The following is a 72089-nucleotide window of genomic DNA, read 5'->3' as shown; positions in this document are numbered from 1 at the left end:
ACTTCTGTTCATGTTGATGCTGATCCTTCTCAAACCACTGAAGATGTCTCTTCATTACCAATAATGAAGATTCAAGAAACAAACTATTACTTGGAGGGTGATGTTTCTCAATACCCGGAAGAATTGAAGATGCTAATCGTTGCCTTGAAGAACTCTGTTTTGTCTAAGGCGATGTTCAGTTCATTCTCTGTTCCACTGTCATGGCTTTCTCAAGCAGGATCAACGGCTACTTACAACAAAGCTTCTGATACAATTACTTTCCATCTGGTGAATGACAAAAAGGTCAGGCTATCCAAGAAACTCTTTTGCCAAATTCTTGAAATTCCGAATTCACCTCCATATGTTGCTTTTACATTCCCTCAAATCGTTAATATATTTAATGAGATGGGATATCAGCCTCCACTATCAAAGATCAGTGATTTTAAGAAATCTGGTCTTCCACAACTATGGAATTTCTTATTTGGTATTTTTCTAAGATGTTTAACTAGGAGAACAGTTGGTCTTGATAAAGGAAGAATGGAGGTTTATGCAATGGTTGCTGGTATATATTATGATCTTCAAGTGGACTATTCTACACAATTGTGGGAGGAATTCCAAAAGAGTGTAGAACACACGAATGCTATTCATGGTATTTCGTGTGCAAGATACTGGAGCTTGATTTTGCAATACTTTTACAACAAGGAAGCGATTTTGGTACCCAATGATGAGGAAAAAGTTGTTTTTCAATCGTATCACTATTCGAAGGAAGTCACAGATAGTGTTGAGGATTTTCCATTTGTTGCTCGTATTCCTGATGCTATGCTCAAAAGAGTTGATCCTTCGAATTCAGTCTTAGTGGCATATTTGCAAACTGTTGATTCTACTGTTCAAACTGGGAAATTGTTGCCAAGGGAAGAAAAGAAATCTAAACGATCGAAGAAGCTTGAACCGGATTCTTCTGAAAAGCACACCAAGGATTCGCAAATTTTGAAATCTGCAAAGAAGAAGCCAGTTACAGTTGAAGAGTCTGTGGTTCAAGAAGTGTCAATTGCAGAGACTCAAATAATTAAACCTATTGTTCCTGAGTCTCAAGAGAAAGTGGTTATTCCTTCGAAGACTGGTATGTTTCGAAGAATCAAAAAGATGTCTTCGCATCTACGTAAATCTCCAACATCTCATGTAGTACGAAAGCCTCAGGTTACTCATCAGGGTGTTTTGATTCGTGAAATGTCAGCGCCTGTTTCTCCATCATCAAAGAAGCGAAGGGCTACAGATATGGATAAACACATATCTAAGAAGAAGAAGAAGAAGAAGAAGACACGAAAGCTTATGCTTTCTACTAAGTCTACAGAAGATGATGATGAAAGAATTCCTGAAACACCAGACGTTACTCTTCATGTACAAAGTTCAACTCCTGAGCAGACAATCGTCATACCACCCGAAGATTCGGTTGCCAAATCAGTTTCTGAGGAGGTACGAACTTCAGGCATCCCTGCAAACGTATCTGATACGGATGCAAATGTCAATATGGGTGAAGGAGATTCGAAGAATCACGATACAGGTCATCTAACTTCTATAGCCTTTGAACATGTTGTTTCTTTACCTCCACCAGTTATACCTATTACTTCAACCACTGATTCTCCTACATTCGAACATATTATCAATCAACCCTTTACTTCGATTTTTTCTTCTCAATCCACTGATACACCCACACCTAATTCAACCGCTCAAGAAACTGTTTTTATGGAGACAGAAATTGATAATGAGGGTTTTGGAGGCATGTTTGAAGAATTAGAGTTTCATGACGAAGAAGAGGATTTTCCAGATCATATACTGATGACAATGAAGCAATTTAAATTTTTGAATCAGAAGTTGAATTCTATAATTCAATCTCAAGCTGATCTGGGGGGTGGTTCGTCTGTTTCCAGTTTAGAGGTTGATTCATTGTTGAAACTGTTCGAAGCCAGAGTTGTAAGTAAAGTATCTGGAATGATTACAGACTCTTCGAATTTTGGAGAAAGTTGATCATAGTCATCAAAACAATGAACTACGAATTAATTCTCAAAATTCGAAGTTTGCCGGAGATTTGAAAGAATTAAAGAATGTAACAAAGGAAAGGCATGTTCTCTTTATTCAAGATGTAAAGAAAGTCAGGGAGGATGTAAATTTGCAAATTCGTGAACTCCGCGAAGATATGCAAAAAGAGATTGCAAGTGTTCAACAAGATTATGCATCTCTGCATCAGAAGGTTGATATCATTTGTGACGCAGTCACTAGATTTGTCAAATTATATGAAAACTTGAGTCCTCAACTTACTCAACTTTCATCATCTGAAAGTGCCAACTTTTTGGAAGTGATTGCTTTGCTTAAGGAATTAAAGGAACTCTCTGTCCAGCCAGTTTCTTCTTCCCTGATTACTCCTGAATTTTTATCTCAAAAGTTCATACAATTCGAAGCCATTCTTAACAAGCAAATTGCTCATCTCTCTCGCATCTCAAGCCTTCTTCCAACAACAAATGCCCCACCTGTTTTCACACGGGTGCAAGGGGAGAAAGAAAAACTGGTGAGTCGAAGGTGAGTGATGAAGATGCGAAAGTCGTAGGAAAGGTATTTTCTTCAAAAATCCCAACAACAAAGCCAGTTATAGTTTCTGCTGGGCTGGTTACTTTAACAGTCGTTACAATGATACCTATTACAAGACCTATTTCAAAAGGAATTGTGATTGGTAAAACTACAGAGACTGGTGAGAGTGGTTCAAAATCAAAAGAGTTAATTGATAATTCAGCCTTGAAAGATAAAGGGAAATCGATTGTTGGGGAAAAGTCGAAAGAAGAAAAGAAGGCTGAAGCAGAAGCTGAAATCGAAAAGCTAATATTGATTCAAAGCATAATGACTCAACGTGTAAGTGATCCGAAGGGAATGGACAAGGGTGATCCGGCCAAACATTACGATTATGAAACAATTGAGGCCAAGGTGGCTTTTAATCATATGTATTCGTTTGAGAAGAAACCAAAACAAAGCTATATGGTTACGAATACATATTCAAGTCAGCTGGATTTTCCTATAAATGAAATGATGTTCATCATGCCTCAATTTAAAGCAGAAGGTAATTTCAAAGATAAGGATGATGAAACACACATGAAAATTCGATTTCATGCTGTTCTTGCAAAAGCCCCTGGGGAAGTGTGGTCACTGATAAAGATCAAGAAAGTGATCAGTATGAAAAAGGATGTGATATTCGAAAACACAGTCCAGAACATCAAGTATGTGGTTGCCAGGGCAAATGGAAATATTTGCGAATTAACAATTGCAGATTTTCCATTAATGAACTTGTATGATCTTATACAAGTTGCATTGATTTTGAAAGATAAATCATTTTCGTATCTTCAAAACACGGAACCGGATGAATTCAAGCTTGAGGTTGCTCACATCAAGATTTTTTATTGAAAGTTATTATGAGTGCTTGGCACTAACAGATGTGGAGTTAGCTACAGCTAAAGGAATGGAAATAAAAGCACCAATGGCTCCTACGAAGACTCGGGCAGAATTGAAGAAGTATGATGATGGTGAAATCTGCTTGAAGCCTTTTGGATTGGTCTTCGCAGGAAAAGACAAAGATGGAAAAGCTAAACGTTTCTTATTCCAAGCATGTGAAGTGGAGAGATATTCAACGTCTCAATATATGAACTTAATTGTTCGTATGAATCATTATAGGAAGAATAATGAAGGAGATAAGAAAGAGCTGAAGAAGATAATCTCCTGGTACACGGAGATTCGAAGAGTGATGCTGTATTCCATCCAGCTTCTTACAAATTAAGTAGTTCGACTATGATTACAAAGGGGGAGATTGTAAGGGTCGAATTGATGTAATTAGTCAAAATGTATTTTGAACTCTTCGAATGTTTTGTAATCTATTTTACTGAGGCGCGTTTATTCGAAGCGTAAGTGTCTATGCCTTAGTATATTTTTTGTACGCTTTCAGTTCCCTATAAATAGGGATATTTACTAGAGTTAGATGAGAGTTTTTGGCAGACCTGTCTTTGTACTCTGTAAACATTCGAAAGCATAATAGAGCTGAAAACAAGATCATATTTACATCTGGTGTTCAATCTCGCATTCTTAATTGATTTCATACTCTGATTCGTTTAATACTTGATTCCATAATTCATCAGAGGTTTATCTGGGGATTGACCGCGCCGATCCAAGGGAATGTAATTACGGCAAACCCTGAGACGTATGATAGTTCAAAGAGGCTGGCCAAGAAATTGTACGATCATGGCAACAAAAAGGGTGCCAAAACAGGAGAAGCGGAAGTTAAGAAATAATGTGAGAACAAGAAGGGGAAAAACAACAAGCAGAAGGGAAAACAAAATTCTGAATCATCAAAGAAACAACAAACTGTGACTGCCCATGCTGCAACTCAAGCTACCACCACACCACATGCTCCAGCCTCATCCACACCAAATAATCCCAAGAAATACTCAGGGACCCTACCTAAGTGCAGCAAATGCAATTTTCACCATCAGGGAGAATGTAGAGAGATGCAATGCACAAGCTGCAACCGAAAGGGTCACACTGCAGGGTACTGCAGAACATATCCGCAACAAAACCAATAGTCAAACAACAACAACAACAACCGTAACAACAACAACAGCAATGTTGGGGCCAGTTACACCTGCTATGGGTGTGGAGAAACCGGCCATTTCCGACGCAACTTCCCCAAAGAAAACAATCAGGGGGCGGGAACAGCAGGAAGAGTGTTGAGAATGGGTCAAGACGAAGCAGTGCAGGACCCAACAGTTGTTACTGGTACGTTCCTACTTAACAACTCGTACGCATGCATCTTATTTGATAGTGGGGCGGAGCGAAATTTCGTTAGTAATAAATTCAAACACTTACTAAATCAACAACCCCAGAAGCTCAACGAAGCCTTCACGGTGGAAATGGCTAATGGGAAAACTGAAACAACCAAAGATATCTATGTAGGGTGCACATTAACACTAAATAATCACTCCTTTCAATTAGACTTGATGCCAGTAAATATTAGGAGTTTTGATGTGATAATCGGCATGGATTGGTTAAGCCCCCACCATGCTGATATTATGTGTTGCGAGAAGGCCGTTCACCTTCATCTCCCCAATCACGAAACTATAATAATCTATGGCGATAAACATGGCGCCAACTTTCGTCTTATCTCGTGCATCAAGGCACAAAAGTGTCTACACAAGAAGAACTACACATTCCTCGCTCATGTGGTGGATAAGACCAAAGAAGAAGTAAACATCCAAGACATTCCAGTGGCATGTGACTTCTCGGATTTATTTCCAGAAAATCTTCCAGGAATACCCCCAGAAAAACAGGTCGAATTCTAAATCGACCTAATACCAGGAGCTACACCAATTGCCAAGTCGCCCTACAGGTTAGCTCCCGCCGAAATGCAGGAGTTATCCAGTCAACTAAGCGAGCTGCTGAGCAAAGGGTTCATCCGACCAAGCTTCTCACCCTGGGAAGCTCCGGTCTTGTTTGTCAAGAAAAAGGACGGATCCATTAGAATGTGCATCGATTATAGGGAACTAATCGGTACCCACTCCCATGAATCGACGATCTATTTGACCAGCTTCAAGGAGCTAGTTATTTCTCAAAAATAGATCTGAGATCCGGTTATCATCAACTTCGAGTTCGGGAAGAGGATATTCCCAAAACTTCCTTTCGAACACGATACGGTCATTACGAATTTGTCGTGATGCCCTTCGGTCTGACAAATGCCCCCGCTGTATTTATGGACCTCATGATATGAGTCTGCCGTCCATTCCTGGATAAATTCGTGATTGTCTTCATCGACGATATTCTTATCTACTCTCGAAGCAAAGAAGAACATGGTCTACATCTCCGTCAAATCTTAGAAACCCTAAGAGCTGAGAAACTTTATGCGAAGCTTTCCAAATGCGAATTCTGGATCCGCAGTGTAAACTTTTTGGGTCATGTAGTCAGCAAGGAAGGGATTCACATAGATCCTTCCAAAATAAAGGCCATTGAAGGCTGGGCTATCTCGAGAACCCCAACAGAAATCTGTCAGTTCTTGGGTCTCGCAGGCCATTACCGGAGGTTTATCCAGAATTTTTCTAAGATCGTCAAACCCCTTACCGCGTTGACATAAAAGGGGGAGTCTTTCAACTGGACAAAAAACAAGAAGCCGCCTTCCAAACCCTAAAGCGAGCCCTTTGTAGTGAACCAGTGTTATCCTTACCAGAGGGAACCGAAGATTTCGTGGTCTACTGCGATGCTTCGAATCAAGGGTTAGGTTGTGTCCTCATGCAGCGTGGGAAGGGGATAGCCTACACATCCAGGCAGCTAAAGACATACGAAGTAAATTACACCACTCATGATCTCGAGCTGGGAGCGGTGGTCTTCTCCCTAAAGATTTAGAGGCACTACCTCTACGGTACAAAGTGCACCATTTTCACCGACCACAAAAGCCTCCAGCACATTCTGAATCAGAAGGAATTAAACATGAGGAAGCGAAGATGGGTTGAGCTGATAAATGATTACGAGTGCGAGATCAAGTACCACCCGGGTAAGGCTAACATGGTAGTCGATGCCTTGAGCAGAAAAGAATACTCAGGTCGCCGGGTGAAGACCTTAACAATAACAATCCAATCCCACCTAACGTCACAAATCAAGGAAGCCCAAACATATGCATTGAAGCAGGAGAACGTCGCAAATGAAGTGTTGCGTGGGATGGACAAGAACTTGGAAGTCAAGGAGAAGGGAGCTTACTATTTCATGAACAGAATCTGGGTCCCTAAACTTAGGGGATTCAGAGGAATGATCATGAATGAATCCCACAAGACGCGATATTCCATCCATCCGGGTTCAGATAAGATGTACTTGGACATAAAGCAGCATTATTGGTGGCCAAATATGAAGGCAGAGATCGCCACTTACGTGGGAAAGTGTCTCACTTGCGCCAAGGTGAAAGTGGAATACCAAAAGCCCTCAGGACTATTGCAACAGCCAGCGATACCCGAGTGGAAATGGGAAAGGATTACTATGAACTTCGTGATCAAATTACCAAAGGCATCAGACAGATTGGATGCTATCTGGGTAATCGTCGATAGGTTAACAAAATCTGCTCATTTCCTGCCAATAAAAGAATCTTACAAGATGGAAAAGCTGACGCGAATCTACATCAAGGAGATCGTAAGACTTCATGGAGTACCGGTGTCTATTATCTCGGATCGAGATAGTAGGTTTACCTCATGGTTTTGGCAGTCACTTCAGAAGGCAATGGGAACGCAATTGGACATGCTACGATCCTATGTGATTGACTTCGGCAAGTTATGGGATACCCACTTTCCCTTGGTAGAATTCTCATACAACAACAGTTATCACACGAGCATCAAGGTTGCTCCTTTTGAGGCTCTTTATGTTCGTAAATGCAGATCGCCTCTATGTTGGGCTGAGGTGGGTGACACTCAACTAGCAAAAGTACAATCACCAGACAGCACTCTCACAGGGCCAGAAATCATTCAGGAAACGACCGAAAAGATAATCCAAATCAAAGCCCAACTCCAAGCGTCATGAGATCGACAGAAGAGTTATGCTGACAAACGACGGAAGCCTCTGGAATTCCAAGTCGGAGATCGGGTACTATTGAAAGTCTCTCCCTGGAAAGGAATGATCCACTTTGGGATACGGGGAAGACTGAACCCGCGATACATCGGACCGTTTGAGATTTTGCCCGAATTGGTCCGGTAGCCTATAAGCTACAGCTACCTTCGGAGCTCAGCAATGCACACCCCGTGTTCCACATCTCGAACTTGAAAAAGTGCTTGTCAGATGAAACTCTTGTCATTCCTTTGGAAGAGATCGAGATAAATGAGAATCTCCTGTTCGTCGAAGAACCAGTCGAGATATTGGATAGGGAAATAAAGCGTACGAAGCAGAGCCGCATTCCGATTGTGAAGGTTCGATGGAACTCTAAGAGTGGACCAGAATTCACATGGGAACACGAAGACCAGATGAAGCAGAAGTATCCTCACCTATTCTCTCATTCATGAACCTATTTTTCGAAATAATTTCGGGACGAAATTCCCTCTAACGGGGGGATGATGTCACAACTAGCATTTTAGCTAGGAAATTCTATTCTCATGTAAACATTCATCCAGTGTAAGAACTTGTACTCTAAATGAATATCATACTCTATGCTCATTCAAATACATCTCATATGTTCAATTAAGGGTTGGAAACCCTAAAATCCCGTTTCAAGTTTAATATGAACTAGGATTCCCTTCTTGGGCCTAATGGACTAATAAACCTTCAACTTTACTATCTTGGGCCTAGGAACCCTAATTGGGCTCTAATTGGACCCACATTCATAAAATTTTAACATTTTGGGCCATGTGAGCCTAGAATGAACCTTCTTATTTCTAATGGGTCGTACCCTTTTTAATTGGGCTTCATTGGGCCGTGAACCCTCATAAGGGCCCAATGGGCCGAAAAATAATTTTTGGGCTTCATAAATTCGAACAAGACTAATAATAGGCCAAATCAATTCATCCTCATCTCTCTTAAGCCCAAATTCTTGGCCCATTAACCATTTTCCATTATGCTTATAAGAAAAAAAAGGGAAAAGTGAGGAAATTTGTGCATTAGACACCTCATGTTTGCATGGTGGTCTTCCATGCAAACATCACCACACCATCTCTCTCTCTCTCTCTCTCTCTCTCTCTCTCTCTCTCTCTCTTCTCTTATTAACCTCGTCCGAAACCCCCACCATACCACCTCCATTTTTCATTCAAACACTTCCAATACACTCTCAAGAAACTTCTCCTTCTTCCTCTAAATTTTCGAGGTTTGTGGGTGTTCTCAAGATATTTTTGCATCAAGATCACCATTCTTGGTAAGTTCTTACTTGAATCTATGGTTTAACTTCTAAGATTTCATCAAAATCTCTTCTTAATTCATATCATTACATAATCTAACTTCCTAGGACCATCTAAGTTCGAAAATCATTCTCAAAAAGCTTCCTAGGGTTGAGATCTTCTCACATCTTCATCAAAAACCGAATCCAAACCCCCAAAGTGAGTTCATACCCCCGTGATTTCAGTTTTACTTTGTTTTTGGGGGAGAATACAAGTTGCTATGTGTTAGATCTATGTATTTGTGCATGTTTATGTGTATTTTCTAAGTGTATGTTGTGATTGTGTAAAGAACTTCATAGATCTAGACAATATTTGGGAACTACAACACTTTATACAACTTACTATAAGGATAAAGGTGTTAAACATGTGAAGATTTATAAGAAACTAAACAAAATCTTGAAAAAGGGCCATTTTTGACAAATAACCAAAAAGATGAGACTTTCTTAGCATTTACGGTTTTACAAGGACTAAAAGAGTCACTTTTATACAAAAATGAGTTTTTATGATATTCTTGGGATTAAAAGGGCCAAAAATGTAAATTATTGTATATTGGGCCATAAAAATGGGCTTTTCGGTTTTATTGGGCCTAAATTGTAAAAACCTCGATTTTTATGGAGTAAATTGTCATTTAACTCAAGTTTGAGTCAAAAATGTAAACCTACGGTTTCATGGGTTAAAAATGAAATTTTTCCAAAACTTGGGCCAAAAACGTAATTTCTATGAAAAGTGAGATAAAAATGTAAATTTTTATAATCATGGGCCGAAAACGTCAATTTTATAAAACTTGAGTCGAAAAGTGTCATTTTATTTAAAAATGGGCTGAAAATGTAAATCTTGACAATAATGAGCCAAAAATAGCATTTATATATATTTTGGGCCAAAAATGTCAATTTCCATAAAAATGGGCCAAAAATATTCTCTTATATATATTTGGACCATAAACGTTAATTTCTTGATGTTGGGCCTAATATATTCATTACATGTCTATTTGGGCCTTTGTGCCCCATTTACATGTTTGTTGGGCCTAATATGTTTATTACATGTAAATTTAAGCCTTTGTGACCCATTAACATGCTTATTGGGCCCAATCTATACATCACATGCTTAGTGGGCCATAGATGCTCCACTACATGTCTGTTGGGCCTTATACATTCATATACCTATTTTTCTGGGCTTTTCAAATCTTAACTATATATACGAAAACATTATACATAGCATAATTCAATACTCGTGGAAAACAATAAATGATCTAGTCAGACTTGTCGGTTGACACCTCTAGAGTGTATGATCGTAGCCTGTAGTTATAACCAGAGTCTCCTGGAGGGAGAGCGAGAGTTTGTGTATAGATCTATACGGGGTGACTCCCCACACCTGAGCTGTTCGCTACAGCTAGACTAGGCCAGTCTAGGGTGACAAACCTTACCGTCAATCAAACCGGCGCCTAAGAACGCCACGACAGGCGAACTCGTCAAAAATCAAGTATGGTTAAAACGGCTCACTTAGAAATCTTCTCCAACATAATTTTATAGAATACCTATAAAATCTTGTGGATACAAAAACGTACATATATTGTCATTCGGTCTTGGGGTTGAGACCACAACACTTTTATAAACATAAAATATCGGATTTTCTGGGATATTAACTGTTAAACAATATCTGTTACATACTACGGAAAATTACACGGTTTTATCTGGATTACATATTTTTTTTACAATCCAAATATAGAAAACACACATGCATTAATATTTGATTTTGATACATCACGTTCAAACCATTTTCAGAAAATATCGGATTTTCTAGTGTTTACAAACTATTCAAAACTTTTCATTCAAATATGCTTATGAACTCACCAACATTATATATGTTGACATTTTTCAAAATAACTTGTATTCTCAGGGAATCGTTAAGAAGAAAGGTCAGCAGGAAATGGTGGAATTTGTTATATTTTGTTATCAACATACATTAAATGTTTTGAACATGTAATTTATGATATTGTACTTGATGTAAACAATGTTGGTTGTATTTCATATGCATGATGATGATGTTGTCTTGTTTCAATTATATACAATTGTGATGATATTACAAGATGAAGTCACGCGCAAGCCCCCGGACGTTTCCGCCGTCTGGTTCGGGGGTGTGACATTATTTGGAATAAAGTAAGATTGGTGGCTAAAGGATTCACACGGATCGAAGGACTTGACTACGATGAGACCTTTGCTCATGTTACCCGTCTTGAAGCCATCAAAATTTTTCTTGCTTATGTTGCTCACAAAGGCTTTAAGGTTTACCAGATGGACGTCACAAGTGCTTTTCTAAATGGTGAACTTGATACTGAAGTGTATCTCCAACAGCCTCCTGGTTTTGTCAATCTCTTATGTCCCAACTACTGCTACAACCTCCGAAAAGTTGTTTATGGCCTCAAGCAAGCTCCCCGCGCCAGGTACGAGACCCTCACTGACTTTCTCAAGCGTTCAGGCTTTCAAAGAGGTATTCTCGATCCTACTCTATTCCGAAGGTCAAATGGAAAACATCTCATGCTTGTCCAATTTTACGTTGACGACATCATTTTTGGATCCACCGATTCATCAATGGTTGCTGACTTTGCTAAGTTAATGGTTAGTCGATTCCAAATGAGCATGAATCGTGAACTAAGCTTCTTCCTAGGTCTCCAAGTTAAACAGACCAACAGAAGAATCTTTATTCACCAAAAAAAGTACATCTTGGAACTTCTCAAGAAATATTCAATGGACACCTGTGCCTCGGCTAAGGTACCTATGGGTTTCGGACACAAGATCTTTTCGGACCCTTCAGGTGTTGCTGTTGATGAAAAGAAGTACAGAGGAATGATTGAATCACTACTCTACCTTAAACAAACTCGTACGGACATCATGTTTTCAACATGTTTGTGTGCCAGATTTCAAGTCAATCCAAAGATGTCTCATATGTTGGCCATTAAGCAAATATTCTGATACCTCAAAGGTACAAAGAATCTCGGAATCTGGTACCCAGCAAATGAGAGTTTCCTCCTTCAAGCATATTCTGATTCAAACTATGGCGGTCTTCAATTGGACAGAAAAAGCACATCTGGTGGCTGTCAATTTTTAGGTGGTAGATTGGTCAGCTAGTCATCTAAGAAACAGAACTGCATTGCACTTTCAACAGCCGAAACAGAATACATTGATGCTGCTAGTTGCACATCTCTTGGATTATGGTTACCGATTTCAACAAATCCCAATCTACTGTGATTCTCAAAGTTCCATTGCAATTTCGCGCAATCCAATTCATCACTCTATGACGAAACATATCGACATACGGTACCATTTCATTAAATATCATGTTTTAAATGGTAACATCGAACTTATTTTTGTTCCATCTTTCGATGAAATTGTTGATGTCTTTACCTAGGCATTAGATGAAACCAAATTTAATGTTTTCTGAACAAAATGGGTATGATGATGCCTTATCCTCAGTTCTTTCAAGAGGTTTGTACTCTCTGATGGCAACATCAGAAAGAAAAGTAGTTCTGGAGTCAAATTATTTTTCATCTCGGAACTATTGCCTCTCAAAATAAATAGGATCATTTTACGTGTCTTTTTTATCTAACCACCTCTTTTATTTTTAAGTTGTACAGCTCATCTCATCATATGAAGTCCATGACCAATATAGTCACATTGGTACAAATCTCACCTCGGAACTTACTTCATAAGATCATCCGGAATTCAAGTCCGGAACGGTATTGAACGGAATTCAAGTCCGGAATCGTATTCCTTGCTCCGGAATCTCTTCAAAAATTTGCTCCATAATCTTTTCAAAACTCACTCTGAAATTTCATAAAAATGTCGCTCCGGACTCTTGGCTCCGGAATTTTCAAAAATTCACTCCGGATCTTTTTGACTCAAATGCTTCATTCCGGAATCTATATCGGACCTTTCACATGTTCCGAAATCACTCAAATGTTTTCTCCGGACTCTTCATGATCAGAAACTGTTTTCAAATCATTCCGGAACCCTATGGTTCCGAAATCAAACCATATGATGAAGTCCAAAAGGTTTTGAGGTGAAACGTTTTTTTAACGGATACTTTTTAATTATGATTATCTTTTCACCCTCGAAACTTGCTCCACGTTGCACACGTCTCTGTAAATTGAACATCACATCATCCAAGTGACGGTTTCTATTTTTCACTTCGATCCAATGGGATCTTTAGTCATTGCAGGTCAACTCACCTGAAAACGGCAACATAATAATGTGATCCGTTTCCATTTTCGGATTTCATCATTACCTTTCCGACCCGACCCGTTTTCCTAACCTATATAAACCCTCCTCATATCCCCTTTTACCCTTTACGCGCACAAAAAGCTACAATTCTTCTTCTTCTTTCTCTGCAACTGTGTTCTTCAAGCATTCAAACTTCTGTAACAATGGCGTCCTTATCTCCTTCCAAGATTTCCCAAACCGCTCCTGAAATCTCCCAAACCAGTCCTGAAGTCACTCAAACCACTCCCAAAATCCCCAAAACTGATGCGAAAAAGAAATCTTCCAAAGGGTTATCGTCTTCACAATCAAATGAACCCTTTCTCAGAGACACAACGCAACTGTTCTCTCTTGACCCCATGGATTTCGACGAGCCCATTAGAGTTATGATTGAGTTAATTGCTCCTCGTCCAATCGCAATTCCACTCACCAAGATTCCAGACCCACCAATCCCACTTCGTCTTCTTCACACGACGTTTTAGCGTATCAAGATCGAAAACGATGTTCTTGAGACCAAGATCACTGGTGATCGCATCGTTCCTGTCCACAAGTCTACTTTTCTCAAGGAGATTGGAGTAAAAGAAAACCCTTCAAACTTCAAGGTACAAGAACCCACTGCAGAAGAGTTTCAACAGTTTCTCGCTCACATTGGCTATGGTCAAGAATACAAAGCCAAGAAGTTCAAGAAATCAGTCGTCGCAAGCCTTTGGACCATCCTGATGCACTTCATTGTTAGGGGTTTATTCGGCAAACACGGAGGTACAGATACTCTTAGCAAAGACTGGTTGTACGTGGTGTACAGTATCTTCTCCGACAAGAACAGCGTCATTGATCTTCCTGAAGTCTTATGGCAAGATTTTCGGAAGTTCACTATCAAAAGGAAGCCAAGCGAGATTTCAAGCCCTAGATTTTGGGCCCTGACGATCCAACAACTCTACCACGAAAGGTCTGAACCAATTCCGGTGGATACGATTCCGAGAGAGGTATTTATTTCTTTCAAAACTATTAGACATTATCGTATTCCGGACCAAACCTCATTCGGACCAATTAGACACTTACCGGAACATATGTTGGTCGTCCTACCTTCCGGATCCATTCACTTGAAACATCATATGGAGACCTCGATTGTGTATAGCCCTACACAATCTGCCCCGGTCCCCGTTGAGCCCACTCCAGAAGTGGCCAAGATTGTTCCCTCATGTGGCAAAAGGAAGAAATCTGCCAAAAGGAAATCCTCTCCCTCCAAGCCCAAAGCCAAAAAGAGAACCAAATTCGGTTCCTCCTCTCAACAGATAGGAACCAAGGACATTCCGGCTGACTCTGGCCATCCTTCTACCACACCTACCCACTCTTCCAAAGTACCCTTCAGAGTTTCAAAATCACACGCACACACACACACGGGGAGTCTCCATACAATCCACCATCACCTTCCCAACAAGGTGTTGTTGGTGTTGAACAAAGTTCCTTGCCCCCTGGAACAAACCCACGAGTCTTATTGGAAAACCCATTTCTTTCTACACAAGCACGGTCCGAAACCCCTGTTCCATATCCCAAGTATTCTGAGGCTGGAGTTGTCCCTCCAACCTTTGGTGCCTCAACTGGTCTGATACCCGGTAAGGGGACAGGATGACCAGGTGTTAACGATCCTTTGTGGGAAGATTATGTTGACAGGGCTCATACAAGGCATCCAAAACTCACCAGGTTTCAGGTCGAAGCAACTCTCATCTCGATGAGAAATGGGGCCATTCAGAGCAACCTGCCCTTCGTTTCCCCTACTGATGAAATCACAGATCTGGATTTCGCTTCCGGAGAAACTCCAAAGTCTAATCTTCATGATGCTATGAACTCCGATCCCAATGAAGAACATTCTGATGAAGCCATGTTTGATGATGAAGGTGCTTCAGTCGCTGCTCCCAAGCTATTCTCCTCATTTCCCTTTCATACAAAGCCATCCTCATCAAGGCCGGATTTCGACTTCGGACTCTCATCATCCTCTTCGGAACCAATTGACGAAGAAATTCATATAGATGATCAAGTCCAGGTAAATCTTGAAGGCGAAACTGAATCAACTCCCAAGAATGTCAACGCTGATTCTGTTGGGTTTTGAGCATTCTAACACTCCTATGGTGTACATGCAACCCTATAAACCTTGGATCTATGTTTTCTCTATTATACATGCAAATATTAACTATTCCAAGGTTTCATCCTAACTAGCATATTATGAAGCACCTATACTACAAAGTTCTAGTTAGATGACATACCTTTTGATGTAGCTTGATGTCTTCAAGATTTAAGAGCTTAGCCCCAATAGTGTGGAAGCCTCAAATGGAATCACAAATCACCAAAACACCTTGGAAGAACTTGAGAGAATATGTATGCATACTAAAATCGGCCCACTCTTATTTTCACACACTTGTGCCAATTTTGTGAGCCAAGGACCCCTTTATATATTATGGAGGATTAGGGTTACATCCATGTAAACCCTAATACCCATGACCTTTCATTTACATAGGATCCATGGGTTAAAAGCTCCATGGACCATCCATGAAAGCTTCGCCCAACCTAAATGAACTTGGCCCATTCCATATATATAAGAGTCCATATTTAATTAGTTCTTTTTTATCACTTAATTAATTCTAAATTAATTCTTGATCAATACTAATTAAATAATATGATTCCATATTAATATATTAGAACTTATAATATATTAATATAAATCATAAATATACTATTCTCAAAAGACTATCCATATAAATTGTGCCGGTGAAGTGCAACCCAAATGGACCATGCCGGGTCGGGTCAAGTACATACCAAATATAATTATGGACTTAGACATTAATCCAACAGTCTCCCACTTGGATAAGTCTAAAACTATTATTGAGTATGACTTCAAAACCTAACTGGCAATCGTAACTCTTAAAGCCGCTGTCGAACTCTGACCTTGTCAATGACTTGTCCATTAGATAAGGGATCATATATTCCTCCATTCTAGATATCATATGGACTGAGACATAGATTATAATCATTCTCTCTGTCCATTTGTTGTTTCCCGATTTTCGATTTATGATGACTGACTGATTGAACAAATCAAATCAGTCCTGGCTTGGCCAAGCACTCACATGTGTCATCGCTAAATCATCGAGGGGCCCACAGATATCGCTTTTATCCCGAAGGTAAAAGGAATGGATAAACTTCGACTCATATGGCTTGTTCTACTACTTGTTGAATCATACACAAAGGCACGTTTTATAACATCGAGTTACCAAATGTGTTTTCGTGCAATCAATGTATAACCAACTCATAGTAACAACTTATATCTCTAGGTTTGAAGAATATAAGATATTATCATCTCATGATCACTCGTGATAAAATCCATGAAGTGATTCAAATGAGCGCGGGTTGAATCCAATACTCAGAACTTATGAGCACTCATGAGTGTTGTAGCACCACTTTGTCCACCAACTTGGACCTCTACAAACCAACCCATGACAGTCTTGATTCATATCTACTTCCAACATATGACCGACTGTGGATGGTTTGAATAACTTAATCATTCAGGAAGAGCGACTTAGTTATTCTGGAAGTCAAACATGCAAAGTGAAACACAAGAATAAATGAATCAAATATGGTATCAAACCCTATGAATATAAATAAACACTTTTATTTATCACCATACTGATTACTCATTATTTGTTGTTTCAGTTTTATCAACTTTATACTTGAATTAAAAACACTAGTTGTCCCATGCTCCAAGCATGTACACTATGTTTTTCAAAACAATAGCTTTGCCATACACCAAGTATGCACTCTATGTTTGTCTATGATCCTCACTTTGTGAACTAGATCGATTGAACATACTTTCAATGATTCTCTTTTCACACTCCCAACTCCTTATCGAAAAATGTAAGAGTTCCAAATTCTTATCATTTACTGAAATTTGTTTAGATTTTAAACTTGTATGCACTGACCCTCTTGTAATGAATATGTACAAGGTCATAAAGACTTGTCAACAGTCATTACAGGGCATTCCAATGAAGATCAACTCCATGGAAACTAATTCAAACAACATTGCTTTGAATATCCTTCTTGCATTAAGTTTTCTAATCTTACACAGATAACTTCCACCTATGGAGACAACTCCATATTCCCATTTTGACTACTACTTCTGAACAAGAGTTGCCTCTTTTCAGACTATGTCAATATGGTCCTCTAGAATAACACTATACTTCCAAGTGTCCCTGAGCAACCAATCTTTCGTAAACCTGAGATTGTCCTCGACAATTGCTTAATCACTTTAGTCATATCGACTTCTATACCTTTTCCCCTTCTTAATGCCCCAAGGCATTTGGAAAATTTATAAAGGATAAATATTATAGCACATGTAATCAATATTGTACCCAAAGCAAATGGGACACGATTCATGATGTCTCACAAAAAGACATGATTCTAGACCAGTCTTTTGCTACAATATTTTTTGTTTGCCATGTTCTCAAAATTGACTATGAAGAGGGATGTCGTAATCATAATCGAATTTTGAGAACGCAATATATAGAATTTCCTTAAGTTGAACCAATCCAACATGAAATTCATATATATATTCTTGACTAAAGATGATTAAAATACATATCTAAGCCTTTTAGAATTGAAATGAAGTATAATATCCTCTCCCTTAATTATAGCAAAACAACTTTTTCAACCCCTGCACCCTCATGAATTGAAACTTTTGTTTTCTATAATTAACATTGCTAACATGCAACACTAACAATAATTATCATGCTCCCACTAACATGATGATTATTAGCATAACACTTATGCTCCCACTAGCTTTGACATGTACTCAGAAATCAGCTGGACTTCTAGAAATCAATACTTTATTGACTTTCTTACCAAAGTTCAGATTTCTGATACGAGATGCTTTGATAAAACTTTATCAAAATCATACACCTTTCCTTAGATAGCATGCATGTGTGTCTAAACAATTTCAGAACTATGAAAAGGGATGCCGTAATCATAGTCTCAATTGTTTAGACCTTTTGCCATCTGCTTCAAATCTACTTGGTGGAAGTGTTTCCTCACCATCATTTTCATGAATCTGAGAGAAACCTTATGACCCTTAGATTTTATGGTGTATGTGTTCTTATCCATGTGAATCGTCAAAACCATAGTCACAAGACAAGGATAATGACAAATCCAAACTCATATGGACTGAACTTATGCAATCTTAACTTCTTGCCACCTGGCAGTACAGGGCCTGCCATTGCTTCCAAGTTGTTATGCAACCAATTGAGAACTTTCAGAACTCCTATGCAAAGCCAACTTTAACTGGAATGGGCACAGAATATGTCAACACGATAGGTTATAAACCTCAAGTAGTGTGCTAGTGAAGAACCTCAGGTTTTATTCTTGATTAGTTCTTGAAATTCTTTTTAGGATCTTTAAGACTCCCACTATCCTCTTGACATATAAGACTATCTTGCCAAATATTCAAGAGATAGTGCGGATTCTTTATCAAGACAAACACTTCACACAATTGGCCTTAGTTGGTCTTTGTTTTATCCAAAACATCACAACTTACCAATTTCAAATGTACAAGAGTAGGACACTTTTACTCTTACATTTGACAAGTGTTTTAAACCTTTCTTTAAGATATGTCACTCAAGTTACAATCTTGGAGTATGACTCTAAGAATTGTTTTGGAACGAAGTATGACTCATCTTCCTGATCTAACCATTTCAACAATTCATGACTCCTCTTCTTAGTCATAAGAATGCACTAAGATGACCTTTAGAGGACTAATTGTGATATGATTTATAAATCATTAAGATGATCACAAACATGATACTAAAGTACTCTCCCATCTTTTCAGATTTGAGAAACTTTTATCTTTCTGCCTAATTTGATTCTACCCATTCGTTCTGCCATACATTGAGACTTTTCCAATGTTTCAGAATTATACCTAAACTTGTAAGTATAACCATATTTACTAAACTTTAGTAAATCAAATAGTCTTAACGAGCTTTGTGATGGACATGACCAGTGCACAAGAATGTGTACTCGATCCCTTTAGTCCTTCACTTGACTCACACATCCATGTGAAAAAGTAATTAGTCTTGATTTTCCACTGCTTGAAAGTTCTCGTTCATCATACTATTCAACTTGCATGATTCCAAGTTTCGGTCCAATTGAAACTTGGGTGATGAGGAACTTTCCTGATTTGGTAAATTTAGACACTACTACAAATGAAAGAATCAAATCCATTTTCCAATATTGCTGTCAGTGGAATCATATAAGCAACAATTTTCCACAAATGCCATTGTAAGGATACTTCAAATAAATAAAATTAAACAATTTTCTTTTATTTTAAAACTTTGCGGAAAAACTTATCCTTACAATCCACATGGAAAATTGTTGTTATCTATTCCTTAGCAATATATCATAACTTCTTAAGCAACTGCTCAAAATTCTGATGCGATCGAAATACACCTTCGCGATCAGAATCAGCATATACTTCCTTTAAGATTTCTCTCTATTCTTTGATTCTTAAAAGATCAACATGTGACCCAGTCACATCATGTAATTAGGATCTCAGAATAGAACTTAACAGAGTTAGATAATGGGCTCTACCTGATGTAGAGTCAGACTTATTGACTTTAACATCCTTAGGTAAATTTGGCAGCTTTGCAATCAACGCCCCTTCCTTTGGCAAAAAAAAACATATGGACCCTTTGGTAATGGGACTATCTCAGACTTAGCCTTTCTCTTTACCATTTGGTCAACCAGGTTGACTATGGCCAATCCCTTTCTATTGGGAAGAGAATGCTTTTTCTGGATTTCCAGTGTCACCATTGTCACTGTCCATAAATTTTTTGGGAAGTTGATCTTCTAATCAAATTTGCTTTACTATCGTTCCAAATCATTGCTGATTCAGCAGCACCAAGCAAATAGATATGATCATTAAGGTTCATGTCATAGTCTGTTTCATAGTAGTCCCAAAGGAACTCACTATGTGACTTAGAAAGTGATTGAACATCCAACTTTCTCAAGACTTTGACACCCAACTCTCCCGGCTTGTCAATATGTGACTTCATCTCTAAGATGTGATCACACATAGACCTTGCTTGCCATTAGGGCTTGAGTGACCTTGAACTTGTGGGTTAGGGAGAATAATTGGAGGAGGTGGAGGAAGAGAAGTATGACTTCCATGAGCCAAACTCGGGAAGTCATATTCATTAGGAAAGCTTGGTTTGGGAAGATCATTGTTGTCTAAACCATACATCAACAACGGGAGAAATTCACGTAAAGTTGATTTAAGTCCTTAATATAACACCCAATATGATATATTAAGGCTAGGACCCAACAAACTATTTTATAACTTGGAAGAGGGATGCTGTAATCCAAGCTATAAAATATTTGAAGGTAGGTGAATGACGATTCACCAATTTCCACCAAGATAAACGAAATGTATTATTAGGTTTTAATTGGTTTTGAAACTCCTAGATTCTTTTGAGATTCATTGAACTTTTCAATGGCATGTTTCAATCTCGAGTGTGCCCTTCAGGTTTTGTGACTGGGATGCCAATTTTGTGAGCCAAGGACCCCTTTATATATTATGGAGGATTAGGGTTACATCCATGTAAACCCTAATACCCATGACCTTCATTTACATAGGATCCATGGATTAAAAGCTCCATGGACCATCCATGAAAGCTTAGCCCAACCTAAATGAACTTGGCCCATTCCATATATATAAGAGTCCATATTTAATTAGTTCTTTTTGATTACTTAATTAATTCTAAATTAATTCTTGATCAATACTAATTAAATAATATGATTCCATATTAATATATTAGAAATTATAATATATTAATATAAATCATAAATATACTATTCTCAAAAGACTATCCATATAAATTGTGCCGGTGAAGTGCAACCCAAATGGATCATGTCGGGTCGGGTCAAGTACATACCAAATATAGTTATGGATTTAGACATTAATCCAACAGATTCAACCCATCCTGGCACATCCGAACATCCAGTCAACCAAGAAGATGACAAGAACAAGTCCCGGAGTTCCACTTCGGATACTGGATCTTCTGCAGGAAACTACATCGACCTGTTTGCCCTTCTGTAACTCCGAGACAATATCTATGACACTATGAAAAAATTTGATGCCATTGAGTCCTCCGTGGCCGGACTCAATACCTAGCTTGATGCAAAGGTTTTCGAACTGGATTCCAAGCTTGATGTAATCCTCCAATCTTTTTTCGAAACTAACAAATCCGGACCAACGGCTAATGAACGTGAAGCTCGGCTTGGTCAGCTTATCTCTCTACGTCTGAAGCATTCGGTAGAAGAAGTTGAAAAGAAGTATAATGAAAGATTGGATCACTACCTTGACACCATCACTACAATGCTCAAGGTCCATGACGACATGATTGGGGCCACCAATAAACTGATTAAGCAAACTCATGTTCGTCATGAGAAACAAATTCAAAGGATGGAGAAGGAGATTAAGAAAAAGGATGAGATGAATCTCATCATGCAGCAGGTTCTCATCAAGCTCCTCAGGGCATGCTGGAACATCGTGGATGTTCTTAGAATCACAAGTTCGATGAGATGCTCTCCATTCTCTCCAAGTTATTCGATCATCTCAAAGCTCAGGCTCCCACAACTGATGCTTATGATGCCCTAACTCTCCAGCTCAACACCAGTTTTCAAAAGGTGTTTGACAAGTTTTCGGACCTGAAGGACTCATCTATGCTTGCATCGGTTGCTTCGCCTTCAGTTGCAAGAGTGGGAGAAGGACCCAGTTCAAGAACTCAACCCTGGAAACTTGTCTCGGAGTTCAGACTCCTAGATGAAAACTCTGATGACTCTTTACAAATCCTATCAGGTTCTCCAGGTGATGATGATAATGATGATGATAATGATGATGATAATGATAATGATAAGGATGATGATGATGATGAAAGTGATGAAGAAGATGTGTATGTGAAGAACGGAGTAGTAGGACTTCAATATCCAATGAAATAAACTGCTAAAGTGCTAACGGAGGAAGAGCAAAGAGTTTGGTCAGCAATCTCTTGGCCATCTACCCTGGATGATGTTCTTCACAGAAGCATAGAAGAGGCTAAGGGAAAAACCAAATTAACCGTTGACGCCTTCCGGGCCACTACATCAATGCTGCCTCCAATTCCGAATACAAAAATATCCCCTATTGATGAAGGTTCTCCACTCCGGAAGCCGTATGATATTCCGGAAGAGCCCCTGCCTTCCTCCCCTCCGAAGTTTGTTGTTGATGAAAACATGCAACACATCCTCTCCACCCTCCATAAACAGAAAGACAAGGGCAAGAAGCCCATTTTGGACTTCTCCTACTTTGCTCCTCCCTTGAAAGAAAAAAGTGGTTGGGTTTAGGAAGAGATCATTCAAGCTCTTGAAGAAAGCATCCGGATCCAATCCTTCAAGGATGATAATCCTCATCCAACGCTAGGGATCTCTCCTCTCTGAAGAGATGGAATCTTGAAAGACGTAGACATAGTGACCTTCATGTACTATGGTCTTCCAAATCAAGACTCGGACCAGATCGACTTGCCTCTCTCTCCTTTCAGAAAGTTTAACACAAAGTTCGCTCCTCTCCATCCGGACTGAACGTGAAATATTGAAGACCTTCTATTCCAAGAACGCACTTCCTCAAAAAGAAGTCTGGTCTCGGAAAAGGATCACCAAAATTTCCGGATTTGGAAGGAAGATCTTGACCAAGTTCGAACTTAATTGTGTGCTGTTCCGGTACCACATCTTCTGAAACAAACCAACTCAGAAAACCATCACTGACGCCAACTTCCCTGCAATCAACCCAAACGACATTCTGACAATTGTTTCTCACTTCCGAAGCATTCAATCTGATGATCTTAGTATGGGAGCTTACCACGTTGCTTTGAGCTTCCTCAAAGATTATGTTGCTGAATTTTTCCGGTGTGACTTTGAGTTGGCCCATTTGTTACGAACCGAGAAATACTTGGCTAAAAATCGACTTCAAGCTTCCAGAAGCTGAAATACTAGCAGAAGGACCCATTGATGAACCAGTGCTAGGTTTTGTCTATCTTCAAAGAAAAACAAACAAGGACTTCTTCTGAGTCCTTGACAAACATCTGGTTCCCACCAAGCCCTTTAGAAGTTCATCAGTCGAGCATCAAAGTCTGACGCACCTGAGCATGTGAAGACAAGGTTCATAAGTCAGCTGCAGTGGTACATCGGAGTCAAATAATGGTTGTTCCGGGCGTACGTGTTCATCAAGGAAGATTCAAGCTAAGCTGACTAGATTGCTAAGTTCACTTAGGGGGAGATTGTTGGAACCTGGAAGTTAACCTCTAGCAATCTCTAACCTTTGGATGTTCTGAAGTCAGTCTTAGTTCCGAAGTAGAATATGGTCTGCAGTCAGTCTGTGGTCAGAAATGAAGATTGTGTCCGGAGTAGAGAGTATGTTCAAAGAGAAGATGTTCTGAAATGAAGAATAAGTCCAAATCAGTCTATCCGTCTATGCATTAATTATTCTTATCTTTTCTGTGATGTAACGTTACTTAGGACTTAGTCTTTTTGTTCATTTGGACAATCATAATGTCGGAAGTAGTGACATTGTCTGGTCCTTTGTATGTTTTTCGGTTTGTAATGTGTTCCTCCTTTTGCTATATAAGGAGTGTTTAATGATAAGAATCAATGACGGATTGTTCCTCCAAAGATAGCTATATTTGAATTTACTTCACTTGCATCTTTCTCTCAAATCAAACACTTTCAAACATTCTACTTGTTCATTTATTGTCTTTACTTTGATTATTCTCATTACACCATATTTAATACTTGAAGTACTTTGTTGATTCTCATCTTCAGTCTTGACTGGTCTTGCCAGACTTGACTAGAACAGTTAATCAGAAGCAGACATTGATCTTAAGCATTAACTCAAGGTTAGAGTTTCCGAGCCTTGTCCCTACGCAATCAGATCCTTGTTCTCACAAAGCCCCTTTCCTCCGAGACATAGTGATGTGGCTCCATGAGATTGTGACATGTGGCACCATAGGAACGTGAAATGTGGCAAGCTTCTAGAAGCGCCGATGTGGACGAACCCAGAAGCGACACTTGGAAGAAGAAGGCTGGAGCCAACACCCCTATAGTGCACGGCGCACCCCTATATATGCGCGGAGCGCTTCACTTTTCTTGGCTATAAATAGAGCTCTCTGTATATCCTCTTCACCCATTTCCCCCACACCCTTTCTCTCTTAGATCTCCCTCTTGTAACCCACTTTTTCCTTCGTTACTGTACTCCGACGAAGCCCTATGACACCCATGAGTGCTCAGCCAGTTGTAATCTTCGAGTAAGAGATCCTGAGTCAGAGTTATGCTCTCTTAGTTCCCGGTTCTCATCTAGGATACTCTGCAAGTGAACTACACTTACTCTGCTTCCGTATAATTTATGATTATAATTATAGCCGTCATTAGAAACCTATAAATGCTAGATCCGTCAGTAATTCCAGTCATAATACTAATTGATCTACTTATGGGAGAGATATCTAGAATGGTTATATTGGCTTGATTGTTGGATTTCTGAAAGGTTATACACTGAAATGATCATGTCTCCCAACTGTCCGGTCTGGCTGATCCTTATTCGTTTACATCCATATATTGTGTTTATTTAATAGGTTTGTCAAGTGAATCAATTAAATAAACACAGTATATGGATGTAAATGTGTTAAAATAATAATAATAATAATAATAATAATAATAATAACAACGGATATATATATATATATATATATATATATATATATATATATATATATATATATATATACATATATATATATATATATATATATATATATATATATATATATGAAAAAATCAATTTATTAATTAGTAAGGATTTATACCAATTGGGAATAGCCCAATTGGTAGAGGCTTAGCCTCTTAGTATGAGAGAATGAGATATCAGGGTTTGATCATTGGTGCTAACAAAAATTTGAATATTAAAACTAATACCTAATCAGTCTAACTGCCGTTCAAAAAAAATTTAGTAAGGATTTATAATTCCAAGAGGCTGTTGGGCTATTTTTGGAAAATTGATTTGAAAGAATATTAAAATCAGGGTGGATTCCGTAAGCATGCCATTTCCGAGGGACTAATTGTGCCAAAAACCGAAACCTTAAGTCTTGTTCAGGGAGCAGCGATCGCAGAAAGCTGTATCATCTTTTATCCTGTTTTAGAGTCTGCAATCATCGAATCTTCGAAACAATTGGTCCCAATTCCTTAGACGTCTTCCCTTGGACTTATAGATCGATCTCTCTCTTCTTTTGGCTGTAAATCCCGAGTTAAGTCGAGGTATCCTTCCTTGGCCGCCATTGTTAGGTTTTAAGGAGTTTGCTGCCGAAAAACTCGAACCAGGTCCCATTCAAGGTACGTTCAAGCTCTTGTTCAGCTGCTGGTATCCTCTCTGACTCGTTATTTGCGTTATGGAGGCCGGATTTGCCTCCGGCAACCTCGAACTCGCCGGAAAACCCTTTTTCAGCGGGATTTTCTGTTTGAGAGATGTTGATGTCGAGATTATCGAGTTCTAAATGTATACACTTAAAAATATGTCATTTAGTCCCTCAACACTTCAGATCATGTGTAGGCTGCTAGAACCAAAGAAATAACCTCAAAAATGCATGTGAACCCCCAATACCGAACATATTACGGGTTTTCTGTTTTTGAAATCTTTGTTGTCGAGTTTAGTGGGTTTTAAATCTTTTTAATTTATTAGTGTACTTGTATATGTCCTTTTGTATATGTCCTGTATATATATTTGCTAGTTTAGCCCATTATTCTGCACTGCAAGAAAATTTCTATTTAGCTAAGGAAAATTCCGTAGCCAAAAACTGAAATTCCGTAGCTAAAGCTGAATAACTACGAAATTTGTTATGCAAAATTTCAATTAGACTCCGTAACTTTATTTCTTGTAGCAAATTATTTAGCTACGGAATTATAATTCCGTAGCAATTTTGCTATGACAGTTTCTACGACATATATTTCGTTGTAAATTGAGTTCCATAGCATTTTCGTAGCAAAATCCATAACAATTTTTCCGTAACAAATTCCGTTGCAATGTTTCCGTAGCAACTTTTCCGTAGCGAATTTCGTAGCAACTTTTCCGTAGCGAATTTCGTAGCAATTTTCCGTAGCTAATTCCGTAGCAATGTTTCCGTACCTAATTCCATAGCAATGTTTCCGTAGCAAATTTCGTAACAACTTTTCCGTAGCAAATTCCATAGCAATTTTTCCGTAACTAATTTTGTAGCAATGTTTCCGTAGCAAATTCCATAGCAACTTTTCTGTTAGCAATTTTCATAGCAATTTTTCCATAACTAATTCCGTAGCAACGTTTCCGTAGCAAATTCCGTAGTAATTGTTCCATACCATTATTCAATAAATTTCGATTATTCAATTCGACTATTATATCAATTTATAAAAATGCAATTAATATAAAACCACAAGTAAAAGAGTATTTCTATAGAAACTAAAAGAAATATCCAATATATCAAAAGATACATATTTCAAAATCAAAAGTGGCTACTAATTAAATATAAAATGTTATTCGATACATAATATTCTATCATTGATTAATAAAAGTTTTAACCTACTCACTCAAAGCTTGTGCAAGTTGTTCAAACTTTGCTTGAACATCCATATTTTTCTGTTGAGACTCCACATTTTCTTGTTGACCATCCTTATATTTTTTCTGTTGAATATCCTCATATTGTCCGCGTTGCGTCTCAACTAAGACAATTTGGTTTGAGACATAAGTCTTTCTTTTTATGATCCTACAATATTTCAATATAACCGGTAAAAACAAGAACGAATGATTAAACAAGAAATTTGACTATTAAATATTATAAATGAGGTAAAGCACAAAAAAATTACCTCAAAAGCCTTTTTCAAAAACATATGAATTTTTTTTTCGTATTTTTGTCTAGCAGAACCAAATCCCACTAAAATAGCATTAAAAATGGACATCGCCTTTTGCACAACCTCTTCATGTGCTTCTCTCATTGCAACCTATAGTGATTTGAGAGAAGATTTTATAAAGGCTTGTACATTGGTTTATATAAAAATCAAAGAAAATAATGAATCATACTTACTCAGGTGGGCTTTGTACGATCAAAGATTGACACATAGAGATCAATAGCCGACTCATATGCCCTTTCACACTCTGCTTCTTCAACACTCAGTAAAATGGAAATAGTTTAGTAAAACACAATAAGAATTAAAAAGAAAATTATATAAAACTAACATGCCATCAGAAGGTTATTATAGGCACTGCTACATTTTACTTGTGCAAAATTTCTTCGTAACCAAGAAACATTTGTTAAGTATTGAAAAGGATTGTGAGGGCTACAAGCACAAGCCATGAAAATCCGTACACATGTAGGAATGGAAAGATTCGTTATGTTTGGTTGGTTTATAGAAATAGAATAAATTTTCTTATGAATTTACAAAAGTTGTCCCTTCGTTTTGGATTTTTATCGTGTTTAGTCCAGAATTGAAACCTTTTCTACAAAGGGACCACTTTTGTAGTTAATTGTTTTTGTGTTATATGTGAATATGATGTAGGGTAAAAATTATTGAATTATAAAACATGATAAAAGATTATTAAAACACAAATAAGATTATAATAAAGCATATATAACTCTTTGAAAAAGATGGGACTTGTCTAGATTTTGAAATTCAAATTCTTACGGGTAATGATGTATTTGAATCTTGCACATCCACTTTGTAAACAACACCATACCGGAATATGAATAACCGTAGGCTCAAAATCGTCTCCATAACCCTTCTTCGAAAATGAGACTACAAAAGAATCACATTTTATCATAATTAAGAATTGTATATAAATACATGGTAATGGAAAAACAAGGATATTTTTTAAAAACTGTAGTACCAATTCTTCATCTCACCAAGCTTCCCAACTTTCTTCTCCTGTAACACTAATTCCACCTCTATAGAAGAGCTAATTTGTCCGGTCTTTGAAGTCCTCTACCGTCCTAAAAATGGAAAACAAAAAACAAGTATAAAATATAAAGATGATGTCATAAATTATAAAAATAAAAAAGAAACTCACTTTTGCCACTTGAAACCGGATGGATTGAACAAATAATGAGCAAAACGCCATGAAATGGCCATAAACCAACTGCTAACACTTAGAAGAATGTAGCATACTAAACCACCTGCATTGTATACATATGCAATGTACACCACTAACAATAAAACCACTTCCATTCTGTTTCAATAAATAAATAAATAAAATATTAAAACCATGAGAGAGAGTGATTATTCTAGAGAGAGAAAAAAGAGTACCCTTTGACCAAATGACTTCACGAATATGTACACAGTGATCACTGTTAAGTGTTAACTGCATATTAAACCAAAAAAGTTGTTAGCCGTTTAAAAAAAATAATACTATAAATTAATAAAAAAGAGTGTGTAGTCTACCATGGCGCAGAAGTAGAATCCAACGGTTATAAACTAGAACAAAAGCATCCGGAAGAAGTCAAAGAGTTCCCAAAACCTGAACCTTTTCCTTCATAATCCATCTTCATTCCCTGCTACCTTCTAGTTTTTGATGAAGAAGGTGATGGTGATGGTCATGTTGATGGTGATTGGATCAGTTGTTGCATAATGATCTTAATAATTCAAGAAATTCAGAATCCATTGATAGGTCTGGTTTATTTGTTCCACCAAAGTTGTATAGTCTTTTTTCAAAGAACTTGCAGTGAATCATTCCAGTACTATGAGCACCTGTAATGAAACTATATAGATTAAGAACTGAAGCAACTAGAGTAGAGAACTGAAGAATAGATGATTGATTTGTGTACCTAAAAGAGTGAACGTTTCTTTATCAGTGAAAACCCCCTGTTGCAAATCTTGCAATATTTGTAGAAAGATCATATAAGGGACTAGGAAGCTCATAGGAGAGTTGAGAGAAAGATCGACTGCTGTCTTTTCTACCTGTGTGAGCTGGATAAAATGGTCCACCGGCCTGTAAAAGAAATTAGATGTTAATAACCTAAAGTTTCATGTGTTCTTGAATGATTTGAAGAGGAAAAAGGTGAAAAGGGAAATGATTGGGAGATGAATGTGGTTAGTTACTAGAATCACACTCTCATAAGCAGCCACCACAAGAAGATCAACACAAGAAACTACACCAGGGCATGCATTTTCTAATTCGGCTTTGATGATCTCAAGATGTTCAAAACTAAAAACAATAAAACTGCTACAGCATCATAGCCATAACTCTGAATCACTATGTTAAGAAGATAGAATTATTGTTCTTCTGTGGTGGGTGAGGACACGAGTTTGTTGATTATACCAAGCACAACGTGTCTTAATCTCCCAGTCATGAAAAGCGTAACGTTTGATTTCTGTAGGTAAACAAAACTTCCGAATCAAAATGAAAATTCAATCTAGAAATCAAAGTGGAAGTTACTTGTTGATGGATACATTGTTCAAATATTCACAATTCTAATTTTAATTACCGTTAACCAATACGAATTATCAAATTAAACCTAAAAATCAATCGATGTACTAGAAAAAATAAGTTAGGGTTTTTTTACCAAAACTTGGAGAAAAAAGCTGAAATCGGATCCAATGGTAAGGTCCACCAGCTGCAGCAGCGACTTCGACGGTGGTGGCGGCGGCAAGAGAGAGAGGCGATGTTGATCTTCGTTCACACTGTGAGAAAGGGGAGCAACTTTACTTGTTTAAGGGGTGGTGGGTTGCATGTCGGACCGACAGTGGAAGGGAGAATGTATGTTGCGTCGACGGCTTTGAAGGAGCTGGAGGGATTTGCTGCCGGCGGTGATGGCGGAGGTGACGTCGTTGGCGGAGGCAATGGTCGGCTCGAGGCGGAAGGGATGGCCGACTGATTGCAGATCGGGGATGCTGGAACCTGAGGTATCGTGTGATTAGATAGAGAAGAGGGAAAGTGAGAGCAGGGCAAAATCAAACCCACAACGATTCGGTGAAGCTCACCCTTTAACATTCTCATATTTACCAAATTGTCCCTACTACTTAAAAAATAAAAAAGAAAATCAAATATTACCAACACGCATTTCCGACTGAACGGAAAATTGTTGATTTGTGTTGGTAAAGGGTCGGTAGTTGTTCAGTGGATAATGGCGTAATGGAGACCGGGGGAAAATTGAAGAATGAGGAAACTGAGGAATGAGGATGGTATGTTCAGTGGTTTATATTATGGGTCCTCGTCCTCCTATTTTTCCTTAATGTTTGAAAACATCACAATCTGTCACAACGCATTACCAATATCGACCATAGATCCTAAAAAGATGGAGGGTGAAATATCACCTGATATGAAACTTGAGGACCTTCTTGCAATTTATGACCAAGAAAAACTCAAATATTTGTCTTCGTTTGTTGGTCAGGTGTGAATTGTTCATCTTGTAAACAAACATCGCTTTTAATGTTTAGAAACGATTTGAAGATGTTTGACTTATGCAGAAAGTCAAAGTCAACGTGGTCTTGGCTGATAGAGGATCGAATAAACTAATATTTTCTGCAAAACCAAAAGAGAAAGATGAATCGGTTGAAAGAAAGCGAAGTCTCATGAATTCCTCTTCTCTTCTTCTATTTTTTTTTTGTTGTATTTTACATCTTTTTTATTTTTTTTTAATTTAATATTTTTATTTTGGTGTAATCAGGTTCTGGATGAAGATATTGGGCAAGACAAGCGTTTGAGAATTGTTTTATGTATTTTTCTAAACTTAAAGCTGAGGGTATAATCGAAAGTACAATGAATTCCTCTTCTCTTCTTCTATAGCAAGATCTTGCTCTTCTTTTGTAAACTCATGATACTTCACCTATATCTAAAATTATTGCTAAATTATATATGTGTTGACTATTTGACCATTTGACTGTTTGACTATTTTTATTTTTGTTGTTGAGTTTTCAAAAATAATTGTGTATTTTTAATCTATTTTTTTCAATAATCTTCTATATTTTGCTACGGAAACATATTTCGTAACTACTTAACTACGGAATTTTCCGTAGCCAAATACCTATGGATTTTGATTTCGTAGCTATTTTGCAAATTCACCTTTTTGTAACAAGTTCCATAATAGATTAGAATTTTGTAGCAAATTTTCCTAGCAAAATAGCTACGGATCCTAATTTCATAGCTAACTAGCTACGTATTTTTATTTCGTAGCCAATTATGTAGCCAACTAGCTACATACATGGATTTTGTAACAAGTTTCATAGAGAACTAGCTACACCCAAAAAACTTGTAGCATTATTTGTAGTAAACTAGCTACAGATTTTAATTCCGTAGCAACTATACAAGATTTACCTACGGAATGCAATTCCGTAGCCATTTCCGTAGCAAATTAGTTACAACCAACCATTTTGTAACATATTCCGTAATAAAATAACTATGAATTTAGATTCCGTAACAACTTTACGTAGCTATTTAAGATTTAGCTACATAATGCAATTCCGTAACCATTTATGTAGAAAATAGCTACGACAAGTCATTCCGTAGCATATTCCGTAGTAAAATAGCAACGAATTTTGATTCCATAGTAACTTTCCGTAGCTATTTAGGATTTTTCTTGTAGTGCAGGCCCATCAACCCTCATCTTCGCATGATGCTGCATATCACACATCCATTGTCACACTGGGTCGTCTTATCACTCCTCAACAATGGTTCCATCCTTTGGCTCAAGATTAAGCAACTGACCTTGCTCAAGCTTACAACACCATGTCCCTAAATGATGGGTCGGATGCTTCATGGTACATGAATACAGGAGCAACCTCTCACCTTGCATCCAACACAGGTAGCCTATTTTCTGATCAAAATAATAGTCCCGAAAAATTTGTTTTTGTTGGCAATGGTCACTCCATACCCGTCACAAACACTGGGTATTCCAAAATCGATTCCACTCACGGACCCTTACATCTTCATAATGTTCTTGTTATACCCAACATCATTAAAAATCTCATTTCTTTACAACTGATAATCTTGTTTCTTTGAATTTGACCCTTATGGTTTTACTGTGAAGGATTTGGGCACTCTCCAGGTCCTGCTTAGGTGCGACAGCTCTGGTGATCTTTACCCTGCTCCTCCATCTCTTCAGACTTTCGTTGCTCTTCTTTCCAACAGTTTATTATGGCATCGGCGTCTCGGTCACCCTGGCACTCATGTCTTCAATAAATTAATTTCTAGTCATTTTATTCAATGTAATAAAACTGTTAGTGCAGTTAATTGCCAAGCTTGTCAACTTGGCAAACACATTTGATTACCTTTCTCTAGTACTATTTCTACCGTTTCTAAACCTTTTGAAATTGTTCATTCAGATCTATAGCAATCACCAATTCTTAGCACAACTGGTATTCAATATTATGTCTTGTTTTTGGACCATTACTCGCATTTTATTTGGGTGTATCTGTTGCAAAACAAAAGTGATGTATTTAGCAAGTTCTTACATTTTTGTGCTTTTGTCAAAAAATCAATTTCAAACTGATATTCAAAATTTCCAATGTGATCATGGCGGTGAATTTGATAACAATATATTTCATAACCTCTTTGACCAAAATGGGATCACATTTCGTTTCTCTTATCATCGAACTTCCCAACAAAATGAAAAGTCGGAACGCATGATACGAACCATTAATAACATAATTTGTACATTACTTTTTCAAGCCCATCTCTCACCCACATTTTGGGTGGAAGCCCTTCACATGGCCACTCACATCCTCAACATCACTCCTTCTACACCAATCAAAAACGAAATCTCGTACACCAAACTTTTCAACAAACCTCCCGTCTTCACTCATCTTCGTGTCTTTGGTTGTTTATGTTACCCTCACATACTTACCCCACATAAATTAGCTCCACGCACCACACCATGCATCTTTCTTGGGTATCCATCCAATCATCATGGTTTCCGATGCTTCAACTTAGCCACACGAAAAATAATAATTTCCCACCATGTCGTATTCAATGAAGAGGTGTTCCTTTTTCAATCCATGATAGCAAATTGCGCCCCTTCATACAATTTCCTTAAAACTCCTCATACCCTTTCCCTCATTGCCCGTGATTTTCTCACCTTCGCCCTTCACCCTTCAAATATCTCTCCTTCCCATGATTAACCTGATCCTCCATCATCCAACACATGTCCTCCTACCAACCCTTCGGCTGCTTCCGGTCTCTCGGCCTCATCACCACCTCCCATTCCCGAATCTATCCCGACACCTACTCCTCCTCCTTCTTTCAGTCACCCTATGATCACCCGATCCCGTGTCGATATAACAAAACCTATAAATCATCTAAACCTACACACCTCAACTGAATCCCCCCTCCCTCGATCACACCTCCAAGCTCTTCAAGATCCAAATTGGACCATTGCCATGAAAGACGAATTCCGTGCTCTTATTGAAAACAGAACTTGGGTCTTGGTTCCGAGACCCCTGGGGGCTAATATTGTTCGCTCTATGTGGTTATTTAGAAAGAAATATAAAGCGGGCGGGTCTCCTGGGCGCTACAAAGCGCGTTTAGTCACAAATGGCAAAAGCCAGCGACCGAGTATTAACTGTGTTGTTTCTAAATCGGACACCATACGCACGATTTTAAGCCTTGTTGTTTCTAGGCAATGGCACATTCATCAGTTAGATGTTAATAATGCTTTCTTACACGACATCTGAATGAAACTGTGTACATGCATCAGTCTCCTGGATTTCGAGATCCTCACTATCATGATTGTGTGTGCCACTTACAGCACTCTCTTTATGGACTGAAACAGGCACCTCGTGCCTGGTTTCAGCGATTTGTTACTCATATCACTAAGATGGGCTTTTCTCACACCCGATGTGATTCCTCTCTATTTATTTTTTGCAGGGGTTTAGAGGTTGCATAATTACTTCTATATGTAGATGACATTATCCTCACTACTTCCTCTACAGGTCTATTACAGCGCATTATCTCTCTCATGGCCTCCGAGTTTGCCATGAAGGATCTGGGTGACTTATCATATTTTTTGGGAATTACTGCAACACGGGACACTAAAGGAGTTTTTCTATCTCAATGCAAATATGCGTTGGAACTTCTCGAGCGAGCTCACATGACAAATTTTAACCCCTGCCGAACTCCTGCCGACACACAATCCAAATTGGATCGGTAAGGTACCCCTGTCTCCGATCCCACTTTATACTGTAGCTTAGCAGGGGGGCTGCAATACCTCACGTTCACTAGACCTGACCTTGCTTATGCAGTCCAGCAGATCTATCTATGTATGCATGACCCTCAAGAGCCACATATGTATGCCTTAAAACACATTCTCAGATATGTTCGTGGCACCCTGTACTTAGGGCTACAGCTTCATCTTTCCTCTACTACCGGGCTTATTGTGTACTCTGATGCTTATTGGGGGGATGGCCTGCCACTAGACAATCCACTAGTGGCTACCGTGTTTTCTTAGGTGACAACCTTCTGTCCTGGTCCTCCAAACACCAACCAACTGTTTCTCGTTCTAGTGTTGAAGTTGAATACAGAGGTGTCGCCAATGTCGTAGCTGAAACATGTTGGCTACGTAACTTACTTCGTGAACTACACTCACCTCTTAACAAGGAAACTATTTTTTATTGTGATAATGTAAGTGTTGTGTACTTGTCTACCAATCCAGTTCAGCATCAATGCACGAAACATATAGAGATGGATATTCACTTTGTGCGTGACAAGGTTGCCACTGGTCACATCCGTGTTCTTCATGTTCCTTCTAGTCTTCAATATGCCGATATTTTCACCAAAGGACTTCCAATGTCTCTTTTCACGGAGTTCAGATCCAGTTTGGGTGTTCATTCTAGACCTCCCGCTCAAACTGTGGGGGAGTATTAGTGTACTTGTATATGTCGTGTATATATATTTGTTAGTGTAGCCCATTATTCTGGCCCATTATTGCCCTCTGTATTATTTGTGATGCATATATATTCCATATCAATGCAAAATATGAATGATGAGAAAATATCATTTATAATATAATTGTCTTAGATGATGTATTTTGTGTTCTTTAACACTTAAGATCAAGTATATTCAGCTAGAATCAAGAATATAGCCTCTAACACTTGAAAACTTCATATACACACACATTTTGGGATATATCTACTCTAATAAATGGAAATCTTTTTGCCACATGTCACACTCATTAATTTGGCCACATGTCATTTTGTGGTTATTTTCAATTTAATATTTTTCACATGGTATTTTGTGGTTTTTTCCATTTTATTAAATTTCACATGATATTTAAATATAATAATTGCAATAAATGTAATAACAAATGCATATCAATTTCAATAATTGACTTTCCTTCTAATTTCAACATTTTTAAATTAAAACTTTAATAGTTTCTTTTGTTTATTTATCTAAATTATTTGTTTAAATTTAAAAAATAAAAACACTTTAATTTTAATAATTTAATATGTTTCTAATTTTTCTTATAAATTCAAACTTTTTCAAATGTTTAGAATTTTCATATTTATTTTTCTTTTAAATGAACCCATGTAATATATGGGTCTTACACCTAGTTTTGTAATAAATGAGCTTGATCCTTTTCTAAGCATATGGTTCTAAGCATATGGATATGTTTTAGATCTTGTTGAAGGTTACAATAACTATTATTTGGCTCCCTTAAATCATTTGGTTTTTACGCCTAGAACTAAGAAAACAACATCCTTATACTCGATTTTGTCCCGAAAACTCACAAACCGAAGAGCTATACTTTTTGAATGCTTTTAGTCTATAAAATCTGATTTTCAACTAAGATTTAATATTAAAACACAGCCTATATGATGTGTTATAAGTTCGGTTGGATGTGAGTGCTTAAATCGAAGAATAATCTCAGTTTAGGGGTGTGTGCGTGTGTTTGGTGTGTGTGTGTGTGTGTGAAAACCCAAGAATATATTTGAATCATATATACCCTAATATATGTATAAAAAAGATGTATAAAAGTGTGGGGTTTAACGCCTATATAATCAGTAAGATAAGGTGTGTGTACACCATGATAATGCAAGAATGTTATGAAGTAAAAGTATAAATAAAGTATAATATATGTATTATCTGGAAATAATCTAAGTAGAGTTATTGGTATTGGGTGTAGGTGTTCAAATAAGAAGTTCAACCTAGCCACTCCAGCGGTTTGATCTTTATTTGGTGATAGTTTTGCGGGTCTGATGAGTGTGAGGATTTGAGAATGTAGAGGTGTTTCTCCGATTCTACGATTCAGGTGAGTATTCTCACTATGTAATGTATGACATTATATATCCTCTGTATGTTAGGATAATGGTACTATTAGATTACATATATGCAAGTTGAATAGGATAACTCATTGTTATGCATGTGTAGTATAGGACACTTGGTGTCATGGTATGCTAGACTGGTAGGGTCTTGCCTGTTGATTGTATGATTATGTTAGGAGTTATGTTTGGTTAGGGTAACTGGGGAAGGTCGGTTATCAGGATTATGTATGTTTGACCAGCAAAGGACTTAATTGAGAAGTAGTCAGTGGCAGGGTAACTAGGGAAGGCTAGTTGACTAGGGAATGCAATATGGTAGTTATGTTATGTGTTTATGTTATATGATTATGTGGTTCTAAGTAGTTTAAGTTTGATAGCTTGAGAACTCTTGGTCTAATACATGATTTGATGTTCTTGTCTGATTGTTCACTCTTGGGTGGATCATCGGTTCGACTGTCTATCTGATCCCCGACTACATATGACTCTATGTATTGTATGAAAGACCAGGATCTGGCCCCTGACAAATGTATGAAAGACAAGGATCTAGCCCCCAGAAAATGTATGAAAGACCAGGATTTGGCCGTGGGAAAATATATGAAAAAATAGGATCTGGACCTTAGTAATTGTAGGAAATACCAGGATATGGCCCCTGGCACTTGTATGTAAGACCAGGTTTTGGCTATTGGCAGGAAAGACCATGATTTGGAACATGGAAGGAAGTGATTTTAAGACTATGATTTGGCCCATAGCATTCTCTTAGGGTTGTTTAAGACCCGTTAGTTATGTATGTATGTTACGCATGTTATATGCATGTTGTTAGGTCGCTTCTAGAGCCGAGGACTTATGTGGATGCATTGTATGTATGGTGGAATATGTGGTATATTGGAGAACTCACTAAGCCTTATGATTACAGTTGTGGATAAAACATTTAGCAGGTCATTCGTGAGAAGAGCTCGGTGGGACTGTACACTCGCATCAAAGATATCCTTTTCCACGGTTTTGTAAATTTTGACTCTGATAATGTATGATTTCAATCAATCAAATCTTACTCAATGGTTTTTGAAGCAAAGGTTTAATTGTTTAAACTTATTTTAAATGAAAAAAAAAATCTCTTTGTAATTTTCGGGACGTTACAAGTTTTGTGGTGTTTGATCGAGACAAAAAGGAAGGAAATTGAAGGCGGTGGAGGAGCTTGGTCCGGTGATGGCCGATATGTCGAGGGGGAAAGGAACCCGTTTTTCCGACGATCCTATTGGCCTCCTTGACTTCGATGACGATAGCCACAGATCGAGGGACAGGAAAACAACAAGGAGTAGCAACGTAAAATGGCAGCAGGGGATGCGTACGTCGACGAGGTGGGTGGCAGTTGGCGTCTCCGACGAGTCCTTCGTGGCTTGCTATTTGTCTTTAGTGGTTGTCGGAACGAAGGTGAAAGCAACAACAAGCAAGGGAGTGTTATTGGTGATGAAGCACAAAGGGAGGAAGGCAGAGGAGGCTACCACAACCGATGGAAAGGTCGTCGGAAGCTCTTCTTCGCTGGTGCAACAAGGAGCGAGAGAGGGAGAGAGAGAGAGAGAGAGAGAGAGAGAGAGAGAACAGTTCTAAAATGTGCTCAAAAGCAGTTTACGAGGTTCATAGCTATTTCAAACGGAGCAGTGCACAGTTGGTTTCAGAAAAGGCAGATAAATACTGATTTTTATAACTTGAAAGATGCAGAACTTCCTCATACGATCTCCGTTTTGGACGTTCTTTATATCCACGGAATCAGAAGAACATAATCTATTCAGATTTCTTATCTATAGCTCTCAAGTATAATTATTGAATAATTTTTATTTATAGGGCATTAAGTGATACTCATTTTGTGAATTGTTTTCCGATTGTTAGCGGCTATCAACTTTGAGAAATTTTAAGGTAGTCTATATGCAATTTCAGGTAGAAAGACTTCAATTGAACTCAAGAACAAGGAAATAGGCCCTTTTATAGAGGTGTTCATGGTGGTTTGACCGGAAAACTTTGACATATTTTTACCAATTGTTACATTACTCAAGACATTGTTTATTTTTCACTGTATTGAATAGATTTTATAATTTTTTTATTTTGATCAAAAGAGAGTTTTCACAATCCATTTTGCATTTTCATATAATTTTGGGTCTTTTCACAAGTTACATCATGGAGATTCCATTATTACTACAAGACGAGGTCGGTCCTGAGGATTCAAATACTCAGTACGTGCCGGAAAAAAGGCCCTTATGCATGGCCCACAAACAGTAATTTGAATAAAGAAATAAAATTACGTTGTTATTTTGAGTAATAAAATGAAATTGCATTGCTATTAATAACATATAGATCGAAGGTATAATGTTTGCATTTCAAAGAAATGAAAAGTATGATGCCATAATACCAAAAAGACAAAAGTATGTTGATATTTCTTGTATTATGTTTATCTTTATACTTACTCTTTCATTCCAAGTTCGTCCTGATTAAGCTTGAGTTCTATCTCCTTGGCTTACGTAAACTGGATTCAGGTGCATACCAAACACCAGAATGGAATCATACTGAATTTCAATTTCGGGTCTGCATAAATACATTGAATTACTGATAACATTCAGTTTCTGATAACATAAAAGTCAATAGTCATTGAATGATACTGCAAAAAGCAAACTAGATACATGAATGTTGAATGAAATTGACTGAAATCTGATAACATATATTCTTGTTTTACTGTAAAAAGACAAAAAAAATCATATTACCTAAAAATCGAATCGGAATTCTACAGAAATACCAACCAACAGCTCTGAGGTTACCCTTTTTTGATAAGTGATAACATTCATTCATTCGTAATTCACTAATTTTGATACCAATTCCGCAATTCGGGTTTGACTGTAAAACTAAAACCCTTACCTGATTAGTAATCGATAAACAGACTTAGAATTTAATTCTAATCGTTGGTCGTTGTATAAAATTGTTGAATGATCAATCGCTTCTGCCTTCTGACTTCTTAAATAGTTTCTCAGTATGTCTCATACTCTCATCTCCCGTTCTATTCTTCTAAGGGAAGAGAGATTCATTCCCTCCCAACCCACTGTTACATTAGCTTTTTTATTTTCTCTTTCTTCTATCTTTCTCAACCCACAACACATGGAAACTCTATCTTTCCCAACCCACTCAACCAACTTTTCACATCATTCTTTTTTATTTAATTAAATTTGAAGATATAAAATAAAATAAAACATAACACTTTTTCATTTTAAAATAAAATTTTGCTAATTTAAAACAAATAAAAAATGTAAAATAATATTAAAAATAACATTTAATTAAAAGACTACACTGCAAATAAAAAAAATAAACGATAATTATAAAACACGATAATTAAAAAATACACTAAAAAAAGAAACAAAATTTAAATCCTAAAACGATAATTAAAGTTAACTAGTAATTATCCAGAGTTGGAATGTAGACATGTTCAATGTGATCAGTAAGATCAGATTGAAGTTGGTGGTGGGTTTCAACATTGTGCAATTCAGGTACTACTTCTTGGTCATCGACTTCGTCGGTAGGGGGTCGGGCTGATACACAGGAGATATCGCTACACCCTCATCTTTCAATATCGTATTGTGTAGTATAATACAAGCATACATTATATTTTTTGTTTTATTCATCGTCATAACCCGTACAGGAATTTTTAATATGTATCAACGTCCTTTAAGGACCCTAAAAGCACGCTCTACGTCCTTTCTTGTTGATTCTTGTGTCTCCTTGAACCGTATCTTTTTGTCGGTTACTGGATATCGATATGCCTTCACAAATACAGCCCATGATGGATATATTCCATCTGCAAGATAGTAACCATGCTTGTAGTGTTCATCATTTCCATGATATTTCTCATCAAACAGTGGTGATTGGTAGAGGACGTTTAAAATTGTTTGAATCAGCTACACCATAGAATGCATGCCAAAACCATAAATCTTATGACGTCACTACTTCTAGTGTCATTGATGGATGCATATCGTCACCCCAATGTGTGTAGTCAATGTTACCAAGCATTCCAAGGAATCCATGTCTAGCTTCATGTGCTTCATACAAAAGTTGAATGTCGGTGGATGTTGGACAGCATAAATATTCAGCCATATACGTTCGGACAACACCGTAGCAAAAGTTTTCAAGAGCTTCACGAGAAGTTCTTTCAGACATATTCAGATACTCATCTAACGAGTCTGGATTATAACCCTTTGCTAATTAACGTATTACTGATGTGCATTTTTGTAGCGCACTGAAACTTCTCTGATTTGTTAAATCCCATGTTGTTTGAAAATAAGGATAATTCATCTCTAGGTCACCAACAAGTCACATAAACAAACCTTTGCTCATACGGAACCTTCTGTGAAATTACGCATGACCATAGGTTGAATCATCCACAAAATGATGTTGGATCAGTAGTCGTTCAGCCTCTAAACGATCTATGTGGTTTGTGTTTATCCTTTGAATGTTGCTTGAACTAGCATTATTCTGAAGACGTTGTGCAGTACGAGACAATACATGTAACAAATTATTGTTGATAAGTTCATCCTCAAATGATGAACTATCATCGTTAACTTTCATTACTATTTTCCGAAAATTTGTACTCATTTTGAGAAGAAAGAAAAGACAGATACAAAATGAAACAAACATACATATATATATATATATATATATATATATATATATATATAGAGAGAGAGAGAGAGAGAGATAATGAAACAAGCATACATATACATAGATAATGAAACAAGGGTACATATAGAGAATCTTAATAAAAAGAAAAATAAAAATAAAAAGAAAAAACATAATAAAAAAGAGAAAGATTCTCGAGTCAAATGATGTCGGCATTTTGAAATTCACGGGTTCTCCAACTCCCAACCATACTTAGTTGCGATTTTTCATTTCCTTTCACGCACCGTGCGCAAAATACCTCCATGACCATGTGGTCGGAGAAAATACTTCATATCTTGGTTCTTTATCTCCTGATCCAACATTTGAGCTTTCCATTGTAACTTCCCGATGTTTAGGTACTTCTAAATTTATCCCTTTAAGTTTTTTATATGACGTTTTGGTCCCTAAGTCCAAGAGAATTTGCCTTGAAGCCCTAGTGGCATTCTTGTAATTTTGGGCAGGAGAAGTACGCTAAGCGTACATGTGTGTATGCTGAGCATACTAGGGTGCGCCCTAGTACGCTGGGCATACACTCATGTACACGGGGCATACTAAAGAAAGATGGAAACCCTAATTTTTAGGGTTTTGGTGGTATTTAAGCATCTTTATGGCCTCATTCCTCTTCACCTAACCAACATCTACCCTCTCTTCGAGATTTGAAACCCTAGAAGCACCTTGTGAGGAAATTTCAAGCATTAAAGAGTGTGTTTGTGTGATTTGAAAAGGAAGGAAGAAGATCAAGATCAACTTGGAGAAAGAAGCACCTTAGATCTGGGATTCATCTTTTATTTGCAAGCCTTTCAAGGTATAAAGCTTGCACCTTTGTCTCCTAATCTTATAGATCTAGTTATGGGGGTTTTATGTCATCTTTTTGGTCCTAAAAGTCTCATCTTGAGCATGGCATGCTCTGGAAGTTTTGAGTTGTCCTTTCAGACCCTAGGAGGGGTCCTTAGCCATAAAAATGAAGTCCCTTTAGTTAGTTTTGCTCCATTCATCTTGTAGGAGGTCTTAATGGATTAATACCTTGTTTTAAGCTCTTATTAGGCATGCAAAGTCATAAAGTTAGAAACTTTATGACTTCAAAGTGTATTTGGACCGTGGATCTGAAGTATAGGCTTGAGTGCTTAAGTCATTAAGCACTTAATGAAGTTTTTGGGGTTGCAAGGTCACGCCCCGCGTAAGTGGGAGTACGCCCCGCGTACTTGGTCAACTACCCCGATGGTGGTCAATGCGAGGCTTCGCATACACTAAGCGTACCTCCTGGGTATGCCCCGCGTACTCGCATGGGTCAGCTTTATGAGTTGACTCGGCTAGGTTGACTCATTTGGCTTAGTGGGTTTGACCAGTGGCCTTTGACTTTGACTTTGACCAAGTTTGACCTTGAGGGTATTTGTAACGCCCCGTTCCTGGTATGTATTAATTCATTAAATGTCTTTTCATAAAGAGCTACTCGACGAGTAGTAGCCCTAACTCGTCGAGTAGATGTTAGGATTGGTTGCGGGTTTAAGTGATCTACTCGGCGAGTCCGCGTCTGGACTCGTCGAGTAGGCCAGTCTCGATGAAACCCTAATTCTTAGGGTTTGTACCCTATTTAAACGTCATTATAGCCCCCATCCCAACCTCCAGCACCTCTAGAACGTTCCCCCTCAAAACCCTAGCCCCCATTGGTGAGTTTTAGTGATTCCTTCTTGATTTTGAGTGATTTGGTGTATTCTTGGAAGTGTAGAAGAGAAGGAAAGAGAGAAGGTGCAAAGAAGAAGAAGGAGATCCAGAAGCTAGCTTCCATTTACTACTTCATCTGGTAATAAAGCCTCTACCTTGTTTATTTTCCTAGTAGATCTTCATATATGCTTGTTTTGCCACTTTTGGGACATTTCAAGGTCCAATCTCGAGATTGGAGCTCCCTTAGGGTAGTGAACTATAGATTTGGACATCATTGAGCTCCAGGAGCTCAAAGTAGCTACCTTTATGTAAAGCAAGGCCTTGTTCCAAACCCTAGGTTCCCATTTCTAGCTTATTTTGGTGTTTTAGCTTCATTCCTCTATGCATGTACGTAAAGTTGGCAACTTTACGTGTTATATTAGCCCTAGAAGCTCAGATCTATGAATTGGATGCACTGGAATCGATTAGAATCAACTTTATAGTGATGACATGCATAGGACTCGACGAGCCGTTCATCGGACTCGGCGAGTCGGAGCGCAAACCCCTGTTTTCCCCGATTTGAGAGTTGTGAGTTGAATCAGTGAGTGGAAGAGGACTCGGTGAGTTAGAACAAGGATCTGGAAGTAGAGGGACTCGACGAGTCTACGCCCTGACTCGGAGAGTCGAGTCGCGAGTTAGAGAATGGTGAGTTAGGGAACTCGGCGAGTCCATAGTAGGACTCGGCGAGTAGAGTCAACCTGGAAGTTTGACTCTGACCAGGACTTTAACTTTGACCAGGGGTAAATTGGTCATTTACTCCATGAGGAATCATCAGTTGATTCAGAATGTTATGTGATTGTAGCTGGGGAGTCGCCAGAGCAGCAAACAAGGATTTCTCACTCGGGATATCAGCAGCCAATTATACGAGGTGAGTTCCCCTTCAATAGGAACGGGTCTACGGCACCAAGGCCGGCCTGTAGTATGATATGATAGTAGCTGAGTGTGGGCGGGGCCCGTATCCTATCTTAGCAGAGTGTGGGCGAGGCTCGTATCTCATAGTAGTAGTTGATTATGATGTATGATCAGTAGATTAGCTTTACATGTTGTCTGTGTGATACTTGTATGCTGGGTTTAGTAGTTGAGTGTGGGCGAGGCCCGTATCTCATCATATCCGAGTGTGGGCGAGGCCCGTATCTCGAAGTAGCTGAGCATGGGCGAGGTCCGTACCTCAGAGATAGTGGAGTGTGGGCGAGGCTTGTATCTCCTAGACAGTGGAGTGTGGACGAGGCCCGTATCTCCTAGATAGCGGAATGTGGGCGGGGCCCGTATCTCCCAGTTAGCGGAATGTGGGCGAGGCCCGTATCTCCACGAGTGTGGGCGAGGCCCGTATCTCCTAGTTACATGCTATGTGTAGATGGTATGTTGTAGATTGGGGAGACTCACTAAGCTTCGTGCTTACTGTTTTCAGTTTTGGTTTCAGGTACTTCCGCTAGCATTGGGAGGGGCTCGGGATGATCGCATGGCACACACCACAGTCTTCAGCCTGGGAGTTAGACTCTGATATTTGGATATGATATTTTGACACGATACTTGATTTGAGACAGATACTATGATGTTCTATGATACATGATTCTGATTTTACTTATGATTTTGGATGGTTGATGGTTTTAATAATGTTTTAAAAACGAAATTTTTGGGTTGTATTTTCGGGATGTTTCAAGTTGGTATCAAAGCCTTGGTTTGAGGGATTCGGGCAGGCTTTCGGGTGTGTCTGAACTCAAACTAAGGAAATGGTATAAGGTTTTCAAAAGAAAATCATTTTCGAAAAGAATTTTTGAAAAAGAAACTTAAAAAGAGAAAAGAGTTTTGAAAAGGAGAAGAGGGTGTGGTGCGTGCAATCAGCCGAGCTCAAGTAAGTACTCCCAATTTACCCATACAAGATTATGTTATGATTATCAGTTGTAGTAGAACAGCATGCTAGATTAGGGCTAAGGATCTAGGAGGATGCCTTATGTGCCTGTTATATGTGTTTCAGCTTTATGAGAACTGCATGCTAGTACAGTAAATATATGCTTGATTATGTGCACTCGATGTCCGAATGCTGCTTGCTTTGTGCTTTTAGGAGTTCTAGTTGTCTTTCACTAGCTAGTAAATAAATATGTTAAGTTACATATTGCAAGGACTAAATAATTACAGAAGGTTATGTCTAGCTCTAATTCGCAGCTCTTGTTTGAGTCCAACCGTTGTAGGGTAGGATCTATCATTCGAAGAATTATCTAGTCTGAGTGATATGTAATAGTATTTGCGAGCTAGTTAGGGGAAGAAAGCAGGGACTTCTTACGCAGCTGATGGAGGAGAGTGGGTTGGTGATTAACCTAGGGCAAGCCTAGGAAGAGAGTAGCAGAGATCAGTAGCAGTAGAAGGGACTTGGTGGAGTCAAGGCAGCTCTTGAGGAAAGTACGGATAGATGTGGAAGGTAGTATGGGCCCGTACTACTGAAAGCAGAGGATTCGTACTCGAATCGAGGAAGGCTGAGACAAGACCAGGAAACTTGTGGCAGATGTGTTTCCTCTAGTTATATCAGTGTTTCTGATGATTGTCATTATGTGTTTCAGAATGGTGGTTTTACGCTCTAGACCAACAGTCGGCAGTTCAGGTGCCGGAGAGGGATCAGGTTCAGGCTCGGGAGCCGAGCATTTGGATGAGCAGACCAAAGAGTTCATCTCTTCAGAGGTCACGCGTAGCATACTTGAGCAGACTCCTGTGATCTTCGGGTCGGTCAAGGAGGGTATTCTAGAGCTGTTGGATGAGAGGTTGAGTGCGTTCCGCACTGAGATGGTGACTATGATGGGTCACGTACTTTGACATTCAGGGAGTTTCGGGCTTGTGGAGCTCCAGATTACCAGGGGCCCGAGACCCCATTGCGAGTGCTAGATGGTTGGCTGATGTGGCCAACGCTTTCCGCACTAGCAGATGTCCCGAGGGGGACAAGGTCCGACTTGCATCCTGTCTTCTGAAGGGCAGGGCACGTGATTGGTGGGAGGAGGTCGGACATGTCATTGGGGATGATGCAGCCCTTGATTCTATGACCTGGACGGATTTTGTGGCCCGGTTCAGGGCCGAGTTCGCACCTGTCATTGAGGTGCAACAGCTTGCTAGGGAGTTCCAGGATCTCCAGCAGACGACGGAGACAGTGGCGGAGATTACCGCCAAGTTCAGGGAGAGGGCTCTTCTCATTCCTCAGTACGCGGCAGATGAGGAGATGAAGAAGGCCCGGTACCATGAGATGTTGAGGAGTGATATCAGACAGTTTGTGAGCCGGTCCAGCTGTAAAATGATGGATGACATGATTATGAGGGCTCGTGAGAGGGAGATTGATCTTGAGATGGAGAGAAAGAGGAAACCAGAGGTAGTGTCTGGTTCAGATGGTTCGGGCAAAAGGCCCAAGACAGATTCCCGAGGGAAGGGCCAGCAGGGTCGAGGCCGATGCGGCAAGTGTGGTAGGTCGCACGATGGAGCGTGCAGGGCAGGGAGTTCGGGCTGCTTCAAATGCGACCGAACAGGACATATGAGCAGGGATTGTACTGCTACTTCTACCGTTACTACCACACCACTTTCTGATTTGATTTGCTTTCAGTGCAATCAGAGGGGCCATAAAAGGTCCCAGTGTCCGAGATTAGCAGCAGCAGGGAAGGTGGCGGCACCTGCCCCTGTTACATTGAGGATTACAGACGGCCGTCAGGGTCGGACAGAGGCGCTAGTTGTGACAACCCGATAATTTTTTAAATTTTGCCAGGTAAAGCTCAGCCAGTCAACTCAGCTGAGTGTCAAACTCATGTCTGCTATCATTTAGCCTTGTTTAGAGTCCATTTAAAGGTCCAAAGGTTAGTACATTCAAGCATTGAACATAGAAAAGGATCGCGTGCGCTTTTAGCATCAAAACCGGGCCTTACACTCCAACACAAGGAGTGTACGGCCGCACACATGGGTTTGCGGCCGCACACTCCTCTCCTGGCAGCACACTCATGAGTATAAGTGTAGAACTCAGCCTCCTTTAATCACTTTTCACCCTCCAAGGCTTAGAACTCGATTTCCTCTCAACCATCATCCGATTTTCAGCCTAGATCTTCAAGAATGTAGGTGTTCTTCACTTAAATTGTTGTTAATCCTTCCAAACTAGTAACACTCTTTGATTTCATCCATTTAAAATCGTGATTTGGCTAGATCTTCAAATCTTCATCCATTTCACCAAGAACACACACTTGTTCTTGGCGATTTTGGACCTTCTCGAGCTTCCGGATCGTAAGTATTCTTTCGTTAAGCTTAGAACTTGATGAGAACACTTTTTTAAAGCCTTGAAAATGCCCAGAACTCAAGAGCATGTGGTGTGTGCGGCCGCACACACAGTGGTGGCCGTACACCCCTCAAAAACCCCTCAAATCACCCTTTAAACACACCTAAAGGCTTCTATATTGTAAGGACCATTCCCAAAGCTTGTTACTACTAGTTATGAGCCTTAGAAAACGTCCAAAACATGTTCATCAAGGAGTGTGCGGCCGCACACACTCATGTGACCGCACACCCCTTTGTTTGGTGCTTTAGGGCTTCCAAAATGCCTTTCTAGCTTCAACACTTGATGAACATCAGCCCTACAAGCCTCCCCACCATTTGGAAAACGTTTTGAGCACACTTTACCATGAGTGTGCGGCCGCACACTCCCCTGGCCGCACACCCATCAAAATGGCCGTACACTCCCTTAGTTTGAATCACATGTGATTCCAACACTTGGTCAAAGTGTTTCCTAGTCCCGGAAGGTGTTTCCTTGCATTTGGTTGCTTATAAACACTATATTGATGTCAATATATGCCAATATATGTCATTTAGGACTTATTGTGTCTCAGGACTTCATTCGTGGAACTTCTCATCCTTACACACATACCCGTTTGAATCACCCACATCTGGTGAGTTCATACCCCGTAATGAATCTTTTAACTGTTTTAATTGTTTTAAGGGGGGGGGGGGGAATACAAGTTGAACACAATGATAATTGTGTAAATGTTGTTATAAACATCTTTCAAAATGTTACTTATGTCATTTATAAGTTGTCAAAACATTTCAAAAACTCTTTTAAAGTTATGTTACTTTATAGTTATACAAAACTCCATTTTTAAAGTACAAACATAACTTGGTAGATAAACGAGTCTTTTTAGTAACAGTCCAAATAGAACATTAGTAAGCTATAATAGGTATAGTTTAGGAGAATACTTTTCATTACTTCTAGTACAATGAAGTACAGAAACAAACAATAGATACTATGATGAGAAACAATACAGGCTAGACAGAGAAAGAACACACAATACAGCTAGCACATACATATACATTACATTCAGTTATGTGAGACACTTAACGGGGGCATGGCACTACCTGTCATGACCCGTTTTGTATCCAGAATCTCCTTGAATGGGGAGCGTATGAGTTTGTGTATAGATCTATACTGGATTGACTATCCTACACCTCGTTGCTCGCTACAGTGGGACTTGCAAGTCTACGGGTGCCAAACGTCATTTCTTACGACGTCTTACATCGTCGTTTTTCTATAGAGTCGGTAGCAGGATACAGGCCAATCACATGGTACTTTAAATAACAATAGGTTTAAAGTAATTAGTACAGCGGTAGTTACTTAATACAACACTACAGTACTATTTCATTTTCCCATTTCTTTCATAAAGTGACAGTACCACTTGAAAGTCAAACTCAAACTATTTTCGCGTCAAGATAGTTATAAACTAGGGAAAATATACATTTTTACAATCGACAAGCGGGACAGTCGAGTCTAATACGTAACAGAAGATGCCTTGGTAGAAGGCTACGTTTAAAAGAAAGGACCATATCGCTAGTCTTATGATTCCTTAATGTATACATCACAGGATATATATATACCAATAGAGTCCGACAGGTAATAGGATGTGTGCTCTCCGTTTCATTTCCTGTTCCTTGTTTGGTTGTGGGCTTGGAACGAATTCACCCAATCTATTTTCTACCCGATTCTATATATATGTATGCTTAGTATACATTAAGTCATCATAAGGATACCAGGTATGGGTCAGGTTAGGACACAGAGTCAAAGCACAGTTTTTCTAGTACAAAACATACTTTCCAAAATTAGTACTCTTGGTATACAAAACTAGAAACTTCCCAGTAAAGGGTTTAATCCATTTTATTAAACCAGTACAATTTAAAGGACCTTAGGTGAGTAACTCTATAATACCTTAGTTTATACATCATGTTTTTATATAAAACTAATACCCAATAGGTAGTTGGATGTGTGCTTTCCGCCTTACTTCCTGTTCCTTGATTGGTTGTGGGCTTAGGGCAGATTCACTCAATTAACTTTCTATCCGATATTAGATTATATATATCAGTATAAACTAAGCTATTATAAAAGTAGTCATTGTGGTCACCATTTTATTATAAGAAATAAGGGTTTTCTTAAAGAACTTTTCATTAGATATAAAGGAACCATTACAATTAACTCCATGAGTAACAAGTGAATACACCTGGGTTATATATGACAATGATCTAACAACCAATGGGATGTGTGCTATCCGCCTAAATTTATGTTCCTTATTTGGTTGTGAGCTTAGGGCAGATGCGCACAATCGATTGTTTGTTTACTATGAGTCTTATATAACTTGTACCCACTTAGTACCCATAGAAGGGGTTGTAGTGTCATTTTACTTAAACTTCCATCAAAGTAGGAAATATAGGATTTGCTAGAGGAACAGGGGAGCTTTTCAAAACAGAACTTACAACTTACAACATTTTACAACTACATGTTACATCTACATTTTTAACAACACTTTGCAACTTACTTACATCACTAAAATCTTATGAACTCACCAGCTTAATTGTTGATCAACTCTTTCAAATAACTTGTATTCTCAGGAGATATTAGACAGGTGCTTGTGCTGGGAATTCAGAAGATGGAGCATTATAGCTTCAAGTCTTGTTTTGTTATTTGTTTATGAATTCTATGTTTTGTGAACACACACATTGTAAACACTTTCTTTCGAAATGAAATGGTTGTTCATTACTTGCTTACCATATACATATCTCGTGATACTAAACATGACGTCCTCCACCCCCAAACGATTCCGCCGTTCCGGTTTTGGGGTGTGACAGATTGGTATCAGAGCATTGTTTATAGTGAACTAAGTATATCAACCGATAAAAGATATACAACTATAAATACAATGGGGCTTAAGTGCTCTGGATAATGATATATTTTTAGAGTATAACTACAAGTTATAAAAATATACCTACTTGCTTATTCATGTACATAATAGAACTAGTGTCACGAGGAGAACAGAACTAAAAGTATTTAAAGGTTGGGCACTGTCGCAACCTGAACAGTTATGTAATCATAGCTAGGATCAATATAGTTTGATCAACTATATTCATTCGAGATGTGACCGACATGTGTTTGGGAATGATGTGGTGTTGCAACAGTGTTAAAACTTACCTGAGCACCAGAACAAGTACATTACGTTAGAATACTATAGGAGTATTTTAGTTCATATAAATAACTTATGTGACAACTTAAAGACCCTTACGGATAGGTCTATAATCTTGCAAGGTATATTCCTAAAGTTTTATATATAATCAAGATCTTATAGACTTAGAATATGTGGTCTACGCTTCACTATCCATTCCTCTTAAGGGTGTAGTGTTGGAGTAGGATCACTTATTCGAAGGTCTATTTAATCTTCAATTATATACAAACTTGTGTACCTTGTACAATTATAGGAGGACCCCGTAAGGATCACCCCATAAAGTTACCTTAAAGCTCATAGATTCTTTAGTCACTTTCATTCTCGCACGACAAGCCCAGATAGATGTAACCACTTCCTCATAGTATACAACAGAAGAGTCCAGGAGGAACAAGAACAAGTTCACGAGAAGTTTTCAAAGAGGGATCAGCCGAAGTAACCAAAACGTCTTACACGTCACACTAATAAATAAAAATCTGGTTAATTAAATGAGCGAGTGGAAACACTGCTCACATTTTATGTTGAGATTATTTTCTTACATGCAGCTGGTAACAGTTATTCAGGAAACATATATTCATTCGAGGATAGTTATTTCAAATTCATATAGTTTATTAGGTATAGACTCTTTTATGAATTGTTTCTAGAACCCTGTGGAAGTCAGGACACGATACATCCAGAACTAGGGTAACCTTGCCTTTTCAGCTTTCGGCTTGTGTCCATTGCTTTAGACTTATTCCGTCTCATCTTTGTATTCTTTTAGCAAAGATGCCTCCTCGCAGATCTAACAGACACACTACTCCGATAACTCCAATACCGCCTCCTACACAAATCGATATGGCAGCTATAAACGCTGCAGTGGTTGCGGCTGTGGCAACAGCCATGGATCAATATCACTCCATCAGTACCAGCGGAGGTGAAACGCCTACTGATTCTACTCAGGGTGAGGTCCTCGGGCACACGAGAGAGTTCTACTACAAGGACTTCACCAAATGCCAGTCATTGTCCTTTAATGGGACTGAAGGAGTCATCGCCCTCATGCAATAGTTCGAGAAAACAGAGTCGATCTTTGAAATCTGTTTATGCCCAGAAGGAAGCAAGGTGAAGTTTGATGTCTGCACCTTCTCTGGCAAGGCCCTAACATGGTGGAACAGCCACGTTAAATCACTGACTCTATCAGTGGCTAACTCAATAGGTTGGGAAAACCTAAAAGAGTTAATGCGGGAGGAATATTGCCCGTTAGGCGAGATTCAAAAACTGGAACAAGAGTTGTGGGATCTCACTATGGTCGGCTCAGACATAGTGACCTACACTAACCGGTTCAGCGAACTAGCAGCTCTACGCCCCGGGATGATTACCTCGGAGAGCAAGAAGATAGAAAGATACATTTGGGGTCTGACTGCTCCGACCCAAGGAAATGTGTTGTCTTCTAACCCAACCACGTTCGATAGTGCTAAATGCCTGGCACAGCGACTTATCGACCATGGAGTCCGCCATGGTGTAAAAGTCCCTATTTCCGAGCCATCAAGGGACGAGGACTATAATCAGAAGTCGGGGAACAAGAGGAAGAAGAAGCGAACAACACAAGACACCCCGCAAGAGCAACGAGCGAGCACTATGTACGCCGCTACGACGCCTATTGCTTCAGCACCTGCCAGTCGATATGCTGGAAACCTTCCGAAGTGTGGAAAGTGCAACTTTCACCATACAGGAGTATGCCGGGAAATGCAGTTTCTGAACTGCCACAGGAAGGGACACACAGTCCGTTTCTGCAGGTCACCAGCTCAACCGATCTCCCAAGTCCCCGGAGCTGAAGAAAACCAAGCCTGCTATGGCTGTGGTGAGACTGGACACTATCAAAGGGACTGCCCGATAATAAGGAACTCAGGTGCAGATGGACGCATTCTGATGATCACCGCAGGAGAATCTACGTCGGAGTCATCGACGAGTAGAGGTACGTTTTCGAAATAGTAATTACTTTTAAAAATAATTTATATTGGTATAAGATTTAAATTTGGGGACAACACTTAAAAGTAATTATAACAAATCACATGTTAAAATAGGTCACAATATTCAAGAGAACTAAAAGATCTGTTTAGAGAAGCTATTATGGCTTACCATATACAGCAGGGTTGTGCATACCTAAGATGTTGCAGACTAAGAGTGAGTGACTCCGCTTAGGTCCCCATTCCTTAGTTGGTTGAGGATTTGAGGCAGAGTTACTCAGTCGACTGCCTGATTCATCTTAAATATTCATAACTTGTATATGGCAGGCGATTGTAGTGGTACCAAGGAGGATTATGATATAAATTATCCCCACCAGTTAGTAGAGCACTTATTTTTGTATGTATGCGCACATAGCGGTACGATACGTAGGAGTGTTAACTTCAAAAAGAAAACAGGAAACACGGGAACATTTACAAAGAGTACATTGTCGAACATACTAGGAGTACAGTATCGAGCATACAAGGGATACATCGTCGTATAACCGGTGTTTCTTTCATTTGACCAAAACTTTGTTCGGTAAAGAGTCTGTTACTTTCATTCGTCATGAGTTGGCGTGGTCCTCACCATACTGAGTTCATATGTTTCTATCGCCTCGATCGGCAAGTTTTAGAAACTTTCGTCATTCATATCGAAAGTACGACCTAAACCTCGATTTTATCTTTCGTATTCTCAACCCCGAAGCACTCGTGCGAAGAGTACTTTGTCCTCCGAAGCCTTATCGTCATATGTCTGCAGACCGTCACGAAATACCACTCGTCCAGTAGACCAAGCTCGAGCATAGAGGCTAAGGACGAATACAGCCCAGGTGTCACTATTCAGTGTATACGCGAGGGTGGTATATGATTATGATTACGCAGATTTAGTATGTGTGTTTCTGCCCTGTCTCCTGTTCCTTGTTTGGTTGTGGACCTGGGGCAGAGTCGCACATCCAACCGTTTAACTAATTCTAATCATATACGACTTGTATACACGAGGTAATGATAGATGGACCAAGTACGAATCCTATTATGAACAGAAGGGAAAAAGTTGCCAGGTCTACGAGTGGGTATTCTGCAAATCAGAGGAGCGCAACCCCAGTAGTACGGCTAAGAAAGCTAATTTCGGGACGAAATTCCCTCTAACGGGGGGATGATGTGACAACCCGAAAATTTTTAAAATTTTGCCTGGTAAAGCTCAGCCAGTCAACTCAGCTGAGTGTCAAACTCATGTCTGCTATCATTTAGCCTTGTTTAGAGTCCATTTAAAGGTCAAAAGGTTAGTACATTCAAGCATTGAACATAGAAAAGGATCGCGTGCGCTTTTAGCATCAAAATCGGGCCTTACACTCCAACACAAGGAGTGTACGGCCGCACACATGGGTTTGCGGCCGCACACTCCTCTCCTGGCAGCACACTCACGAGTATAAGTGTAGAACTCAGCCTCCTTTAATCACTTTTCACCCTCCAAGGCTTAGAACTCGATTTCTCTCTCAACTATCATCCGATTTTCAGCCTAGATCTTCAAGAATGTAGGTGTTCTTCACTTAAATTGTTGTTAATCCTTCCAAACTAGTAACACTCTTTGATTTCACCCATTTGATATCGTGATTTGGCTAGATCTTCAAATCTTCATCCATTTCACCAAGAACACACACTTGTTCTTGGCGATTTTGGACCTTCTCGAGCTTCCGGATCGTAAGTATTTTTTCGTTAAGCTTAGAACTTGATGAGAACACTTGTTTAAAGCCTTCAAAATGCCCAGAACTCAAGAGCATGTGGTGTGTGCGGCCGCACACACAGTGGTGGCCGTACACCCCTCAAAAACCCCTCAAATCACCCTTTAAACACACCTAAAGGCTTCCATATTGTAAGGACCATTCCCAAAGCTTGTTACTACTAGTTATGAGCCTTAGAAAACGTCCAAAACATGTTCATCAAGGAGTGTGTGTCCGCACACACTCATGTGACCGCACACCCCTTTGTTTGGTGCTTTAGGGCTTCCAAAATGCCTTTCTAGCTTCAACACTTGATGAACATCAGCCCTACAAGCCTCCCCACCATTTGGAAAACGTTTTGAGCACACTTTACCATAAGTGTGCGGCCGCACACTCCCCTAGCCGCACACCCATCAAAATGGCCGTACACTCCCTTAGTTTAAATCACATGTGATTCCAACACTTGGTCAAAGTGTTTCCTAGTCCCGGAAGGTGTTTCCTTGCATTTGGTTGCTTATAAACACTATATTGATGTCAATATATGCCAATATATGTCATTTAGGACTTATTGTGTCTCGGGACTTCATTCGTAGAACTTCTCATCCTTACACACATACCCGTTTGAATCACCCACATCAGGTGAGTTTATACCCCGTAATGAATCTTTTAACTGTTTTAACTGTTTTAGGGGGGGGGGATACAAGTTGAACACAATGATAATTGTGTAAATGTTTGTTATAAACATCTTTCAAAATGTTACTTATGTCATTTATAAGTTGTCAAAACATTTCAAAAACTCTTTTAAAGTTATGTTACTTTATAGTTATACAAAACTCCGTTTTTAAAGTACAAACATAACTTGGTAGATAAACGAGTCTTTTCAGTAACAGTCCAAATAGAACATTAGTAAGCTATAATAGGTATAGTTTAGGAGAATACTTTTCATTACTTCTAGTACAATGAAGTACAGAAACAAACAATAGATACTATGATGAGAAACAAACAATACAGGCTAGACATAGAAAGAACACACAATACAGCTAGCACATACATATACATTACATTCAGTTATGTGAGCCACTTAACAGGGGCATGGCACTACCTGTCATGACCCGTTTTGTATCCAGAATCTCCTTAAATGGGGAGCATATGAGTTTGTGTATAGATCTATACTGGATTGACTATCCTACACCTCGCTGCTCGCTACAGTGGGACTTGCAAGTCTACGGGTGCCAAACGTCATTTCTTACGACGTCTTACATCGTCGTTTTTCTATAGAGTCGGTAGCAGGATACAGGCCAATCACATGGTACTTTAAATAACAATAGGTTTAAAGTAATTAGTACAGCGGTAGTTACTTAATACAACACTACAGTACTATTTCATTTTTCCCATTTCTTTCATAAAGTGACAGTACCACTTGAAAGTCAAACTCAAACTATTTTCGCGTCAAGATAGTTATAAACTAGGGAAAATATACATTTTTACAATCGACAAGCGGGATTGTCGAGTCTAATACGTAACAGAAGATGCCTTGGTAGAAGGCTACGTTTAAAAGAAAGGACCATAATGCTAGTCTTATGATTCCTTAATGTATACATCACAGGATATATATATATATACCAATAGAGTCCGACAGGTAATAGGATGTGTGCTCTCCGTTTTATTTCCTGTTCCTTGTTTGGTTGTGGGCTTGGAACGAATTCACCCAATCTATTTTCTACCCGATTCTATATATATGTATGCTTAGTATACATTAAGTCATCATAAGGATACCAGGTATGGGTCAGGTTAGGACACAGAGTCAAAGCACAGTTTTTCTAGTACAAAACATACTTTCCAAAATTAGTACTCTTGGTATACAAAACTAGAAACTTCCCAGTAAAGGGTTTAATCCATTTTATTAAACCAGTACAATTTAAAGGACCTTAGGTGAGTAACTCTATAATACCTTAGTTTATACATCATGTTTATATATAAAACTAATACCCAATAGGTAGTTGGATGTGTGCTTTCCGCCTTACTTCCTGTTCCTTGATTGGTTGTGGGCTTAGGGCAGATTCACTCAATTAACTTTCTATCCGATATTAGATTATATATATCAGTATAAACTAAGCTATTATAAAAGTAGTCATTGTGGTCACCATTTTATTATAAGAAATAAGGGTTTTCTTAAAGAACTTTTCATTAGATATAAAGGAACCATTACAATTAACTCCATGAGTAACAAGTGAATACACCTGGGTTATATATGACAATGATCTAACAACCAATGGGATGTGTGCTATCCGCCTAAATTTCTGTTCCTTGTTTGGTTGTGAGCTTAGGGCAGATGCGCACAATCGATTGTTTGTTTACTATGAGTCTTATATAACTTGTACCCACTTAGTACCCATAGAAGGGGTTGTAGTGTCATTTTACTTAAACTTCCATCAAAGTAGGAAATATAGGATTTTCTAGAGGAACAGGCGAGCTTTTCAAAACAGAACTTACAACTTACAACATTTTACAACTACATGTTACATCTACATTTTTAACAACACTTTGCAACTTACTTACATCACTAAAATCTTATGAACTCACCAGCTTAATTGCTGATCAACTCTTTCAAATAACTTGTATTCTCAGGAGACTATTAGACAGGTGCTTGTGCTGGGAATTCAGAAGATGGAGCATTATAGCTTCAAGTCTTGTTTTGTTATTTGTTTATGAATTCTATGTTTTGTGAACACACACATTGTAAACACTTTCTTTCAAAATGAAATGGTTGTTCATTACTTGCTTACCTTATACATATCTCGTGATACTAAACATGACGTCCTCCACCCCCAAACGATTCCGCCGTTCCGGTTTTGGGGTGCGACACCAGTGGCGAAGAGTAGAGCCTTTCAGCTGACAGCAGAGGAGGCGCGAGCGACTCCTGATGTGGTGACGGGTATGTATTTTCCTCTTATCTCTGTTTTTGATATAGTTTGTTTCTCATGATTATGTGTTTGTGTATAGGGTCGTTCTTAGTGAACGGCATTTCAGCTACAATATTGTTTGATTCGGGGGCTACCCGATCATTTGTTTCGCTCGCATTTAGCAAGCGATTTAGCAGAGCTCCGGGGGAGCTGGATTTTCCACTTGATGTTGAGATAGCCGATGACAGGACCGTCAGGGTCGCGAGAGTCCATAGGGGATGTACATTACGGTTGTATGACAAGCAGTTCATGGTGGATTTGGTTCCTATTCCCTTACGAGGGAATAAAGTTATAGTAGGTATGGATTGGCTGAGCCCCAACGGGGCAGTGATTGACTGTGAGCGCCAGTTGGTGAGGGTTCGCACTCCTAGCGCGGGAGAGTTAGTGATTCAGGGCGAAAGGCCACAGCGCGGACCGATTCTTTGTTCAACAGCGAGAGCGAGGCGCTATTTCTAGCAGGGATGCGTAGGATACGTCGCCTATGTTATGGATACCCGGGAGAAGGGTAAGGCGACAGTTGATGATGTACCAGTAGTGTGAGAGTACCTGAACGTATTCCCAGAGGATTTACCTGGGATACTGTGACAACCGTCAAATTCAAGTCAAAGTCAAAGTCAACAAGTCAAAGTCCACAAGTCAAACCGGTCAAACTTAATTAGTATTTGTATGCTAAAAGTTATTCTATGTATAAAAAGGGAGTTAAACGCATCAAAACACGACTAAGGACCCTTTCGGGGACTTAAAAAAATCATAAACAAAGCATAACGGGGTTCACGAACCTTGCATTACGAGATTATAAGATAATAATGGCTAAGGTTAAATCTCTCCCAAATCTCTCCAAGTATGTGAAATCTCTCCCAAATCTCTCCAAGTATGTGAAATCTCTCCGAAATCTCTCTCAAGATCTCTCTCAACTTTTTTTAGTCATCCCGACCTTTAACTTGGCCAAAACCCGCTTAAAACGGGGAGTTATATCGAAAAACAGCTAATTAGGGTCGAAACCCTTCTTAGGAACCGAACCTCTTAGGAACCGAACCTCTTAGGAACCGAACCTCTTAGGGCCGAACCCTTCTATTAGAACCGAAACCTCTTAGGAACCGAACTTGTCAGAAGCGAACCTGTCAGAAGCAAACCTACCCTTCTCGGACCGAAGCTCAGTAGACCGAACAAGCATCCGAACCGAAACCCTCTCAGCCGAAATAGACCGAGCCCTCGGTCTATTTCGCTTCCATAGCCACTTCGGACCGAGCCTGCCACCTTCGGTCCCTTCTCCTTCTCTCGGTTCCTTCTTTCCCTTCTCTCGGTTCTCACTCTCTTAGAGCCGAACCTCGCAGGTTCGGTCCATATTGCCCGATTTTCGACTACTTTCGCTTCCTAAGCCCGTTTTTTACGGGATTTTTTTCACCAAATTCATATTTTTATCATTTTTCACCCCCATAACTCATATTTTAATTATTTTTCAAGGGTTTTTAATTAAAAATCATTATTTTATAATAAGAAGAGTATTCTACCCCACAAGTGGGTCAAGTGTGCCCACTTGCCTCCTATGTGTCACTTTCTCATTTACCACCTTATCCACATCACACAAACCAAGGCACACATCACTTCAAACTCACAAGTTGCTCCAGCAACCTTCTATATAAAGAAATCCCTGGAGGATTTCTTGAATTACTTGCTCATTTCAAACATACACACACTTCTCACACCACCTCAAGAAAGCTTCTTTCTCTCTACTTCCCACCACCTTGTGCAAGTGTTCTTGAGTTGCTACTGCACTTTTAGGTAAGTATTCCATCTAAACTCAAGTTTTATTCCATAATTTCATAACACTCTTGGATCATCGACTCATATCTTAACACCAAAAATCGTTCTTAGGATCATCCAAGCCTTCACGTGTTCATCAAGTGCTCTTGACTTGATACTCCTTGACTTCAACCTTCCACTATTCAAGAAATCACTCAAGGTGAGTTCATACCCCTACATTATCTAGTTTTCTTCAGTTTTTCAGGGGGGGAATACAAGTTAAAACACGAAAACATATTCAAAACTTAACTTGACAGCTTATAACAGAAACGTTGTGACCTGTTAACGAACTGTTTTACCCAACTTAAACTTAATATTTTTCAAATCTGTTTAATATGACTACTTACACATCTCCATATGATTTTTCTACGATTTATGGTGATTTTTACAAAACTGCCTATCATTTCATAAACGAATTCGGACCAGTCTGTGATTATGAACACTTTCACATAAGTTAGAGAATTCTAAAAATCATAATAAAAATTATGAATAAACTAGACATATTTTCTAAACTCTAAGAGTTTACGGAATTAGATTTCGACTTCGTATGACTTTTCTATGATGATTTCAAAACAGTGCAGAAAGAGTAAAAACTAGTTACATAGCTTACCATATCAACAACACTTTGTAGTATGTTGAGCAAAGTGCATAAAAATAAGTTTCTAAATGTTTGGATGCATTCTTGTTAGTTGACCATCATAAACAGAAATTAGTCATTCATGTTAAGGCTTTTCCATTCATTTCGAACACAAATAATAAACTATAATAAGTATGGTTTATGAAATTTTCCGATAAAAGCATACTACATGGAAAAGGTTTTACTCTCAAAACAAATGGGTTTTTCATATACTACATGATAAACTATAATAGTAATAGTTTATGGATTTCATAACACTAATTTATTTCATAAAAAGGTGATTTCACTTCCTCCACGGAAGAGTTTTTATACTCAAACTATATGTAAACTAGTTAACGTAAGTTGTGAGACATTCTCTGTCGTACTCTTAGAGTACGGGTTCAAAATCCTGTAAGTTATAACCAGAGTCTCTTGTAGGGAGAGCGTGATAATTATGTATAGATCTATATTGGGATTGACAACCCACACCCATGCTGCTTGCATAAGTCCGATCGGCCGATCGGGGGTGACAAATGTCATTTCATTTCCGACGTCTGAAGAACGTCGCAGCAGGTCATCCGGTCGTAGTATGGTTATAACGACTCACATAGGGAGTTAACAATCTTTCAAGTTTACAGGGAAAATTCTACTTTGAAAAGGGGTTTTATCTATTTAAAACTACTTGAACATTAATAGTACAAAACACACACTCATATTCTCGGTCTTGGGATTTAAGGCTACATAACTTTTTATAAGGAAAATATTGGATTTTCTTTGGGGAAACGCATTACGATTATAAATATCATAAGTACAAAACACACACTCACATTCTCGGTCTTGGGATTTAAGGCTACATAACTTTTATTAGGAAAATAAGGAATTTTTCTTGAAGTATACATGACAAAGTACCAGATTTAATACTAAATGGCTTTCATGATATTAACACTACGTTTCATCTAGAATTTTTAGACTTCAGCTATAACTTGCTAAGTGTGCATGTTAGAGTTATATATGAATTTAGTCGCAATCGACTTAGAATTGGTGGGCCCGCCTTACTTCCTGTTCCTTGTTTGGTTGTGGACCTAGGGCAGACCCACTACATTCGACGGTTTATTTAACTTAAATTTTATATAACTTATATACACTGGCTGATTATAGAAGGAATCTACAGGTCTTTCTAGGGTACATTATTGCATAACATAAGAGCATTCATGTCACGCTTACTAAAGAAAATATTGGATTTTCTGGAATCATACTCTATCGCTTTTACAAGGAAAACGACTTCTTTCTCAAATAAAACTCTTATGAACTCACCAACTTAATTGTTGACACTTTTTCAAACTACTTGTATTCTCAGGAATTCAGTGAAACAGGAAATCAACCGCTTTTGAGGATGGGACGTTAAATCATCAAACATTTCATTTTGTCATCATAGTGTAATTGAATTGAAATCATGTAAAAACATACTATGGTATAACTTTTTCAATTATATTTATGATGGTTGTATTTACTTTGAGCACTATTATACTCGTTGTTGTAATACTATACATGAAGTCCTCCACCCCCGGACGTTTCCGCCATCCTTGGTTTGGGGGTGTGACAGATTGGTATCAGAGCATTGTTTATAGTGAACTAAGTATATCGAACCACATAAGATATACAAACTATAAATGCATTGGGACTAAGGTCTCTGATTAAACATTTTCAAATAACTATACTTTTAGAAATAAATAGTTTCTTGTTAAAAGTATGAGTGCATGCATACATACTAGTGTAGTATCATATCTAGGACAATACAAAAGTTAAAAATAGAGGAGTTGTGCAATGTGAATATGCTCTGGGGTATACAATCAAGTCTGGGAGGAATATAGCCTGATCAACTATATTTGTCCGAGAAGTGACTAGTATGTGCCGGGGGATAGTCATAGTGGACAACAAGTCTATCAACTTACCAACACCCATAGCAGAAAATCGTTAAGAACCAAACATAACATTTAAAATACTATAGGAGTATTTTGTGGTACTATAACTTATGTGAAAACTAAACAGATTCTTGCTAGTAGGTCTACAATCACTAAGTGGATACGCTAAAGTTATATATAACTTAGATATGTAACTGGTATGCAGCATGTCATTATAGAAGTAACTAAGGAGGATCAAACCCCTATATGTATTTCTAGGAATATGATTATTATATGCCTCTTATCTCACCCCTATTCTCGCACGGACATCATGGCAAGATTTTACTTACCAAGAGACCCCTACTTTCCGAACCCCGAGAGTTAGTGGATGATGACGAAAAGAGTCAGAGGTGGAGCCAGAGGCCGACAACTCTCCTTACATAGCCATGGCTCTCGTGAACCGTCTCGACTACATCGAACCTGTGCCCCGTTGGGCAGCATTGATCGAGGAGTGGAGTCGCCATCAGCAACAGCAATTGCCATTTGGGGATGTATCGTCGTGAGCAGAGTTCATTTTACTCACAAGACCTTGTAGATTAGGTCTATGAGTATGTGTTGGTGCTACTCCCCTCCATGTGTAGGCCCGACCCCGCGAGTTAGTAATGACACTAGTCGAGATATTTATTTGCGGTCCAAACTTTTTCTTGCAATGATGTGGTGTGGACCTGCATCAAGCTCAAAACCTTTCTCTAAAAACTAAATATACTAAAATCATACAAATGAAAGGGGCATGCGTATTATTTCATTGGGAGCAATACTACTAAGAATTCATAAGTTTATCATATATAGACTCTCGTTATGAATTGTTTTCAGAACACCATAAAAACTGGAACACGATACACTCAGAACTAAGATAAAATAACTCCCGACGTATAAACCCTTATTCAATACTCATTATCATCTCGCCTTTTTAAAACCTCATGGTTGAAAGGAACCTTTTCGTAGACCTATAGGGTGCGGTCATACCAGCACTAATGCACCGGATCCCATCAAAACTCCTCAGCTAAGTGTGTTTGGACAAACATAATCCTAAGATGGGTAAAACTTAACGCCCGTACGAAACCTACTTCTACCCACTACCATAACTCCGTCTCCGGAACGTTAGCAGAAACATCAAGAATAGTTCAATAAAGTGCGTGTATATAAATGATAAGGGTATAACTAGAATCATCCCCACTCACGAAATCGTTTCTCCCCATGCAATAGAGTTATGTCTTTACAAGGAGGTAACCAGCCAACAAGCAATGCAACAATCCTGCAGATAGACTCTGCTACTTTTCAAGCTGCGGTCACGGCAGCCGTGACATCCATCATGGCGCAAATAAATGCTAACAATGCCCACAGAGGTGAAGGCGGTGTTGGCAATTCTAACCGCAGTAACAGTCAAGAACACCAGCGGGTGTCTACCCACGAAGACGCCTCAGACCACAAACCTAAGAACAAGAAACGAAAATTTTGGGACAAAAAGAAGCGCAACCTATCTGAAAAACGCGCTAAAAGACAACAATATGTGGCTGCCCCTGTGATTACAACATCAGTCCCGACTCATGCCTCGACACTAGGCACAACGTCTGTCACTCAAGCACCGGTCAGACAATATATGGGAACACTTCCGAAGTGTATCAAGTGTAGCTACCATCACAATGGGATTTGTCGGGTGCCGCACTATAAAAACTGCAACAAGGACGGACATATTGCCTGTTTCTGCAGGAACCAGACCCAGCAAATCGCTTCAATCACCTATACCAGTGTAGGTCCAGTATGCCACCTATGCGGTAAAATGGCACACTTCAAGAGAGACTGTCCAACTGAGAGGAATGACGGGGGAACAGGAGGATTGTGGCAAACAAGCTAGCAGGAGCAACAAGGAACCTTATTAGGACTTTTGTAATGATTCCAACAACAAAAACGTTTAAGTACCATATGTTTGTAATGAATTTGGTATGTTTACTAAAATTACCGTATATCAAAAAGTAGTTAAAATACTCTCTCGTTCAATCAAATCAAAGACACTTATATATGATCTTAGGATCATTACCAGTGAGCTGGGATAACTTGGTATATACGTCAGGGTTAATCATAATCAAAATACTACAGACTTAAAGCGAATAATTCTGTCCTGCCCCTATCCCATGTCTAGTAGTGGGATTAGGGTAGATCCACCCACTCGACGGGTTCATCAATACCAATTTACATACGACTTGCATATACCGATCGATCATAGAATGATCGGTCGGGGATCATGATATAAGGAATCACTACTAGTAATCAGGACACACTTACTACCAGTGCTGGCTGTTGTGGTATGAATCATTTGTAGTAACAATAACATCGATCAAAACGGAACACATTAACAAGAATCACATGATACTCTATCTCCCTAACGAATAATTCGTACGAATATAACTTAACACATGTATTACTAAAAAGATCTGTTGTCGTCATTCGATGACGATTGGTATAGTCCTCACTTCCCCGATTAAACGGCTACGAAAAGACCCTTCCCCTACCCCACTGAATATCAAAAACCTTCGTCTCTCATAAGCGCAAATCCGACACGGACCTCCGGGTCATCTCTCGCTGCGAAACCCCAAAACACTCACCAGAGGAGTATTATACCTTCCGAAACCTTTCCATAAGTATTTCCAGAAAACCGTTCGAGAACATCACACGTAAAACAAGGACCCGAGTTCAGCTGGGAACAGGAAGACCAAATAAAACAAAAGTACCCACATCTATTCCCCAACCCTTGAAGTCCCACTCAAAATGCAAATTTCGGGACAAAATTCCTTCTAACGGGGGGATAATGTGACAACCGTCAAATTCAAGTCAAAGTCAAAGTCAACAAGTCAAAGTACACAAGTCAAACCGGTCAAACTTAATTAGTATTTGTATGCTAAAAGTTATTCTATGTATAAAAATGTGCATTTGTATGTCAAGAATTCAAGTGTCTCAAAGAATCTATGTGTTTAGCAATGTAAAAACCCTAAAAAGGGAGTTAAACGCATCAAAACACGACTAAGGACCCTTTCGGGGACTTAAAACAATCATAAACAAAGCATAACGGGGTTCACGAACCTTGCATTACGAGATTATACGATAATAATGGCTAAGGTTAAATCTCTCCCAAATCTCTCATAGTATGTGAAATCTCTCCCAAATCTCTCCAAGTATGTGAAATCTCTCCCAAATCTCTCTCAACTTTTTTTAGTCATCCCGACCCTTAACTTGGCCAAAAACCGCTTAAAACAGAGAGTTATATCGAAAAACAGCTAATTAGGGTCGAAACCCTTCTTAGGAACCGAACCTCTTAGGAACCAAACCTCTTAGGGCCGAACCCTTCTATTAGAACCGAACCCTCTTAGGAACCGAACTTGTCAGAAGCGAACCTACCCTTCTCGGACCAAAGCTCAGTAGACCGAACAAGCATCCGAACCGAAACCCTCTCAGCCGAAATAGACCGAGCCCTCGGTCTATTTCGCTTCCATAGCCAGTTCGGACCGAGCCTGACACCTTCGGTTCCTCACCTCGCACCTTCGGTCCCTTCTACTTCTCTCGGTTCCTTCTTTCCCTTCTCTCGGTTCTCACTCTCTTAGAGCCGAACCTCGCAGGTTCGGTCCATATTGCCCGGTTTTCGACTACTTTCGCTTCCTAAGCCCGTTTTTGACGTTTTTGACGGGATTTTTTCACCAAATTCATATATTTATCATTTTTAACCCCCAGAACTCATATTTTAATTATTTTTCAAGGATTTTTAATTAAAAATCATTATTTTATAATAAGAAGAATATTATACCCCACAAGTAGGTCAAGTGTGCCCACTTTACTCCTATGTGTCACTTTCTCATTTGCCACCTTATCCACATCACACAAACCAAGGAACACATCACTTCAAACTCACAAGTTGCTCCAGCAACCTTCTATATAAAGAAATCCCTGGAGGATTTCTTGATTTACTTGCTCATTTCAAACATACACACACTTCTCATACCACCTCAAGAAAGCTTCTTTCTCTCTACTTCCCACCACCTTGTGCAAGTGTTCTTGAGTTGCTACTGCATTTTTAGGTAAGTATTCCATCTATACTCAAGTTTTATTCCATAATTTCATAACACTCTTGGATCATCGACTCATATCTTAACACCAAATATCGTTCTTAGGATCATCCAAGCCTTCACGTGTTCATCAAGTGCTCTTGACTTGATACTCCTTGACTTCAACCTTCCACTCTTCAAGAAATCACTCAAGGTGAGTTCATACCCCTACATTTTCTAGTTTTCTTCAGTTTTCAGGGGGAATACAAGTTAAAACACCAAACCATATTCAAAACTTAACTTGACAGCTTATAATAGAAACGTTGTGACCTGTTCACGAACTGTTTTACCCAACTTAAACTTAATATTTTTCAAAGTTGTTTAATATGCGAATATTTCAGGTTTATACCTTTAAAATGACTACTTGCACATCTCCATATGATTTTTCTACGATTTATGGTGATTTTTACAAAACTGCCTATCATTTCATAAACGAATTCGGACCAGTCTGTGCTTATGAACACTTTCACATAAGTTAGAGAATTCTAAAAATCATAATAAAAATTATGAATAAACTAGACATATTTTCAAAACTCTTAGAGCTTACAGAATTAGTTTTCGACTTCGTATGACTTTTCTATGATGATTTCAAAACAGTGCAGAAAGAGTAAAAACTAGTTACATAGCTTACCATATCAACAACACTTTGTAGTATGTTGAGCAAAGTCCATAACAATAAGTTTATAAATGTTTGGATGCATTCTTGTTAGTTGACCATCATAAACAGAAATTAGTCATTCATGTTAAGGCTTTTCCATTCATTTCGAACACAAATAATAAACTATAATAAGTATGGTTTATGAAATTTTCCGATAAAAGCATACTACATGGAAAAGGTTTTACTCTCAAACAAATAGGTTTTTCATATACTACATGATAAACTATAATAGTAATAGTTTATGGATTTCATAACACTAATTTATTTCATAAAAAGGTGATTTCACTTCCTCCACGGAAGAGGTTTTATACTCAAACTATATGTAAACTAGTTAACGTAAGTTGTGAGACATTCTCTATCGTACTCTTAGAGTACGGGTTCAAAATCCTGTAAGTTATAACCAGAGTCTCTTGTAGGGAGAGCGTGATAATTGTGTATAGATCTATATTGGGATTGACAACCCACACCCATGCTGCTTGCATAAGTCCGATCGGCCGATCGGGGGTGACAAATGTCATTTCGTTTCCCACGTCTGAAGAACGTCGCAGCAGGTCATCTGGTCGTAGTATGGTTATAACGACTCACATAGGGAGTTAACAATCTTTCAAGTTTACAGGGAAAATTCTACTTTGAAAAGGGGTTTTATTTATTTAAAACTACTTGAACATTAATAGTACAAAACACACACGCATATTCTCGGTCTTGGGATTTAAGGCTACATAACTTTTTATAAGGAAAATATTGGTTTTTCTTTGGGAAAACGCATTACTATTATAAATATCATAAGTATAAAGCACACACTTACATTCTCGGTCTTGGGATTTAAGGCTACATAACTTTTATAAGGAAAATAAGGGATTTTTCTTGAAGTATACATGACAAAGTACCAGATTTAATACTAAATGGCTTTCATGATATTAAAACTACGTTTCATGTAGAATTGTTAGACTTCAGCTATAATTTGCTAAGTGTGCATGTTAGAGTTATATATGAATTTAGTCGCAATCGACTTAGAATTGGTGGGCCCGCCTTACTTCCTGTTCCTTGTTTGGTTGTGGACCTAGGGCAGACCCACTACATTCGACGGTTTATTTAACTTAAATTTTATATAACTTATATACATTGGGTGATTATAAAAGGAATCTACAGGTCTTTCTAGGGTACATTATTGCATAACATAGGAGCATTCATGTCACGCTTACTAAAGAAAATATTGGATTTTCTGGAATCATACTCTATCGCTTTTACAAGGAAAACGACTTCTTTCTCAAATAAAACTCTTATGAACTCACCAACTTAATTGTTGACACTTTTTCAAACTACTTGTATTCTCAGGAATTCAGTGAAACAGGAAATCAACCGCTTTTGAGGATGGGACGTTAAATCGTCAAACATTTCATTTTGTCATCATAGTGTAATTGAATTGAAATCATGTAAAAACATACTATGGTATAACTTTTTCAATTATATTTATGATGGTTGTATTTACTTTGAGCACTATTATATAGTTGTTGTGATACTATACATGAAGTCCTCCACCCCCGGACGTTTCCGCCATCCTTGGTTTGGGGGTGTGACAGATACCCCCGGAGAGACAGGTTGAGTTTGGGATTGACATGGTTCCTGGTGCGGCTCCGATAGCCAAGGCACCATATCGGTTGGCTCCTCCCGAGATGCAGGACTTGTCTACGTAGCTGCAAGAGCTATTAGACAAGGGTTTATCAGGCCGAGCAGTTCACGTTGGGGAACCCCGATCCTGTTTGTGAAGAAGAAGGACGGGTCGCACCGTATGTGCATAGACTACCGGGAGCTGAACAAGGTAACGGTGAAGAACCGTTACCCACTCCCGATGATAGATGATTTGTTCGACCAGCTTCAGGGAGCATCTTGGTTCTCCAAGATTGATCTACAGTCCGGATACCACCAGATACGGGTCAGAGATGATGATGTGCAGAAGACCACTTTTAGGACCCGCTATGGTTACTATGAGTTTGTGGTGATGCCATTTGGGCTCACCAATGCTCCAGCCGCGTTCATGGACCTCATGAACCGCGTGTGCAGGTCGATGCTGGATCGGTCTGTGATAGTATTCATTGATGATATCTTGGTTTATTCCAAGACTGAGGAGCAGCATGAGGAACACCTGAGAGAGGTGCTTGAGACCTTGAGGAGGGAGAGACTTTTCGCAAAGTTCACCAAGTGCGAGTTCTGGTTGCGCAAGGTGCATTTTTTGGGACACCTCGTCAACCAGAAGGGTATATTAGTCGATCCGGCCAAGATAGAGGTCGTGATGCAGTGGGAGGTCCCGAGGTCTCCATCATAGATTCGGAGCTTCCTGGGATTGGCAGGGTACTACAACAGATTCATCCAGGACTTCTCCAAGATAGCAGTACCGCTCACTCGACTGACCAAGAAGTTGGTTGTGTATCGTTGGGGTCATGAGCAGCAAGCAGCCTTCGAGACGCTCAGGTAGCGATTGTGCGAGGCGCCGATTCTCACCCTGCCAGAGGGAGTAGATGATTTTGTGGTCTATTGTGACGCTTCGATCACAGGCATGGGAGCAGTATTGACGCAGCGAGGCCATGTGATAGCTTATGCCTCTAGACAGTTGAAGCCTCATGAGGCTAACTATCTGACGCATGATTTAGAGTTGGGGGCTGTTGTGTTCGCCCTCAGGATTTGGCGGCATTACCTCTATGGGGTCCGATGTACTATTTACATGGATCACAAGAGTCTGAGGTACCTCATGGATCAGCCGAATCTGAACATGAGGCAGCGTAGATAGTTAGATGTGGTTAAGGATTACGATTGTGAGATCCTTTACCACTCGGGCAAGGCCAACGTAGTGGCCGATGCCCTGAGCCACAAGGTGGTGGTGGCCCCGATACGAGACATCTGTTTGAGGATGACAGTGATGACTCCATTGCTGGAGCAGATTAGAGAGGCACAGGTTGAAGGCCTAAAGGAGGAGAGGCTGAAGTGTGAGAGGATCGTGGGCCGTGTGACTTCTTTTGATTATGATAGCCGAGGATTATTGACCCTGCATGGGAGGGTCTGGGTACCGTACTGGGGTGGAGTACGGCAAGTGTTGATGGATGAGGCCCACAAGTCTCGGTTCTCCATTCACCCAGGGGCGACGAAGATGTACAGGGATCTTCGGCCCGATTACTGGTGGCCCTGCATGAAGCGGGACGTAGCTTGGTACGTGGAGAGATGCCTGACCTACAGGAAGCTCAAGGAAGAGCACCAGAGGCCCCACGAAAAGATGCAGCCGCTGGACATTCCCGTGTAGAAATGGGAGGATATCACCATGGATTTCATTACTAAGCTTCCCAGGACTGCACGTGGAGTAGATTCGATTTGGGTCATCGTGGATCGGTTGACCAAGAGTGTGCATTTCATACCGATCCAGGAGAGCATCTCAGCCGAGAAACTGGCTGAGATTTATGTGCGAGAGGTGGTGGCACGTCATGGAGTGCCTGTCTCAGTGGTATCAGACAGAGACGTCTGTTTTACTTCCAGGTTTTGGAAGCGGTTTCACGACGAGATGGGTACTCGTCTCCATTTCAGCACCGCTTTCCACCCTCAGACGGACGGACAGAGCGAGAGGACGATCCAGACTCTCGAGGACATGCTTCGGGCATGTGTGTTAGATTTCGGTGGCAGTTGGGATATGTATCATCCGTTAGCGGAATTTTCGTATAACAACAACTATCACTCCAGTATAGATCGGCCTCCCTTCGAGATGCTCTACGGGAGGAAGTGTAGGACCCCAATCTGTTGGGGTGAGGTCAGTCAGCGAGTCATGGGGAGTACAGAGTTGGTACTCAAGACTACGAAGCGGATTCAGCAAGTCCGGAGCAGACTCCAAACTGCTCAGAGCCGGCAGAAGAGTTACGCCGACAAGCGGCTTTCGGACTTGGAGTTTCAGGTGGGCGATATGGTCCTCCTGAAAGTGTCACCCTGGAAGGGTGTTATCAGATTTCGGAAGAGGGGCAAGCTGGGCCCTAGATTCATTGGTCCGTTTAGCGTTTTGGCCCGGGTGGGTCGGGTTGCTTATCGGTTAGATCTTCCAGCAGAGCTCAGCCAAATCCACATCACGTTCCATGTTTCTCAGTTGCGGAAGTGCTTAGTGGATGATTCAGCAGTGGTACCCCTGGAGGACATTCAGGTCGACGATAGCCTGAACTATATCGAGAGACCAGTGGTGATTCTAGATCGCAAGGTGAAAGAGCTGAGGAACAAGAGAGTAGAGTTAGTTAAGGTGCAGTGGCAGCACCGCAAGGGTTCGGAGTGGACGTGGGAGCCCGAGGAAGAGATGAGGGATCACTACCCAGAGTTGTTTCCAGAGACAGCAGACTTCGAGGACGAAGTCTAAGATAAGTGGGGGAGAATTGTAACGCCCCGTTTCTGGTACGTATTAATTCATTAAATGTCTTTTCATAAAGAGCTACTCGACGACTAGTAGCCCTAACTCGTCAAGTAGATGTGAGGATTGGTTGCGGGTTTAAGTGATCTACTCGGCGAGTCCGCGTCTGGACTCGACGAGTAGTCCAGTCTTGATGAAACCTTAATTCTTAGGGTTTGTACCCTATTTAAACGTCAATATAGCCCCCATCCCAGCCTCCAGCACCTCTAGAACGTTCTCCCTCAAAACCCTAGCCCCCATTGGTGAGTTTCAGTGATTCCTTCTTGATTTTGAGTGATTTGGTGTATTCTTGGAAGTGTAGAAGAGAAGGAAAGAGAGAAGGTGCAAAGGAGAAGAAGAAGATCCAGAAGCTACCTTCCATTTACTACTTCATCTGGTAATAAAGCCTCTACCTTGTTCATTTTCCTAGTAGATCTTCATATATGCTTGTTTTGCCACTTTTGGGACATTTCAAGGTCCAATCTCGAGATTGGAGCTCCCTTAGGGTAGTAAACTATAGATTTGGACATCATTGAGCTCCATGAGCTCAAAGTAGCTACCTTTATGCAAAGCAAGGCCTTGTTCCAAACCCTAGGTTCCCATTTCTAGCTTATTTTGGTGTTTTAGCTTCATACCTCTATGCATGTACGTAAAGTTGCCAACTCTACGTGTTATATTAGCCCTAGAAGATCAGATCTATGAATTGGATGCACTGGAATCGATTAGAATCAACTTTATAGTGAAGACATGCATAGGACTCGACGAGTCGTTCATCGGACTCGGCGAGTCGGAGCGCAAACCCCTGTTTTCCCCGATTTGAGAGTTGTGAGTTGAATCAGTGAGTGGAAGAGGACTCGGTGAGTTAGAACAAGGATCTGGAAGTAGAAGGACTCGACGAGTCTACGCCCTGACTCGGCGAGTCGAGTCGCGAGTTAGAGAATGGTGAGTTAGGGAACTCGGCGAGTAGAGTCAACCTGGAAGTTTGACTCTGACCAGGACTTTGACTTTGACCAGGGGGTAAATTGGTCATTTACTCCATGAGGAATCATCAGTTGATTCAGAATGTTATGTGATTGTAGCCGGGGAGTCGCCAGAGCAGCAAACAGGGATTTCTCACTCGGGATATCAGCAGCCAGTTATACGAGGTGAGTTCTCCTTCAGTAGGAACGGGTCTACGGCACCAAGGCCGGCCCGTAGTATGATATGATAGTAGCTGAGTGTGGGCAGGGCCCGTATCCTATCTTAGCAGAGTGTGGGTGAGGCCCGTATCTCATAGTAGTAGTTGAGTATGATGTATGATCAGTAGATTAGCTTTACATGTTGTCTGTGTGATACTTGTATGCTGGGTTTAGTAGTTGAGTGTGGGCGAGGCCCGTATCTCATCATAGCCGAGTGTGGACGAGGCCCGAATCTCGAAGTAGCTGAGCATGGGCGAGGCCCGTACCTCGGAGATAGTGGAGTGAGGGCGAGGCCCGTATCTCCTAGACAGTGGAGTGTGGGCGATGCCCGTATCTCCTAGATAGCG

At 39.4% G+C, this 72089-nt stretch overlaps 1 protein-coding gene and 1 long non-coding RNA gene across 7 annotated transcripts; both read right to left on the bottom strand.

The window, feature by feature from the left end:
- Nucleotides 1-26737: 26737 nt before the first annotated feature.
- On the bottom strand, nucleotides 26738-30243 carry LOC145108319 (uncharacterized). 6 transcript variants are annotated; one of them, XR_013708188.1, is made up of 11 exons: nucleotides 29797-30234; nucleotides 29333-29604; nucleotides 29059-29222; nucleotides 28676-28981; nucleotides 28541-28595; nucleotides 28305-28463; nucleotides 28125-28227; nucleotides 27923-28033; nucleotides 27325-27401; nucleotides 27107-27241; nucleotides 26738-27006 (listed from the first exon to the last, which is right to left on the bottom strand). It is a non-coding gene; the product is annotated as an uncharacterized LOC145108319 (long non-coding RNA). The 6 variants fall into 6 exon arrangements; XR_013708191.1 differs by having other exon boundaries at nucleotides 27325-27395; nucleotides 29059-29604; nucleotides 29797-30243; XR_013708190.1 differs by having other exon boundaries at nucleotides 28141-28227; nucleotides 29059-29604; nucleotides 29797-30243.
- A 9933-nt stretch (nucleotides 30244-40176) lies between these two features.
- Nucleotides 40177-40675, bottom strand: LOC145105920 (uncharacterized). Its single transcript, XM_079042982.1, has 2 exons — nucleotides 40466-40675; nucleotides 40177-40416 (listed from the first exon to the last, which is right to left on the bottom strand). Exons 1-2 carry the CDS (start codon nucleotides 40673-40675, stop codon nucleotides 40177-40179), a joined length of 450 nt encoding a protein of 149 aa, XP_078899108.1.
- Between the last annotated feature and the right edge of the window lie 31414 nt (nucleotides 40676-72089).

The sequence above is a fragment of the Lactuca virosa genome, chromosome 4, assembly GCF_052849685.1.
Source record: "Lactuca virosa cultivar CGN04683 chromosome 4, Lactuca_virosa_CGN04683_v6, whole genome shotgun sequence".
Taxonomy (NCBI): Eukaryota; Viridiplantae; Streptophyta; class Magnoliopsida; order Asterales; family Asteraceae; genus Lactuca; species Lactuca virosa.
The sequence above is the reverse complement of the archived record's forward strand: the minus strand, read 5'-3'. Positions and strand labels throughout refer to the sequence as shown.

Coding starts and splice junctions, on each gene's coding strand:
- LOC145105920 (XM_079042982.1), bottom strand. CDS start 40,675: ATGTCTGAAAGAACTTCTCGTGAAGCTCTTGAAAACTTTTGCTACGGT. Junction 40,417..40,465: donor ATCCATCAATGACACTAGAA/GTAGTGACGTCA, acceptor TCTATGGTGTAG/CTGATTCAAACAATTTTAAA.